Below are 60,948 nucleotides of genomic sequence, written 5' to 3'. Positions count from 1 at the left end.
TCCACCTGCAGAAAAGCTCCAAATTATAGCTGACGGTGACCTAACCAGGTGTGTTTGAAATCAAAGATTGAACTGCTGCACATCTATATAGAAATCCGACCATTTTAGTCAAACAAAAACTTTCAGGTATCTCAAAGTTTCTCCATAGCTTTCAATTTTTATTTTTTTTTTTTACTCAAGTCTGCCTATCTCGACCTCTTTAACCAGATGTAGATGTTTTTCCTGAAGAGCAAAACACATATCATACACCTAATTCCTTAGGTAACACATCTGTTCTGTAAGGTACTGAGCTTCCTGCCCATTTATGATTTTAATAACAAAATTTCATATGGCTTTTAAAATGCATATTCCTTCACAATGGAGAAGAGAAATCCTGTAGAATTTAGCAGAAATATCCATAAAAGCTCTCCATGGCCAGGAATGGACTTTTAATAAAGCCCATTCTCACTGGGAAAATGTGTGAGTGACATGAATAAATGATAGATATTCATACTTACATGAACAAAATGAATTTGTTATGCTAAACACCAAATCAGCCTGTTTGGATCTCAGCTATCCATTCTTACCTGGATTATAAAATTTTCTTTTACAAGAACTGTGGCTAGGAAAGTCCATTTATCTTGAAGATATAAATTAGATTTGGAAATTTGTGTGAATGCACTTTATCTTTCTTTCAGATTTAAGGAAACACACTTAGTGTTAGTGGAGACCATTTGTAAATAGGCTGACAAAAAGAAACAGAATTTTAGGTTGAATTCAATTAAAAATTTTAATGACTAAATGACATTGTTTGAAAAGAAAATGAGTGAATAACATATACTGAAAATGAGATTATAAGTGTAATTGTAGGAAACTGATGCTAACTCTGTGTTGCAGCATCTCAGAGAAGGTTAAACTTCGACACCCCTGTGGAAGAGTGTAAGACATCATCTTTGTCCTAATTCTTGTCCACTCCCTTGCAGGGGTGAAAGAAGTTGCAATAAACTGATTAAAGCAAGATGCTTTCCATTCTCCCAAGGAAAACGTGGTAGAGCTGTTGAGACATGTGCTGACTGAAGGTGAGGCTCTCAGCTCATCCATCGGCTGCTCTTTGGAATGGGGGGAAAAAAAATGTCAATATCCACACACAAAAATAGAATTTAAAAAAATAAAAACTCCTTTAAGCACTGTAGTTGTGGCACGAAATGTACACGTTATGTCCTCTTCCATAAAAAAGCATCATCAAAAAGAACTTGTGCCAGTTTTGTATTAAAAGGCCTATAGAAATCTCTTAAAATTGCCTTGGTGGTTGGCAGCATCGGGCCCAGGCTTCTGTCTTCAGGTCTTCGGGTGTTTGATGCAGGACTTTTGGTAATCAGAGCTTCTTGTTTCTCACTCAGAGGTCCTGTGGGAAAAGAGAATGTTATCTTCAAATATTAAAAAAAAAATGCCCATCCTAAAGAAAATTAATGACTAAATTAGAAGGTTTGCCATGGGGAGAAAAATGTGATTTTTGTTAGCAGCCACGTTGTTTCAGAATATTGAAGGCAGGCTCAGATTAGTAAAATAAATCACTGCTGGTAAATTTGGAAATAATACATTTTCCTCTCCCCTTAATTAATCAGCTCTATAAAAAGCAGCATAAATCACTCTTAGAGGAAAAGACCTCTTTTCAGAAAAAAAATTATTGAAGAAAACTTCCCATCCATTTTGGAGTTGCAGGTATTTTATGCTGCTATTCCATTTCACAGTGTGAGTTGACAAATACCTGACAGAAACTCTACAAGCTTCACTCAGCACTCAGGTAAGCCCTTGTTTTGTTTATTTTGGAGGCTGGCAGTGGGATCAAAGTGGACACAGGTGTAGTGATGCCCCCACTTTGGGAATAAATGTGCATCAGCAAGATAAAAACCTACAGTTTTCCAGCACAAACCATATTCAGGAAGCAGATGCCAAGCTTTTCATCTGTTCAGTCTGCTACATCCAAGCTTTCTCATCATCTAGACCAATCTTTGGACCAGACAGACAATTTTTCAGCCACATTTTCATTCTCTTGCTGCTGTCAAATCAACATTGGGCAACGTTTTGTCTGCCGGCATTTCTCCAAGGATTAGCAACAGATGTCTCAATCAACACAGCAAAAACACAATTTCCCCCTTCTCCTTGGCTACAAGCACAACCTTTCATCATGCTCAGATTTAGGTTCTGGGCTAAAATTGTGTGGGGTTCCTTTGCATCCCTGGAAGCCTGTGGCAAGCAGGCCCTGAGTGCCTTCAGAAGCAGGACTGGCTTCTGTATGAGAAGATAAATCCCTGCATTCTGAGCGGTCTGGAATTTTTTTCTTTATATAATCTAAGATCTTCTAACACCAGGCATTTGAGAATTTAATTTTGCTTGACTCCAGGCAACGAGATTAATGCATCCTTCAAGCCAGATTCCTTTGCTTCTCTTTTTGTCTCTTAAAAAGGTAAAAACAACCTAAAAGAAGAAGGATATAATGATTTTGCATGCTTAAACCAGGCAGCAAGCACCTACCCAGATCCAGGAACTGGAACACCATGTGCATGGTGTACCTCATGTTTGACGCATGGTCCTCCAGGCGAAGAACAAGTATCTGATCTTTGTTAAAAACTGTCAGCCAGTCCAGGAGATACACAACGTAGAGCCCAACTTGTAACCTCACCTGTAAGCACAAAAACCCCCAAGTTAATTCACCTTAAAACACTTCTAGCTGTAAGAAAAACAGCACTCACCTCTATCATCTGGGCAAAATATCCCCAAAATGTGCTTTTGAAGAATGGCAAAAAGAAAATATGTGAACATTTTGTATCTTCCTCTTGTTTTCAGAGCAGCCGAAGGAAATCTTTGCAAATGGCTTTTCTACAGGGGAGAGATGTCATTTTACCAAGGGCTGGGCTGTGCACTCGCTGCACCAGCCCCAGGTGTGTGTAAAAGCATTGCACAGACACAGTTATCTGTAGAGGGATGCTCAGACACCTCACATCCAAGCTCCTCCGTGCTTGGGATGATCCAACCTTCACGGAGACGCTGAGGGCTCTTGGCTCCCAGATGAACAGCCATTCAAGGGAAGATGCTCAGTCTTTTCATATTCCCAGTCCCTAGGGCTGCTTATTTCAGTTTGATTTCACCTTGGGGATGTGGTTTAGGGCTGGGCTTGGCAGCGCTGCATTAAAACTTGGACTCAACGACCTTAAGGGTCTTTTCCAACCTAAATGATTCCATGACTATCAGCTGCACCAGGTCATGCTGCCACGAGCAGGACAAATATTCAGACTTGATATCAGGTATGAGATTTAGGTGCATTTTGCTGCATCCTTTGATTGCAATAATTAGGCTGAGATCTCAGCTGCAGCAGCGTTGATGGTGCCTTGTCTGAGTACACAATGACAGAGCCAGACTCTGTCAGACCAGAGAGGGGGAAAGGCAGATTTTCAGTCTCTCCTGCCCTAATCGCTGTTTTTTTTCCCTCCTCAATTTTACATAACACGTTGAAACATAAAAAGTGTAGCCTGGTGTTCTTAAAAAGTCCAGCCTCCAACTATGCTTATAAATATTTTTCTAAATCCCTTCAGGCTCAGAAGAGAGGAACATGAATCCCAAGTCTTAAGCATCTTTCATAAAAGAGACTTAACATCTTCAGCTCACTTTGCCACAGAGCCAATGAAGTCAGACAACAGCCTCTTTCACTTCTGACACTGCCCCATGACCTACAGGGCTACCTAAATTCCTCTAAAAAAGCTATATTTTGAATTATTGCTGAATTATTACTATCCTGTGTGATTCCGATGTGTGTCTTTGGCTGATTACAACTTGAGTCTCCATATTTAGCAGGCTTCTTTATGGATGTGCTGCACCAGAATTTGGAACCTCTTATTTGATTAAGACATCAGGCTAAGATGGGATAATTCTGGCAGGGCAACACCCCAGCCCTCAGTCAATGCCTCCTTCCACTCAGCACTGGGGCAAACTTGTGGTTTAATGTTTATTTTCTTACTCCAGGCTCTTGTGAACAGTCTCTCCATCTCCCTTGTCCACTCCTTCAGGTGCTGGAAGGCCACAACTGGGAGCACCCTGGTCACTGTGCCTTTCTCTGGGTAATGTTCTTTCCACTGATTCCAAGTGCCAAACACCCCTTTCTTCACCATCAGCATCCAGCAGCAGCCACGATGCCCAGGGCACCTCTCTGGTTTGAGAAATACATTAACAAATAGCAAACCCATTTTTTTCCTGGCAGAGTCACAGAATTAGCAACCTAATGAGCTCACCAGGGACAGCAATCCTCACTTTTTCAACACACAGCAAACCACGAACACAACAGATTTAGCAACTTGGCTGAAGAAGAAGCTAAAAAGGGCCATTGAGGAGCACAGTTGGCATGTGGGTTTTATTCAAACACCTGCTTGTGGCTCTATGGAAAGAGGCCTCCTCTGCTCGTTTCCAAAAGCATCTTCTTCAGAGGGCTGCCGAAGACAACAAACGGAGATGGGTTCTGCACCGAGGATGAACGTAAGAGGAAAATCTTTCCTTCTGGTTCTCTCTCTGCCTTTCTCTGCCACACTGGAAGGAATACTTTTGTGCAAGCAGATGGCTGGAAAATTCAGTGATGCTGCCCAGCAGCAATTGGTGTCTGAGGGAGTCCTGGCAGCTGCAATCAGGGATCAGCAGCTCCAGTCTACCTGGTGAGTGAGAGCAGTATCCTGTTTGCTCTGCTGCTGCAGGGCTCCAGCCCGTGGAATACACTCTTGTACTGTTATTTTATCCACTGGATGAGGCAATAACTTTACCCCAGAGGCAAAGGAAGGAACTATTCCCTCTGAATCCTTTACAGCCTGAGCAAATAAAAGAGGATTGACTGGCAAACTGGCCAGATGTGATATTTCAAGTCAATCTCTTCCATATTATTCATATTATTCTCTGCCCTCAAGCAAAATCTGAAGTCAGTTATATGCTAAAATTGTGAATTTTGGAATCCTAAGCCTGTAATAGTTATCCACTCCCCTGCCAGCAGTTTCTGTGTTTTCTTGTACCATTTTCTGGCACACACAAATAAAAATAAAAATAAAAATAAAAATAAAAATAAAAATAAAAATAAAAATAAAAATAAAAATATAAATATTTAAAAAAGGGAAAAAAAGGGGAAAAAGGTTTTATCTAGCTATTGGTAGCCTTTTCTTACAAAAGAACACATAATTTATTCTGATTTTGAGGCAATTTGGTACTGCAAAGATCTTTGCCAGAGCTACTTTTTGGAGACATCTGCAAAAAGCATGCACATTAAATTGCAATCTTCACTAAATGCACTCTCCATGCACTTGTACAATAGGAAGGCTGTGTTATTCCTGTTGGCATTCATCAGGGAACAGGCTGAGGAGACAGGTGGGCCCCTACACCATCTTTTACATGTTTACACTTATATTTATGTCCTCCCCTTTACAAACGAAAAGGGACAACGTTTCGATTTCTCGCTGCTTCCTTGCACAGGATTTTGGTGTCTTCACAACCTTTCCCCCAGGTGAGAGCAGCAAGGAACCAAATGTGCCTGGAAATACCTACGGGCATGGCGTTGTTGAGGGTGTTGTTGTAGACACAGGCTCGCAGGGAGTAATCCAGCACACAGCCCTCAAACAGCTGCAGCGACTCGGCCACTTTTTCATGGAAATCCTCCGCGGATTTGTTGGCGCTGGCGAAGTACAGATAATCAGAGTACAACCTGCGGGGGAAAACGTGGCAGTGAGGGGCTGAGGGGGTGGAAGAGTGTGGATACAAAAATGCTGCTAGCGAGGATTTTCTTGTTATTTTTCTAAGCCCGTGAGAGACTTTTCTCTCTCACAGAAGAGGTAGCAGAGTGATGTAAACAACCAAACACCTGCAGCCTTGAAAAGTCTTGTTTATAGCACAGTAGAAAAATATTTTGACAGTGGATGTTTTAGGATTTTAGCCAATCACCCCAAGGGGTGGCTGATCCTTTGTCCAATTAGGCTATGAAGGAAAAAGTCCATAAGAGAGTTTGTAAAATAATTAAATAGATCAATCTTGCTGCACAATTCCTGCTTGCTGGATCTTCTCCTCCTCCCTACAGCTGAGGGGCATGGTGATATACCCTAGGGCATTTTAATAGAAGAGCATTTATTTACCTGGAAATTCCAATCTGGAATTCCATACTGGACTCCAGGGAAAGGGGATGTGTGTGTAACAGCGTCCCACCCACAGCCTGCCGCCCAGAGACACTTTTTCCATTCATTTTAATGAGTTTTAGCTCCCAGCAAAACCCTCTCCAGGGAATTTTGAACAGCATTCCCACTTTCAAGGTCAGCATCCCTGGAGACCTGACCCTAGAAATTGTGGGTGCCAATGTTTTCTCCTGAAGGCAAATTTTTAGGCTTTAAATTCATGTTCTCTGTGAGCAACAGAACCGGTCGCAGGTGATGTTGGTGCCCCTCTGCACTTGTTGTTCCATGGACAGGAACAGTCCTTGCCTCTAAAGCTTAAAGCTGATTGTAGAAACTGTAACTTTAGGTGGGGTAGAAAGTGTAATTTTTATACGATTACCAAGCTGGCTACCATCATGAGTAAGAAAGAGTCTGGATTTCACACTCCTTTTACAGGAAGCTTCACCTCCAATCTTACATTGATTTTCCATCAGAAACTTCCCATTTACAGCATTCCACCTGTTGATTTTCTATTTTTTTTTTTTCAAGATGAAGGAGAAGTTTCTCTAAGTTACAGAGGAGTATCCTCTCATTGCACACTTTTAGCACAAGTTTTTCAATTGCTTAAAATTACTTTTAAAATTCTATGTAAATTCAAATCTCTTTGGGGGTGATGTGGTGAAAAAACCCAAAACCTACAGGCAAGGAAAATATGAATTTTAGCATTAACCCCTGAAACCTTGACTGGGCTTTTGCAAGATGAACATGTTTTAAAGAGACAAAGGAAATACTCTGACATGGAATAAATATTGGATCTGCTGAACATGATATTTTAACTTCCATTTGTAATTAGGCTTAGAATGACCAGAATCACAACAATACCACAGGATTTTGTATCACTCGAGGAGTCACTTCCCCAAGTGTGTTTGCAGCACAGATTTGATGCCTCCACAGTACCCATTTCTTGACAAAATTCCAGAAATCCTACATATTTTTCAGCCTCTTCCAAAAACCCACAGGTGTCTAAGAAATGACCGAAAAACACCAATCTATTTAGGTCTTGCTTATTGCTCTGTACTTTTGTATTGCACTTACTTTATTTATCCTTTAACTTCCCTAGATTTCTGTGGGTACTTAAAAATACCTCATTTGGAAAGTTTAGGCCTAAATCCAGCAAAGCACTTAAGCACAGGAATAGCCCCTCTGCACTCATTATTTATGTCAGTGTTTTGCAAGAACAGGATTTTAATTCCCGTGTGAAACAAATGAAGACTCCAGTCATTTAATAAAAAAGAAGAAAGGGAACAGCTGAAGGACCAAGCCTGCTGAGTTCACCTAAATTAGACACACAATAGCATCTCCTGCTTGCAGGAAATGTGGATATCAGCACTCAGCTTGTCCCAGGGATGGTGGGACTGACTGGTGAAAGGTTTCTTCCTGGGGAAAATCAGCCAGCAGGCATCAGGTACAGCATGGGCCAGGTTGAAGTGTCATTAAAAAGGTTTAATATGACTGCTTAGTGTTTCTAACCATCCATCAAAATAAATGCATCATTTTTAAGGCTTGTTGGCATCTTATGAAAAACGACATTCTTGAAGACAAGTTCTCCCTCTGCAGGGCAGTTGAGATTTTCTTTCCATTTTTCTTTTTTTTCCCCCCCCCCCATGTGTTTTTAATTCTGGGGACATCTGCCTTTGCTGATTAGGATTTCAGCTGTTCTGACTGCTTGAAGTCCTTCTCTTCAACCTCTGTCCATTCTGATGAACTAATGGCACCGGTTGACAGCCATCACAAAAATTATGTCATTCAAATATTCCCTGCTGGGGATAGCCCAGACCCTGTGCAAGTTAGATCAGAGCCTGTCCCAGCTCCATGCCCTCCTGGCTACTCCAAGGAACCTGTCCCACTGCCTGGCATCACCAGTGGATGCCTGACCTGTCCCTTCTGCTTTTGGCCCTGCAGCTCAGATGAGCCATCAGGAATGTAAGGAACTGTAAACAAAAAGGAACCAATTTGTCACAAACACAGTAAGGGAGATGAAGCTGACTTTTTCTGTCACCCCTGATAAGGCTGGCAGAGAGTACATCCCCATTACAGAGGGTGGTTAAGGCAATCAGGGAGTTTGTCATTAATTTACATGAGGAAGCCACTTCAGGCGCTCTCTCACATAAAATTACCATCTGTTAACTCCTGGGGTCAGAAGATGCCACTGAAGTTGAGAGCTGCATTTCCTGACACAGGAGCTGGGAAGCATCTCCCAGCCCTGCTCACACCACAGCCACGTCCTGCTAGCAGGGGAGCTCCTAGGGGTGCACCATCCCAGCTCTGGAAGCTGCTGGGCAGTGGGTACAGGCTGCCTGCACAAGCACCACAGGTCTGCTCTTCTCCCAGAGCCACCAGAGCCTGGTGCCCACCATCATCTGCACCCCCACCATCATCTGCATCCCCTTCCTTCCCTGAGTTTTTCTGGGGCTCTGCCCTTGGGCACTGACCTTGCCAGAGGTATCCTGAATATCCCTATGGAGCTATAGTGAGAAGGAATTCACATCCCCTCAGTCTGATCCTTGTGGACTCTACCTCCACCCCATCCACCCTCCCCATTACCCTCATCATTTTTATCCTTCCTCAGAGGACATAGTGGAAAGAAATGTCCCAGAAATCTGGAGGAAGACTGGAGAGAAGTGCAATGCAAGTGGAAAGCTGCACATTCCTGTCTCTCCACAGCCATTCAAAACAGCCCATACCTTGGCAAAAGCCAAGCCCTTTCCCTACAAACAAAGTCAGGAGCACCAAGGATGAACTCCTGTAGCTGTTGGCTGTGCAAGCTACAAATGCCCAGTGAAACTTTACACGAGGGCCTCACCAAGCACTTTCCAGATTTAAAGACGTTTTTATCCTTTGCTGACTCTGGAGCTATTTAATCATTATTAATCATTATTATTTAATTAGTTGGAACTGCAAACCCCATGAAAACATACATTTTCTACCTAAATGAAATGAAGCATTTCCCAGGACCACTTCTGCTGAGGTCTGACCACTTCTGCAGTGCCCTCCTAATCTAGCGAGCCCTGCTGAAAACCAAGGCATATTAGCTCATGTGATTGCATTTGATTGCATTTGGAAACCTATAAATTCTTTTTTTTAGAGTAGCTCAGGTGTTCAGGCATGGCACTCATGGCATTCACCCTCACATGCTTCTCTTTAAAACATTATCACAGTTACCTGTGCCAAAATACACAGAATAAAACCCCTCTTACCACAACCAAGTAGCTCTCCAACACCACGTGAATATTTACTTGCATCCAACAGAGTGAGAACTAATAATATTATTTATAACAAGAAAATTTTCTGGCTCACCTTTCTACAGGGTCCCTCAGCATGATGATAAGTTTGGCATTTGGCTGGAAGGCATGGATAAAATCCTGGATTAGGAAGGGAGGTTCTCCTTCAGTACTGTTGTCATAGAAGAAAATCCAAGCGTTGTTGTCCCACATTGTCGAGGCACTGGCCTCCCCTGGAAATGAGAGGCATCTCTGCTGGTAACTCATTCAACTCTTCATGTTGGAATGGAAATTGGCTGAATTTTAAATTGCTATGGACAGATCAAAATTGACTCCAAGAATTTCAATACACCTTAGCTCTTGCAAACTGATCTGGCTAAAGTTCCCAGAGCTGCAGCAATCCCAGTGCTCTGTGCTGTTGGGAAGGCAGGGATGGTTAAGGCAGGTTTTGTGCAATTCCACCTGAAATATTACTGTCCATAAGCACACTACTTCCTGCTGGTGGTTAACACATGCAAATAGATTTGAGCTGGAATGGACTGCTCAGGGTTTTATCACATTCTGTAGTGAAAAATCAAGGAATCACAGAATGATCTGGGCTGGAAGGAACATTAATGATCATCCTGTTGCCACCCTTGCCATGGGCAGGGACACTTTCCACTAGGCCAGGTGGCTCCAAGCCCCATCCAACCTGGCCCTGAGGAGGCAGGAGTTTGTCCCTGCTGAAGCCTTGCAGTGCTCTTCGTAGCACCCACGGGTTGGCCTTAATGTTCCCAATCTCAGAGGAGCAGCTTGTTAGCAAATTGTACCATTTCCCACAGAAAAGTGTGGAAACTACCACCCCTGCTGATCAACAGTGTGGAAAACAGAATCAGGAGAAGCAGTGAGCACATAAGAAATATTTTTAAAGCAGCTGAGTTGTGTCATTGAGGATTGAAATATTTTTATGCGATTATTCATGTAGAAGAAGTCAAGTATTTACTAATAGATAAAAGGTTTACAGAATAAATAGCACACTTTGGTAAAATACCAGATTCTGGTGTCTTTCATGACTGAAGAAGCTCACTCTGAATGCAATGCTACAGGGAGAAATATAATCAGTAAAAATCTCTGCCAGAGTGAGTATATGATGGTTCAGCTGCTAAATAAATTATCTGTAAGATGTTTTGAATTTTGTAACCTCTGTCTTTTTAAGTAATACTGGCATTTATGTGGCACGGTACTGTTTAATAAAACATATATGGAAGCTTTTTGGGGACTTACACTCTCTGACAGTCTATGAAAGCTAATTCTTGCTAATGAGGTTTTTCAAATCAAAGGGAAGGAGATTAAAAAAATAATAATGTTGTAGGCTTATAGACTTGTACATTATGTCCCTATTTTTTCTTCTTTCCTCTTCTGGGAAAGTCCAATAAAGATTTAAAAGACGGACAAAGCACAACATGAGAAAGGTACTGGCTCCAAACTTCAGCTGAACATAATGTGATTCATTAACAAAGTCTGGGAGTTGTTAGAAAACACATTAATCTTCTGTCAGGTTCGTTTTGCCTCTTTTCAGGAGGAGATCAGGTCCATTGGCTATAGCTGGGTGTCCACAGCAGCTCCGCTCTTCCATTCTAAATTAATTAGCCAAAGCACTGCCTAATCACCAGCAGGCTTTGAGTTGTCAATTAAAACTCAATTAGCCCAGCTCCCACGCTGGGTGAGGCAGAAACACAAAGGATTAAACAGAGGCCAGGAGCTGAGGCAGCCCTGCCACAGAAACCTCTCCTGAGCTACCGGGATGTGAGGAAATGCCAAGGGGTACAAGCCCTTGCAGACAGGGCTTTACAGGAGAGGGCACTCCAGGGATGGGAGCAACCTTGGGAAGTCACTGCTCCATCTCTGTGGCAGGCACAGCTGGGCTGAGACAGCTCCCTCAGAAATGTTTGCCTAAATCATGCCAAGGTAATTAAAGTCTACGTCCTCATCGAGCCACCTACTCCTCTCTGGACTAGGCATGATCACCCTTCACAGTTCTCTGCTCTGTTCCCTGATCACATTTAATGTTCTGTTGGATTTATCCCAATTAACGTGGTCAAACCTGTGAACACCTCCCTACACTTCTGCAACGTGAGCTACAAAAAAAATCAGTGCATTTGCATGTAAGTGGGTGGATTCTCTGAACATCAGAGCCCACATTCCACAGAAATTGTGACAGCTGGATCAGCTGCCACCACCCAAAATCTGCAGGCAGGACCCAAACCAGGGAAAATCCCAGAATCAGAAAGGTTGGGAAAGACCTCCAAGACTGTCAAGTCCTACCCAAGATCACAGGCACAGAACCAAATCATGCTAGAGCATTAACAGGGCTCAAGGTGCTGCTCCAGTGCAGTCAGCCCAGCATAACCTGGGCTCAAGAGGGTAAATCTTCCCACAAGGTGACTGTCACAAATTTAATGAGGGGAAAAAAACATATATATATGTGAAAAAATAATAATCATTCTGGTCCCTGCTGTTTTTCATAATTTTAATTTCCTGAAGCAGCCAAACAAAAATATTCCTGACAGTTTGACAGTTTGGTTTTAATACCTGCAAAGAGAAAAAACCATACTAAACATGAGATAAATCAATCAGCGACAATTAATTATGTTTAATTACTCCAGTGCAACTGAATTGGGGGTTTTTTGGTATGGACTTAAAGAACATATGAATTATTAAATTGCCTAAAGAATGGACATATAACCTCCTTATTCAGTCATTAATGGATTAACATCATATTGTGTTTTCACAAGCCATTCCTCTGAATTTATCATATTAATGATCCCACATAAACAACTCCTGCTCAGAATGCCTCAGGCTAGATCAGCCCTGTCCTCTCTGGCTCATCTCTAAGCAGATGTTGGGGTTGGATTTTTTTTGGAAAATGCAGTTATTACCCACTAGGTTTAATATCCAAAGAAGCTTAACTTTTCAAAATAATATAACATGATGAACTACTGAAATATTTACACTTTTAATTTGATTTTTCTTTGCAGTGATCTGAAATAAGAAAAGGAAGATTATGAGCAAACCTGATATTCATACAGATTCGTTTTAGGCTAGATGGCTTTGTTTTGTTTTTTACCAAGGTCATAAAAGACTGCCTTAATGAGTATAATCATTCAAGACTTTTCCTGTAAACTTAATAAGAAAACCCAGCAGAACCTTAATGAAACAAGAAATGAGACCACCGGAAAAAGAAACACAAAGTGAACTCTACAAAAAGCTGCAACAGGAGGTAAGTAATCAAAGATGTACGTTGCCAATTAGATTAGTGAATTTAATTAGCATAAGCACTTCACCCATGAAAGGACAGGAGATATTATTGTAAGTAGCACGCAAATCTGCAGATGTCCTTGACAGCAACATTTCTTAAGAATCCCATCTTGCAGATGCTGCTCAGTGTTGCAGATGTTTAATAAAGTGAATGATGGATTTAAACAGGGGCTGGGGAAGTTCTGAACAAATGTGACTCAGCCAAGGCTCTGGTTTAACCAAGCTAAGGCATCATCACCATCTCATCCAGCCAACAATAGGTTAAAATTTTTAAACCAAACCCCCAGTAATTCTGAGGGCAGGAAGCAAAAATCTTGTCTCTATTTTCTGTAGAATTGTGGCTTCAAGCGTCCTTGAAAAGTCTCTTTTTGACAGGGAACTGTCACTTGCACAACTACTTTTTGCATGGAATGTGTCTGTTTTCCCTGGGAAGTTCTGAGGTGACAGAGTAATGCTTGTAAAACTCCCATCCCCTCAGTTTTCTGGTTTTAGCAGACAGCAAAAGCAGAATTTAGAAGTTTGTGATGTTCCTCATGGGCACTATAAACCTGTACACCATGGACTGGAGTGGATGAGCCCAGCGGATTGACCACTGTGTGTCATGGAAAGCAATCCAGGGATCCCTCCCTAGAGCCCAGTGCTAACCATGGACTTCCATAAAGTACAATAAAACAGCACTTCTAGACCATTTTTAGTGGTAATTAGGTAATTTAATTTTAATACCAATTCATTATATCAATATCTTCTGTTGGAGGTTGAGGAGAGCCACTGAGAGCTTTCCTTATCGTGTCTCACATCAGCTCCAGGATTTTTCCAGTACCTAGTGTGTGTCATTACACCACAGTTTTGTGTTATCCCAGACACACTGCTCCAGCATTTGGAACTGAAGCCACAATCCCAGCACTACAGGCAATCCCCTCATAATTGTACTTAAAGTGGATGTGGCACCTGGGGACACGGGTTAGGGGTGACCTTGGAAGTGCTGTGGGGCAATGGATAGACTTGATGATCTTAGAGGGTTTTTCCAACCTAAATGATTCTATGAAAACAAAAGGGAAACTGGGTTTGAAGGAGTTGCCAAGGTCATTCTCATTCTTGGAAGCAGAACCCCACATTAATTAAATGCTGATGTTCATCAGATATACAGCACTTGCTCAGGAATTTTCTAAAGATAATCACAGCTTCTTAACAAAGCAGGAAACCTCCCTCCAGGGAAAGAAAGCCAAGAGCTTCCAGGCACACCAGAGAAAAACAACGCCAGGGGCTCTGTGCTGAGAACAAGTCACAAAATCCCCCTCTGGCCCCTCAGCTCTGAGTGCTGCCCATGTGGAGCTACAGGGATGTTTTGGGGCTGCGTTTGCCCTACCAATGATGATGTTGTTCCTCCTGCCATGCTCCTTCCCCTCGTCACTCTGCAGCACACCCTGGATCTGATGTGCTGCCAAGTCGAACAGATCCAGGTAATCTTCCACAGGGTAGCGGTCGTGAAATCCATCCCTCAGCCGGATGATTCCTGAAAGAGCAGCAAAAAGAGAGAATCAGAAACAGCTATTATAATAACAACAGGGCAAGACTGACCATGGTGCAAACCAAGGTGATTTCGTAGATGTGGCTGGCCCCAAGCCAGCCAACATCAGCACGAGATCCGACAGACGAAGTGCAACCCTCAGATAAAAGTGCCAATAATGAAGTGGCTGAAATCTGAGATCTGAGTTACTGAATGATTACACCATAAATTCACAGTGATAGGAAATATTTTAAGCGCTCTGTTTTGTACTCCCTGCATGAATGAGCTTGGATTTATTTTCTTCTAAATTTAGCTGTTGGAAAGAACATAGAAGATAAGATTCTACTTCCATTTGCACCCATGTAAATTGAAGTAATATTGGACTCCCACTAGATTTACTGTTCTGAGATTGAGCACAGGCTCTGATGCCAAATATGCAAATCAATACACACTGGGAAATCATTCATGGTTTTTTTTTTTCCTTTCACAGGTATGCAAATAACGCTCCACAGTAGTATCTCATTTTTCTCCTCTCCTTCCCTCCACTCTGGGGTGAGTTCAGTATCACCTTCCCCCTGCATTTCTCAGCATCTTGAGCCACATCCTGTGATTTTTATACTCCTTTTCCCACTCCTGTTTCCAAATCTAGTCTCACTTCTCCATTTGTTGTGCATGCTCCCCACACAGGACTTCTCAGCTCTCCCTTTCTTGTTCCCACAAGGCCAATAATTATCAATTATGTGAGAGGAAAGCTCAGCAAGGGAGTTCTTTTGTCCATTGCCTCTGATTTTCCCCTTTAGGAAAGTGGGATTTCATGAGGGTAGAAGAAAGTTCAACAGCGTGTTTTGACTTGTTTTGAGGGGGAAAAAAAGTGCAAGCGTGGTGCTACAGACAGCCTTGGTTTGTTACCACCCCACTCCTGGGAACAGAAACAGTGGCAAGGAGCCAGGAGAGAGAGACAGTCAAGCTGAGACAAAGTCCTGTGGAGCATCAACCATCCCAGCAGAAGGGGAAAGGAGTGATTTGCGAAATGGGGCCTCCCCAGAGGGCTGTTTAACTTCAGCTGAAATTAGTCAGTCTCATAAAAATCCATTGAATCAGAGGATGTCATTGAACGAAGAGATTTTCTTGTCCAGCTTGTGTTAGAAACCTAACCAAGTTAATAGCCAGGAGCATAGGAGTCATAGCCACTCGCTGGCTGTCCCAGTTTCACTTGTGAGTGTATTTGTCATATTCTCTGTTTTTCTTTTTTTAATTTTAAATAGTAACCATTAGATAATGCACTTTTAAGGCAGAATTAAAGGACTGAGCCACCAGGAATAAACTTGGTCTTTCATTCTCAGTGGCAGACAGCTGAGATGATCGGAAGGTCATCCCTACAGATCCCCCTCCCATGAGACCACGAGCTCTGCAATCTTTCCTCATTCTCCAGCTTTACAAAACAACTTCAAAAAAACCTGAATTATGCAAAGAATGTTCTCTTCAAGGATCAGCACTTGGTCCCCAGCGGCTGACCACAAGACTGTGCAAGTGGAGGGGTTGTGAATGCCAGCACAGAGATAGGAATTCACCCTTGTTCTCAAGTTAGATGCACTCCAGCCTGATTTTTTGCATTCTTCTGCCTGTTCAGAAGGTCAGGTTCAGAGCTTTAGTGAGCCCAGTCTTGCTGAAGTGAGGTTGGGTGCATTACCTCCTCCAACATTCATTCCAAACATTTATGTTGAGGTTAATATAAGTGGAGAGAACTACTTGGTGAAAAACATTTTAGCTTAAGGTATCAGTTGGGTTCAGCCTTTGCTGCCAACTCTCCCATGGAACACAAAATCCTCCACAGATTTTGCTGCCAGTCCCTCGTTTTCATCACTCTACTTGAATATGAGAAATGGCTGCCCCATCCCTGGAAGTGTCCAAGGCCGGGTTGGAGAGGGCTTGGAGCAACCTGGGATAGTGGAAGGTGTCCCTGCCCATGGCAGGTAGAACAAGATCATTAAGGTCCCTTCCAACCCAAATCATTCCGTGTTTTGTCTTCAGTCAGCTACTGAGACGAACAAGTCCCTTTTCATGGGTCTTCAAGGGATACCACAATGCTTCTCTTCTTTGACTTGATTTCATTCCTCAGTTCACACTGGTGCCTCCAGTGTTTCTTAAACCAGACGAAATTATCTCAAAAGCACAGCTGTATTTTCATCACATTGCTTTAAACCTTAGCTTACAAAAAAGGATTTAGAAAATGTCTAAAATATTTATCTTAGCAATGTTCTTACGGCATTTGTGAAGGAAGAAAATTGAAAATTTAACAGCAAAATCATGAAATCCCATCTCTGTGGCCAAGAGCACCTCACCAAGCAGCAAGGAACAAAATCCTGTCTGCAGGAGCTCAAAGGTTCTTCTGGGATCCAGGGCATGGGAAAGCAAGATGGAAATGACAGGACCGCATGCAGTAGAAATGAAGAATTTGAGGTATGATCTCAAAATAAAGAACAGAAGCAGCATTGCAGGTGTCCCAATGCCTCAGAAAGTGTCCTTCCTTGCCTTTAGCCACAGCAATTCACTATTTTCCCATTCCAAGGAAGCTCAGAAAGGCACCAAAAGAAAGTAGTGATCAAAGTCCTCATCTACCCCCCAGTGCCAGGTCTGTCCCGTTCCAATGGCTGTGCCTGCCATAAAGCAACAGCAAATGAGAAACAGAAATTAAGATGTCACTAAAATAAGCAAAATCTTCCTCTTGGAAACAGTAAAATCACTGAAAAGTCTTTGATCTTTGACGCCAAAGTCATAAAAAAGGAGGGCACGCCAGCACTTAACAATGCCAGACCCAAGAGCTGGAAAATCCAGTGTCTGGGTGGAATACAGAAGGCACAACACTCATCCACACATAGAGAGGAGCAGTTAGGAAATTAAAATGGGTCTTCTGCAGCTCATCTAATCTCTAACCATAAGACTGGCCTTCCTCAGCATCCAGAGAAGAGAGATAAGGAGGAGAAAAACACTTCAGATGGATGAAATTCTGTGCTCAGCCCCACTGCCCTGAGGCCCTTTGGAGGTGCAATCATGACGTGTGGATGCCTTTTACTCCAGTTGGCCATAGCCCCAACTATTCAAGTCTGCCTTCACAGATGGAAATATTGATATCATCCAGGAAAAGTATCAAAATATGTGCAGGGCCCTCAGTGTGAGAGAGATTCCTCATGCAGAGCATCTCTACTGTTCAGTGATGGCCAGAGCTGTGACATTAGAGAAGCTCCTGCTACAGTGGTATTTATTGAACCATAAGGACTGAAATTTTAAATAGTGACCCATCATTTACTGATGTGAGAAAGGCTTTACAGAATTTTCCAATACAAAACTATCACTGCTACTCTTCAACTCTCCCATGACAACCTAATTCGTTTCTCTCCTTGCCTTTACAAATTCTTAAGGTGGGTTTTATCGGCCCTTTTTGTTTCTTCTTAGATTTTCCAAACCACTGCAAATGAACCAAACGAAATGTGCGTTTTCTCAAGAGGTTTAACCCAAAACATCATTGAACAAAAGCAGGTTGAGCGTCCACCACGAGGATTTCTCAAAACTATCTGTTTCAGTGGTTCCTAGGTAATCCAGTACGGAGCAAATCCATTAATTTCACCCCAGACATGTAGAAAATTTTAGGAGACACAACTTGCCTGGATAGCAGAGGACATTTTCACTCACCAAAGCGTTTCCTTGTCCACCAGTGGGGCTCCTTGATGGCCGAGAAGCGAACGTCGGGGTGCAGCCTGAGGCGGTCGTACAGGTCCGTGGTGCCACACTTGGGCTGCCCGATGATGTAGAAGTGTGGGAGGCAGCGCAGGCGGTAGTGTTTGTCCTTATAGTGGTACAAGTGGTTCCAAAATACCTTCCTGAGGTAATCAAATATGATCCGAAAGCGCTTGGAGTACAGTGCATAGGAGTTGGTTGCGTAAGGATCCGTGGTTGTGTTTCCGCGGTACTCTTCATACCAACAAGGGTTCTTGCTATTTGGAAGGAATTTGTTAGGAATTACTGAAAACATCTGCAACATAAAGAACAACAATTTCAGTCAAGGCATCAAGCAATCAACAGTTATACTTTTCTTACTTAGCACGGTGAGAGAACAGAAACTTTACCTGGACATCTTTACCTACAAAGTTTACCCCATTTTTTGCTTCTGATGACACCAGAACCAAATCCTGTACAACCCATTGGACTGGGAGAGGAGTATTTAGAAATCCTTTTATTTTAAGGCCAGAAAGGGCCTTAATAATCCCCCAACTGCCCTGCAACCCCAGGAAATTATTTTTAAAGTCAAACACCCAATACTCAAAGCAAATTACCTTCCAGTTGTTAACTCTGAAATACAAGGTTTGCAATGATTTTCAGGAAGGCACCCTGGCAAGCAGTTATTAGAAAGGCTCTTTTCTTATTTATCATTTCAGGTGACAGGTAAATCTAAGTCACAATAATTTCGCATGAGACAAGGTAAAAGTTCAGTAATGTTGTACAGCTATCAGAGGGCTGCCTGATTTTTTGCTTCAGGTGTCAAGACCATTTACAGAACCCATCCATCCTGCCCGTGACTCAGAGGGATGTGATCTACAATGGCAACTTCTCAGCTGCTGTGAATCAGGAGACTCTAGATGGTGTAAATCACTTTATGAACATCCCAGCGGTTGCACTTTTTTATATCTAGGCAAAAGATTGATCCAAAAGCCTTGAAACAAGGATGTAAGAAGCAGTTTAAGACACGCCTCAATTCATACTTACATGTGGCTCTTGCTTCCTCAGCTCTTCTAAATCAGGGCGCTGCCTCGTTATAAACTCTATCTTTGAAGTAATGGTGTCAATAATTAATTTAATGCTTGGATAATCCTTTACATATGAAATATTCATTTTTGAAGGCTGGTAATGGTCTTTCATGTCACTAAGGCTTTCATTGTCCATTAAGCTGGGATTGCTAGCAAAAGCTCCGTAATGGAAGGGAGATGGGATCAGCAACAGGCCATGCTTGGCTCCAGTCAGTATGTAGGACACCATCACCAGAGTCATTATGATCAACCCAAACATCAGACTGCAGAGCTTCCCCTTCCTCAGGCAGAACAATCCATTCCAGCTCTCACAGTGATCAGTCCTCACTTCCAGAACCGCGAGCCACTTCATCTGCTTGCTGTCGGTGTACAAAGGGATTTTATTTTCTCCTCTGCACACAGGACACTTCTGGTTATTGTGATCAGGTCCACGGCATCTGAAACACTGTCTGTGCAAGTCATTTGGTAATAAATGTATGCAGCAATTAATGCAATACCTCATATTACTACGGTTAAACTCCTAGATCAATGAGCCGAGCACAGCCATAAAAATGTTTCTGAAGAATATGAGTCATCTTCTCTAAGTCTGAAATTATTTCATTCCTGGAGTGATTCTACGACTACTCAGCAATGCAAAAGGACAGGTTCAAAACAGAATAAAAAGTGACATGTGTCACAGAGAGAAAAAGAAACCCCAACCACCACCAACACACAAAAATAGATGTACTCTGGATGTGGTTCCCAAGAATTTGGCTCAGTAAGAGGAATGTGGCGAAGTAAGGATCAGCTACAAAACTGGCTCAAGTTTTTCCCATTGAACAAAATGAGAAGGAAGAAATATTGTTACGTAGTGTGAAAATATGCAAAAAATAAAAATAACTCATTGTCCTCTGCTTTGTGCTGCAATAGGCAAATATGGGTAGAAATGTCCAGAATTCCTTAAAACGAGCAGGTTCCAAACCACACTACTGCTGCTGGAAGCTTCATCTTCCCACAGGTGGCTCCAAAGAGATGCATTGTCCACCCTAGGGAAACAAAAACCAGATGTTTCTATACACCCAGACATCATATCCACATCACCCACAGCCACAGCAAAGCACAACCTACCACGAGTCATTTCACAATTCTGTTTGAAAGATGCCTGCTGTTGCCAAGTCTGTTCATTACAGCATTCAGGATATTAAACCCAGGAAACATTTGGCTCCAGGTTCACAGCGAGCTGCCCTTGCTTTCCCATCACCCATCTGCTCACACCAATGACTGGTTGCTACCACAGGTAACACTACACAACCCCCCTCAGCTGCTCACTGACCCACCCAACAGATCTTAATCTGCTCTTGAAATATGGGAGCATTTCTGGACAGTATCCAGTGACACAGGTTTAAATAATTACACTCTGTCTGCTCGTGGGGATCTTAAATTAACTGTCCTAAAGTGGGGTAGGACCCTGTTTGAGACAGGGATAAAATAACAGTTTCCTTTCAAACACAGGAGATAAAAAGCCAAACAAAAAAAAAAAAAAAAAAAAACAAAAGCCACAAGTAAAACTTTCAGCAAGCTGAAGGGATTAAAAAACAGACACAAGGAAATGCTAATGACAGGATCTCAGGTTTCTGGACCAAATGACGGTTCCTCTTATTACTCACCAAATCAGAGAACTATAATCATTACTATAATGAATCCCACAATTTGACTATTTTGCCTTCAGCTCTATCAACACCTATTTTTAATGCTTAAGAAACACTGCTATAATTCTAGATAATAACTCCTTCTTCATTCCTACAAAAGAAAGCATCCTGATCAAATGGGGCAGTCACTTCAGATCCTGCATTTATCCTCATCCTTCTGGCTGCATTTTTGTATGAGACAAAGTGCTTTTGTAAAAATTATTTGAATTCTGATGTTTCTCCCACTGAACAGAGTCACATATTGGAGGATTTCTGCAATCAGAGCAAGTAGACTGTGTCTCAGGGACTCAAGAACAATTAGATAAATATTGAACAAAAGTATTTGCAAAATACTGTCCTTCCCCCCAAAAAAGTTCATTTCCTTAATGAGTTTATTCTCTAGGTTAGATGAGGCAGACAGAAATCTCAGCATAATCATTACTAACTATATTTAAACCAAAGGGAAAGAAATTAGTGCAAGACTTCTCAAAGAGACCAGTCTTAAAAACTTCTCTAAGGAACAGAGCTGCGATGATTTTGACAGAAGTTTGAACAACTAGAGAGATTAAATCAGATTCATATTTCATATTAAACCTAGAAAGTTTATTCTTTCTTATGCATAAAATATCCCCCCAGTAAATGTCCAGAAGAAAAAGAGGAACTATGGAAAGGAGCCAAGATTGGAAAGACTGTGATGGTTGTCCAAACACCACCAATGGTGGTGAGAGGGAGGACAAGGAAGGGAAGTCCTGACAAGAAGTGAGAAGTTTCCACTTCCCACTTAAATATTTCAGGCAGCAATAACCCCTGACCAAACATTTTGAAAGAGGAAACCAAGGGGGCTGGAGACAGAAGCAGTGTCAGGGCAGATTCAGGCAGCATCCACAGAGGTAATAGAGAAAGTAATGAAAACAGAGATATCTCAAAAAAATACGGAAAAAAAAAAAAGAGAGAATGGAGATGAGGGCCTTCATCACAAAAGATAAAAAAGGAAGGTGAAAAAAGCCCCTCTCAGAAAAGAAGTATGAAGAGGAAACTACAGGTTAAAGCAGTACCTAGAAAAGATCTGGTAACCAAAAGCCACCCTACAGCATCTCTTCAATTAAATTGATCATGTTCTACACTTTTGTTTTTATGTAATCCTTCTACCCCGAACTCCTTCTCTTTGACATCCCCCTCAGTATCCTCCCAGACCTCTGCTCCCAGCTCCTTGCTGTTTATTTTCAGACACCAGTTCCTATGCACTGGCTATTTAGAATACAGAAAAAATCCAATTTATCTTCCAGTCCTCTTCTAACAGGGATCTGCAACCTTCTCAGTGACAGTGACCGAACAGATTTATCTGAGATAGCCTTATGGAATCAATTCCAGGTTTGTGTATTTGACATCAATTCTCAAGCTTTTAAAAAGAGCAATCAGAAATACATTAATGAATACAGACCACAGGACCTTAGAAAAACCACATAACCATCTCTGTCCTATTCTATGTCCATTTTTGTGTTAAAAAAATGGACTGGAATTTACTGAACCCTGCCCAGGGTCAGACACTTCTCATGAAAATCTGCTACAAATACTACAAAGTCTAGGAAAAATCATGTTAACTACATCTTTGACAGGTGAAGAAAATGGTTTATCAGGAAGTTGATGCAAGGGTAAAAAAAATAGAAATATGTTTAGGCTACAGTAAAACTGAGATCTTAATCACACCAATCATGAGGGGAAATTTAAAGTTCCACCAGCGATCATAACTGCCAGCTCATGCACAAGCACTGCATCAGGCTGCTTAATTAGATAATCAGTTTGATGACCTATCACAGGACAATGACAGATCACTCAGCTAATAGAATAGAGACATTAATCTCATTTTTTTTTAATAACTGCTGGTTGCCAACACGCCATTTTACATGATTTTCCACTGTCATGTTCACAAAATAAAAAAATTCAATTGTAATAAACACATAAAAGTCGGGATGTAATTCCCTAGTGCCACTCCCTTCTCTTTCCCAAGAAGTTTTTAATAGAAGTTCATTCCCCAACCTTTCACCATGGCATGAATGATGCTCACCAGCAGGGCAGGATCTTCCCCCAGCCCTCATTTCCCTCATTCACCCCATGAAACCGAGACATCTGCACCATCTTTTTCTTGTTCCTTCCATCCAACATTCCCAGCAGCCACAACCACAGCCGCCAACACACGTCACCTCTTTGTATTCCACTCCTGAGAGCAGAAGGATGTGGATTGCAGGCAGAGGGAAGGTTATGAGGCTTGAGCTGGTAATAAACCATGTGTGTCCCCTTATATTTTAGCTGCAAAGCTGCTGGCTGCTCACTGGCAGAAAATTACTCTCTTTACACAACAAGCAGTGTCTTTGTATATTGAATAATGTAACATGTAATTTCCCCTTGTTGGAGGGAGCAGTGAATTATTTATGATCACGTCTATACTGCATTTGTCTGCTGTACATTAACGAGTGGCAGTCCTAACCACAGAGCAGAAATCAACAGCAACCTCTGCAAGCTCCTTGGCCAAAAGTAAACGGTCCTCATAAAAATAAGGATCTCTGGGAATAGCCTAAGGAGGAAAGATGGATATACAAGATGACACACAGCAGAAGGGGAGGGGGGGGAAGAAAAAGCTCTCTTAGATTTCAATATATTCCCCCTGAAGGCAGGAGGACTTTGCATCACTGCTCCAAACTGAAGGAGGCTCAAGCTAACAAAGGTATTTATATGCAACAGAAAACTTAATAGCAAACAGGTGAGAGCTTTTAATGCCAGTTTCTCCAAGCAATTCCTGCATGAGAGGAGGGGCTGTTGAGTTCTCAGGATGCAGGAGAGATCTCAATGACACCAGTCAGGTAACACTGGCAGGAACCACAAAAGCAAACAGCAAAAGTCTGAGCTGCTTGCTCGAGCCTCACACCAAAGCACTGTAATTACAGCATCCACCAGGCCCTAATCATCTCATAAACAGGGTAAAAAGAGACATTCCCCCAAAAAGAAAACATGCAACATTTTCCATCATTCACATGGTTTTGTTGGCTGTATAGAAAATATTTGAAATTACATATTTTTCCTATTAAATAAACATTTCATAAAATTCCTCCCTTTCCTCTTTAAGGGTTGTAAGAGAAGACCACAACCAAAACGGCTGCAGAATCCCAGAATCATGGAATTATTGAGGTTGGAAAAGCACTCCAAGATCATTGAGGCCAAGGAATAACTGAGCACTGCCAAGGCCACCACTGACCCACGTCCCCAAGTGCCACATCTACACAGCTTTTACATCCCTCCAGTGATGGTGACTTCACCATTGCCCTGGGCAGCTCAACAACACTTTTGATGAAGAAATTTTCCCTAGTATCCAACCTAAACCTCCACTGATGCAACTTGAGGCCATTTCCTCTTGTCCTAAATCTTGTCCCTGGGGAGAAGAGACCAACAGGCTATAAAAAACGATTACTTTCATATGCTCACTCATGTAGCTAAAATTTTCCTCCTCTATCAATAAGATAAAACAGATTGAACAGATTTTACACACATACATACCTATGTGTTTTCCAGGTCACCAGTTCCTTAGTATTTAATATGCTTTCCTTTCTTTCGAAACTCTTTAAAACAAGATGAATCAAACTTTTGCTGATGCTCTTCAGGCTAAATTTTGTAGCAGCCTTCTAATCACAGTCAGCTTCTCCTCCCACCACATGAAAGGGTGACACCCTGTTAACATCTTTATGAACACATTTCAGGTACACCAGGAACACATTTCTCTCCCTGGGGTATAAATGCTCCCCTGGTTTATGTCAGTGGAGCTACAGTGCTTTGTTTCCTGCCTTCACACAATATAATTGAAGATTTCAGGTAAATCAGTCCTGTTGGGCAGGTCACAGCCTAAAACATGGATGTCTAAGGCAAGTGAGAAAATAATCCACCAGCCCTCAGGTTAGATGGGATGAAGCCTAACTGAAAAGCTACAGATGCTATAAAATTAAGGATAAACACTTTTATCCAGAAAAAAAACCAAACAAAAGATTAGGCAAAAGATAATACTGCTGAATCACCTGGCCAGTAACATCACATTGCTTCTAATTTAATACATCTAATGCCATTCTTAGAGTAACAGCTATGTTGTTTTATCCATAGTCTCTTAATTGTTTCCACTTATCTGGATAAATATTCCCACTGCCTAAGTGCCTTCCCTGCCAAATCAGGAAGGTTTGTTTCAATCAACTTCTCAGCTTGCACTGCTGATGTTTTTTGAAATCTCAGAGCAAAGCTGATCCCATGCCCTCCATGAACACTCCAGAAATGAACTTCCCCACGGAAATGTTTCCCTCTGAAGAGCTCCTGTGAAGACGAGGCTGTCATTAGTCACAAAGAGATGTAGGTCTGGAAGTGAAAGGCTGCCCACAGTTGGACGATGATGAACTTTCCATGACTCACATCAAGAGGAATGGAGACATGAAAGGGCAAAGCGAGGCTGCTGGAGTGAAATCCTCACAACATTTTCATATGGAAGGAGAAAACCCAACAATATTTAGTGGCAGTGCAGCACAGCCATGTCATTCCTTTTCCATTCCTCCATCACCCAGTGCAACACTGTCCCTGTGCAGCATCAATTCTTCAGCCCAGGCAGGATAAATTTATGACCTTTGGACATAAAAAACCTGCAAAACTTCACAATTACAGATTTTTTTTTTAGCTATTGAGCTTACTGGAAATGGTTAGAATTGAAGACTACAGGCAGCACACAAACAACCCGAAGTATTTGTACAAGTGTAGTGAAGTATTTGTACAGCAGGAGGAAGTTCATCCTGTTAGTGGGCAGGTTGTACCATTTCAGTAAAAAAATCCCCAGAGAATTAATAAAACTTAACTAAATTTTAAAAGAAAGAAAGTGATATGAGGAAATGAGAGAGATAATCGTAGATTTTCTCTGTCCTGCTTATTGGACACATTTGGCTCCTCAAGTTAACATTTTTGGAAATAAATTTTGCCTGAACTCACGTCTATTTACCTCAGAGAAATCAGAAAGATGCCAGAAAGATGATATGTCAATAAAAAGAGGATCATGAGTCACTGACCTCTGCAAACTTCTGGCGAGAAAAAGAAAAGAGAAAAAAACCAAACCAAAACAATAAAAACAAGCAAAAACCAATTGCAGTGATTTAGAAAAGCCACAGGACTCATTACAAAGCTCAGCAACCTCCTGCAGACTGAAGTTATGTAAAGCTCCTTTATTTACTCAAACCCCCTAATTTTTAAAGAATCAATAAATTCAACTCCCAAGACTGTATAAACCCATGCAACCATTTTCAAGGCAATCAGGTGGAAAACAGGTACACCCTAAATGCAAGAATAGGTGGCCACAGCCCATGGTTGCACACTCAACCTGGTGAACAACTGCTGAACACTTGTTTAAGTCTAAAATGTTCTTTAAAGAGCCCATTTCATGGCCCTGTAAAGCCAAAGAAAACCTCCTGAATCACCACTGAATCAGCAAACTCGCCTAAAAAACAAGTGTTTTTTTTCTCAGAATCTAATCCAAACATTATCTGCTCCTTCCTCATCCATACACTTTCAAATAAAATGCGAGAATGGAAAAAATTACATGCTCCACATGCAAAAAAAAACAGCAAAGTCCCCTAAAAACAGTCGTAGTTTCAATCGCATCAGGATGACTCCTATTATTTGGGCTGCAATGCTCAGGAAATAGTTACTGAGTTTGAATCACCACTCAATTAGGGCATAAACACTGCCTGAATAAACAGGTTCTTGGAAGCAAGGGAAAAAGAGAGGGATTGGGAGGGAGAGCTGCCTGGCCTGGATCAGTGACAGCAGGGTCATGCCCTCCCCCAGAAACCTGTTATTACACCTGAAGGCTTGTGCGAGTTCCTGGAAATGACCAAGCTCCAGCTCCTTGCACTCCTAACATGCCACAGCCACATGTTCTGATGTGTTATTGTTTGGTCTGCGTGAGAATGTGAAAATAATAAAACTTGATATTACCCATTTTTAAATTAAAGCATTTTTCAGAAGGAAAAAAAGCGCCACTAATGATATTTAATGACTTCAGTGCTCTTTCTTTCTATTTTATCTGATTTAAATCAGTCTAAAACAGATTCATCGTTTATTATTTGGGCAGAATAAAAAATGCAGACAGGAGAACAAAATAGAACAAAAGTCAGCCATTACTCCAGAAATACAGGTCCAAAAACCCTGGAAATAAAAAAGCACCACCAGCAGCCACCCAACCTGTGGCAGCACATGCCTGGAGCTCCTGTGCCAGGGCAGAGCTCCCATCGATGTGTTTAAATCTTCTCTGTTGTACAAACATGGAGCAAAGTGCTGTTCTCATACACTTCTGAGGATGTTTGGAGCAGAATTTTGCCTGCAGTACACTCTGGCTTCTCAGCTCCTGATCAAAACTTGCTGCCTACGATGTGCAACAGCTCCAGCAATTCATCTTTTCCCTTCCCTTAGTTCCTATTCATCTCACATAGTGCCTTGCTACAGAATCACTGACAGGTTTATATTGAATATGAAAGAGTTGCACACTGTAGGAAAAAACTGTGTCTTTGCATAAATTACTCCAGTGCATTTCTTCTCACAAAAAGCCACTTTAATCCACTTTCAGAGATCATTCTGCATGGTCAAAGTTTAGCATCTGTATTTTCAATCCTCACAGTAACTGTGCGCAACCTCCCAAGAGACCCCACATGGTCCTGGGGGTCATTCCATGGAAACGAGGATAAACCAATGCACCCATCCTGTGGGGCTCACAGATTCCTTTCCCAAAAATCTGGAGCCAGATTAGAAAGTTCTGACATTCAGCACACAACCAGAAATTGCATCTATTTAACAAAAACCAGCCAGTCCCTCATTAAAATGATCGATTCACTAAGAGCCAGAATAAAGTACTGATGCTATCGGGAGTTAATTTTTACCCCTTCTTAAGAAAAATGCATCTACTTAAATGCCCAGACAGCCACCAATGCCAAAATAGGATAAAGACAGATGCAGAAGGTTAAATAATTCATGCAGTGATTTAATATCAGTGAGAATCGCTCGGTCTAAATTTGCCCTATGTACTTTCTTTTCTTATATGGAAAAAGGAGAAATAAGCAAAGAGCTCCCTGGGAAGGCACAGGGATCACCTGAAATACAACTTCAGGTGCAGAAAGTGAATGTGCTGAGGCTGGTCTTGCCACAAATGTTTTAACTGCATTTTTAATAAGACCAAACAGCTGCTGAGGTTTCATTCCCAAAACAGGGTATCACGATAATTTACAATAACAGCAATTCTTACCTGCCTGCTCTTTCAATGAATACATCCCACTCTCAGCCCACAAATCAGCCAAATTCCTGTTCTACAAGCGAGTGCAACAGGGAACCACGGAGCACGAAGGCTGAATCTGTTATGAAGCTCTTTCACTGCAGTTATTTTTATCGAACAAATTGAAGAGGTTTGGGGGTTGGCAAGAGGGAAAAAAATATCATCTCTAAATACAGCTCTCATACGCCCTGCAGTCAGGCTGTAATCAGAAATAAATAAGTGTTTATCTTCAGAAAACGCCCGAGGCAAAGAATTGGTCTGGTATTGACAGAGCTCACGTCTCAAACACAGCTGTTTTGTAGTTACCTGGTTCTTTCTGTCCTCTGTGAATCGTGTTTGATTTCAGGCTCCCAAGGCTGCTTCATTGACTCTGGAAAGATATTGCTGCAATTACTCAAACAGCTCTTCTGGAGCAACTTACTTGATAGAGATTCAAGGTTTTCCCTCGATGCAGAGCTCAGTTAGGTGAGGACAGCACAGTGATTTCATCACTCTACCTGAACAAGAGAAAAAGTTGTGGATTCCCCATCCCTGGAAGTGTTCAGGGCCAGGTTGGACGGGGCTTGGAGCAAGCTGGGATAGTGGAAGAATCTCACTGTGCTAAAGAGAATAAAGCTTTGCTTTCAGTGTGCCAGCTGACTCTTACTCGAGGGAGAGGTGGAGAGCTGGTGTAGCACAGTTGGATTTGCAGGAAAGGATCTTTCTGTGCTGAAGGGTTATTTTAAGCCCAGCTCTTTGTCTCTTGCATTGATTACTGGTCCAGAACCAGCACGTGGTGGAAAAATGTTCCGAGAGTATCTCCAACGTCCTGCCAAGCATTTTCAGCCTTGACATGCTGCAAAACAGTGGGCATAACTCACAGTTATGAGTTACTCTGATTACCATCCTGTTCCTTTTACACATTTGATTTTCCTTGATTTTAGCAGCTGCTACCTCAGGTTGATTTAAAGCGAGGAACATATTCTATCCACCATCTGATCTCTAATAATTTCTGCCACTTTGCAAGGGGTATGCAGCACAAATTGCTAAATCTTGTGGGTTGTGAGAGATCAGCTGCTAATTTAAGGCTGCTTTTGAGGGATGAATAACATTGTATGGAATAAATAGAATTTGCATCACATAATGCCTTTGGTGCCTGTTTATCTCATCCTGTGGTAAAATGGTTTTGTATGCAATGATGCAACCAAATGGTATCTACTAGAATTCATCTGATACACCTTCACACTTCATATATAAGCAGTTTTTCTCAAAGGGGATCAGTCTACTTTAGGCTTAACTTTGCTTTGAACACAATACAGTTATGGCAATTCTAGAGCAATGTAAATGCTCGCAGCTGCTCATTTGATTTTTAGTGGCTGAGAAGGGATTTTCCTCCACCCCCAAGCTGAATTTTCTCCATAAACTTTACTATCTTAACAGAGTCATCTGAATTCTTTTCTTTGTGACTCATATATGGTACCTTCTCTGCGAGACATGCCTTGAAATGGATGGAAAAACATATCTCATCTGTACATAAGTACCATGTAAGTGCTTTTTCATGAATAGGGCATTTCATCTTTCATCTAGTGCTGAGTGGGTGAAAGGAAACATACACAGCTGCATCCTGAAAAGACAAACTCAGCATTAGAGTCTGTCATTAAAGTTTCTTGTAAATTCAAACAAAAATTACTCAACTCAAACTATTCATTGATGCCAAATCACAACTGGGGCTTTGTTTCAGTACTTTTAAAAAAACCTAACTCTGTTCCAAGCTTGATAGTAACTTCTCTAAATGTTCAACAACTTTAATTCTTTAAGCAATGACACATCAGATGAACCTCAGCCCGTTAACCAAGAAACCACACGTTTATTACAAGGTGAAGCAGACTCAGAGTCCAAAGTGGAAAACCCAAGAAAGCTCTAAGCATTCTCAAGAAATTTCTAATTAGTTATCTCTAAAATATCACCAGATAAAATTCTTGCAGGTAACTGCTGGCTACACCTAATTAAGCAAAACCTTTTTGATGTAATGTCATTATACTGCTTCCAGCTTCTGAGAAAAGCATTTATTCTGCATAAGTCAAGCAACATTTACTTCCAAAGTCTCCTGCCACTATTCCTAAGTGTTTCATCAAAGGCTTGGGCTGCATCACTCACTCCTCTCTAGTCTGTGCTCTTTGACTACACAAAAGTGCAGTAAGATTTTATTAAACAGTTTACAAGATCCCACCATTCTGAAGACATTTCTGCAGCTCTACACCCCGGGCTTTGTGGCCTATTGAGGTATGTGTGGTTGGCAGAGCACACACTTGGTGTGGAACCTGATGCCACTTGATAATGGTTTAAACACTCATGATTGTCCTATCTTCATGTCACCACATCTAAAGAACAACACTTCTGTCACAAGCTTCAAGGGACTCAAAATCTTAACTTACTGATTTCCACTAGTGGAAGAGAGAGGATGTGCTGCACTCTGTCACCAGCCTCTCAAAAACGTCACAGCTGTGGATGCTGTTCTCGTAACACGGCAAAATCCAGCCCAGCAATCTTGCAACTGCACAAAGAGCCCAGTTTACAACAGTCATAACAAAAGGGAAAAATTCCATGCTGTGTATGGAACCCAGTAAGTAGACACTGTAATATCCAGGGCAATGACAAGAAAGTCAGTTCCTCAGCCACTGAACCATTGAGTCCCTTGACTTGGCTCTCTATTCCTGCAGGTTTCTCTCGTGTTTGGCTTCAGTACGTTTGTTTTCCACTCGGAAAGAACACAACCACAAATACCTTTTCAGGCCTTACACTGCACTTAGCTGGCCTGCAGATTGTAAACAAACAAGATAAAAATCTGAGAGTGTTCTTTACTGAATCTCCATGAAAAGAAACCAAGGGGAAAAAGAAATTTAAAAAGCAAACCAAAACCCCAACTCTGCATAATGATGAATGTACCAAGAGAAATTTGGCATGCACTCCCTCACACCCTGCCTCTTCTGCAACATTTTCTTCAATATAAAGACAACATTTAGCTTAGCAAACTAGATGGTCTTTATTTGTGGGCAGAGGAAACCCGAGGCAAGCGTTCCAAGAGACTTTTTTTTTTTCCAATGGATATGTTAATTACTTAACTTCTGTTATTGGGAAACTGTCCCAAACTAACCTTCCACTCTCCCTCTGCTTCAGCTGCAGACGGGTCAAAATTCACTTTTTAAGGTTTTGCAGTGAGAAATTGAGAAGACAAAGCCCACCCTTAATGGAGCTCTGAAATGGCACAAATGCCCTATTCAGATCCTTACTGATCCCTACCTGAACAGCTTTTGGGAGCTACACAAGGATGTCTGGGGGTCCAAGATCTGCTCTGTGGGACAGAGCATCTCCTGACACAGCCCAGAGAACAGAGTTCTAAGGAGAAAGGGAGCACAACTGCTCCCAAATGCTCTGCTCCAGCCAGAAAGCCCTCGCTCCCATGAAAAATCCCCGTGTCCCTGGAGGCAGCAGAGCACGAAAGTGAACAGTGGGAGGTAAAATGAAGTTTTATTTTTAAACAGCAGTGCTTTTTGATGTATTTGGTTCCAGACAAATAGAGGAGGACACAGAGTCACTGCAGGACGTTGCAGCTGAAATGGCACCAGCGCGAGTTCTGAGCTCAGGTTCCGCCGCTTTTACTGAGGCAAATCACACAAGGAATCTGAAGTGACACAAATCCCATCAACTGCAGTTGGCAGCCAGATTTTCAAGAACAGATGCATGACTGTTAATGATAACCCAAAAAGCTCAGTTTCTAATGCAGAAAGACTGAAACTGTGTTAACGTTATAAAGCTCTGCAGAGAACTGGAAGCATCTCCAGAACACACCCCACAAAATACTTCACAGGAACTTACAAACTCCAACTTTAGCAGAATTAACATATCTAACAAAAAAAATCACCAGCAAAATTGCCTCCCAAGTTTTGAAATGCATTTCCATCTGTTAAATTTCTCTGTTGCTGATGGTGTTTACCTTGAGTCAAAGAGATGAATCTTTGATTTCATGAGATTAATGTAATAACTTGGTTTAGGCTGTTAATGCATTCGAAGCTCTCAGACACACAAGAGACTAAGATGGCATCAAGAGCCTACAGATACATTTGGATGGTATGTTTTTAATGTGAAATAGATTAGAAATTCCTTAATCTATTTCTGCAGCAAGGACTACACTGAAATAAAACCTTCCTGGGGTGTCTTAGGCTGGAAGAGGTGGCTTCCAAGCCCATTTATTCCTTCTAAGCACTACTATATAACCTAAATAATAACACTAAGGAAAACCCCTAAAGCCTTGTCAGATAAGTGAGGACTTGAGCTTTCGAGGAATGCAATGTTCATTTCTCAAAAGTGACACCTGGCCCCAAGAAAGCAATGATAAATAAAATATGCATATTATATGCAAATAACTGAATAGAAAAAGGCTGTATTGGTCAGCAGAAGAGCTCAGTCCAGTTGGTGCATCAAGCTGCAAGAGGCAACGCTTCTCTTGGTGCCTCAGACCCAGAGAAATGTGAAAAACAAGTCTGTCCTCAGCTGTCCTATCAGTAATGCTAGTGAGTTATTTTTCAGTGGGCACTGAACGGAGTTGTGTGGGTTTGGGAATGAGCCATTGTAGAAGCTGCCCTGCCTCAGTGTCTTTAACACTTTCCACCCTCAAGAACAGTGTTTAAAAAGCACAGCAGTGCCACCACAAGCTGTATCAATCTTTGTCTCCTGCAAAAATCACTCCACGCCCATAGCTAAAGACAGCAACGTGCAACAAAATGCCAAGAAATGCCACGTATTCCATCAAAGCTTTGGGAATGTGACTCAGCAGCTGGGCTGGAGCAGTTTTGGCACTGCAGCCCCTCCACCCTGCCTTATGTCTTCTTCAGGAGAGGTCCAAAGAGCAGCACTGCCCACACCCCACCAGCTGTGGTGCCCACACCCCACCAGCTCTGCTTGCCTTGGCTTTGACAGCAACAGCTCCAACATCAATTCAGCAGCCTGATCAGAGAATTGTTAAAATTGGAAAAGACTCTTAAGATCACTGAGGCCAACCATCAACCTAAAGCTGCCACCTTCACCTCTAAACCATGATCACCACTTCAGCACTGTCACCCGGCTGGGCGAGCCCTCCTGAGTCTGGGCAAGGAGGCTGCCAGCCAAAATTGGTTGTTTTGGTTGAGTTTTTGCATCATGAGCTGCTGTGGTGCTTCTGCCATGAAAAACTCCACCCTTTGGCAAAATAATTGTCCCACGAGCTCATCTCTCTGCTCCTGCTGTCAAGGGGGAGTTGGCATCTCAAGTGTGGTGATCCCCTGGTGCATCTCCTCTGTGCTTCAGGAGAGCAGCTCCCGGTCTGCAGAGCTCCAAACCAGAGTCCACAAGGGAAGGCAGCCAGGGATGGGCTCTCTGGCCCTCCTGGACAAAAATGAAAGGTTGGACGGGGCTTGGAGCAACCTGGCATAGTGGAAGGTGTCCCTGCCCACGGCAGGGGCTGGAATGGGATGAGCTTTAATGTCCCTTCCAAACCAAACCATTCTGTGACTCTCCAATTTTCCCATGTGAATAACCAAGTCTTGCTCCTTTTACAGCAGTTATTTCACCAGGATATGAAAAATTAGACATTCTAGAACACCGTCCTAGGTGCAGGAGAGAAATATTCTAAGTCTCACCACTCACTGATCATTTGATTTAATTTGCAGTTTTTCCTGCATGTTTAAATCCTGGAAAATGCCTTCAGCATCCAAACCATTTATAATCAAAGTACTTACTGCAGAATAATCTATAAACTCAAAAAATGTCACAGTTCTTCTCATCAAGTGAAAAAATAAATTATATGCTGATAACACTCCTCAGTTTCTTTATTGCATGGCTCAGTGGTTTAAATTACACTTTGAGAAGAACAGCAAATCAGAATGAAACCTTACCACTACATGGGTTTCCTTCCTTTGCATATGAAAACTTGCACTTGATGTTATTCTTACTATTCCCCCTGCAGATTACTTGTGTAGGGCCAACAAAACTGATCTGAAACACACAAAAGGTTTTATCCAAACATGGACGTTTAAATACAACGTGAATTATCTTATCAGTGGTTTTGCAGAGAAGCTTCTGCCCAAGAGGAAAACTAATTAAATGGGAAAATGCAGTTGTAACCATTCATGCCATACACGGGAGCTTCAGGCCAGAATGCACTCAAATGTATCTTGGGGTTTGGTTATGGTCCATAAAGGGTGGGTAACTCCCAGCATGAGACCTCGGAGGGCTTCTCAAAGGTGCTTCTGCATTTCTGGGTGACAAAATGACAGAGTTCTGGCGTGTGCCACCTGCAATATCACATGGAATAAAATGGTAGAAGTCCAAGCAAAATCTAGATCTCCTAACTCACCGTCCAGAATCCCATTACATGGGAATTGAGGGATTTTGAATGAAATTCAGATTTGTGTTACACAAGACAGAAGGCCACCAGCAATCCAATTTCTAAATAACCCATCTAAGGCAGACAGCACTGACTCTGACTTTCCCCCAGTAACCATATTAACCAGAATGAATTTCAGTCTTTCATAAGCTCAACAGACAGAGAAAGTGAATTTTCCAAGCTTCCCAAGCTGCAGCCGTGCTCCCCATCCCAGAGTTGTGCCAGAATCTCCCTGCACAATAGTGGCAGGGAGCACTTTTTGGGGCCAAAGCTGGCAGATGGCACTTTTGGGAGCAATGGTGCAAGACCTGCAGTAGGAAATGAAACCCTCCCTGTCATAAACAACTCCCAGTTAAGAACTGGAGCCCTCATTAATATAATTGGTTTCATACGAGGTGCTAAAACACTGATTTGGTGCATTTAGAAGCCAACACTTTCTATCAGTTCAGGAATGTTTTGCTCACCTCTATTTTGGCTCAAGCACAGAAGAAAAAGGGAGAGGAAAGTGTGTCATGTAGTCTGCCTCCAGCTGGAGAATGCCATGCTGGAGCACATTTTTTACCTCAGATGAAAAATGAAGGCAGGTAGCCTTTCAGCACAGCTGCTCCTGAGGACTGAAATGGAAAATTATTTGGAGAGAGAGCAACTCTCACATCATTCACTCAGAGCTGTGGATTTACATCCTCCAACCTGCATGAGATCCACAGAGTGAGTATGACTCCATCCCAAGCTGAAATCTGAGGGAGAAGACACATTTAAAATGTAAAAACAAACTACAGTACTACCACAGGGGGAAAAAAATCACTAATCATTACCCTTCAGGGAATTACTCAATTTTCAGTCTTCCTGCTTCAAGCCCAGAAAATTAAATTTCCCCTTTTTAATGGTGCTGCCATTGAGTACAGGCCAAAAAAATGAAAGAGCAGGAAGGTTGTGTTACCACAAAGTGGGAAGAGGGTCTGCGCCTCTCAATTTGGCATCTCTGGTAATGGGAGGGAACACCCTCAGTGGAACAGCAGGACACACCCAGGACGAGGAGCCCTTTGTTCACTCTCACTGGTGAGGAATTGTCAGCTCATCCTGCTCCCTGACACTGGCCATGCCCATCCGAATTGGAAAATCCAGCTTTGCATTGGGTACCAAGTGTTGTTTTTCCCCTTTAGAGACACCTCTCCATCTACCTTTGCTCCACTTCTCCTCGAAGCCTTTAAACCCTGAGGATGAACTGCACCACTTTAGAAGCAGATCTCTGATTTCAGAATTATTCCTTTCTCTCTCCACAAGTACTTCCACCTCCTGCATGACTTTAAAACTCCTCTCACTGCTTTTAACTTGGCTGAAGATGAATATCTGTGTGATCCATTGGCTGAAGTGTCTTTGATGACAGAACAGCTCACAACAATAAAACCATCCTTTCTTAAAGTGTACTCTCCTCCTTCTGGAAATGGAGTCGGCCTATTAATTATTTTCTTAAAGACTGAATCTCAAAATGGCACTGCTGACATTTAAGGCTCGTAAAAAATGCAAGTCTGTCTGATCTGTGAGAAATGAGTTTATACGATCTATTTAAGATGAAAATATTTATCAAGGAAGACAGTTGCCAATTAGGAACACAAACAGAAACAAAGCCACTTACAGCAAGTTGCCCTTTTTTCTTTTTAATCTTTTCTATGCCAAGAGCATGCTCATACCCAGAACAGTGGTGCACAAAATAAGTGACATCTGGTGGCTTTATACTGTAATAGAATAAGGCACCTCATTTCAATGCTGTTAACTAAATCCGTGTTTAAATTTACTGCTTCTTAGCAAAGCTTTTAAAATGCTTTATTTATTTATTTTCACACAGATACTTCTGAGACCCCTGGGCATCACAGTCCCTCTTGCAGGGTGACAGCTGCTGTTATCCAATTAAAGTGAGATTGTCATACTCACATCAGGAAAAACACAGCTCCATGAAGGAATTTGGAAGGCATAGGAAAAGAGCACTAAGATGTAGCTGGGCAGCACCAGTGAGAATCACATGGAGCCAGGCTAAAGGAAAAGGCTGTGCAGAATTTGGTGAAGGAAATCCTTCACCTGCCCCAATTATTCACATGCTCAAAGTAATTAATATCAACTCAGGTCTCTCTGAATTGTCTTTCATCGGATTTTAATTAAACCCAAAAGAAACAGCTGCATTTTTCATTCTGAGCTTAGCAGCACCCTGGCAGCTAAAACTTTTACAAATTTGAAACAGCTTTTCCCCTTTTCGTGCTTTATTGATCCTCAGCAATGGCCACATCTAATCCAGCCAAGCATCCTGCACCTAAACCTGCACTCCAGACATAAAGCAATTACAACTCCCCTTCGAACTCCTCCAGCCAGAAATACACTTCTCTTTTAGAAAGCCATAAGCCTCTCCTGGATAATTAATAGAAGTACTGTCAGCCAGCCTCAATTAAAATTACAAAACTGCTGGCACTGCAATATCAAGGCTTGCAACACCAATTTCTGCAGTAATAAGTATTTATGGGGGGGAAAAAATCTGTAAGCACTATGTAACAGAAATGAGATGAAAGATAAACAGACTCTAAATATTTATCAGCAGAGGAAGTTCAAAAATATCCCAGCAAAATTGGAGCGGATGGCAGCTAAATCCAGACCATTGAGGGTTCCTCGAAGGATGTGCAAGGAGGAACTTCATTTTCAGCTTGACATGGCTAAATCAAATTAATTCCTTCCTCCTATTCAACTGCTGCATGGAAACCCCTGGTGCCAAGAGGACAAAGCTAAAAATGTCCCCAAACCCATGTCTGAATTCTGCACTTGCACACCACAGCAGGGCAATACTTTAAATAAAGAGTGGGACTTTGGGGCTTTTCCATCACTTTTAGGGGCTAAATGTCCTCAAGAGGAATGTCCACCTGCACGGTTGGCTTCCCTCAGCACTGCAAGGGGGCTCCACATCTGCAGGATCTCCATGAAAAGGGGCCTCTGGGATAGCACAGCTACTGATGGATTATTTCAAAGAGAAATATTATTTCCTGCTCACATTCCCTCCTCCCTACCAGACATTATCTTTACCTTAAGACCTCCTGGCTGAGCTAAATAACACATGTACAGAAAAGCACAGCTGAACGGCTTTGGCTCCAGCCACTCATCAAGAAGAAAACTTTTAAAGATCCCATTTCAATTTATTTTTTGAAATCCTGGCATGCTGAAGTCAGCAGGAAGACATTTCGTTGACTTTAATGAAGCCAGAGGTTCATCCAGAGAATTGCTGTTTGGAATGAGCATAGCATTTATATTATCTCATTTGAAACCCTCCAAGTTTTTTGTTAAATGCAACTTAATGATATTTGCTATTTCGGAATTATTTCCTATCTTTCAAAACACAGAAAGGAGGGTGTTAAAATTCTGCAGTGTAAAATGCTTAGTGATGATGGATGGGATACTCTTGTTTCAGTAACAGGCACGTTTTTAATGCATAAATATTAATTGTCATAAAGTGCCTGTTCATTCTGCAGTTTTGGAAAGCTTTAGATTGTAGGAATTTTAGTAGTCCAAAAAAAAATACTGTTGGTATTTACATGTTTATTTGTATTTTCAGGGCACATTTTTAGGGCTTTTTTTTTTTTTTCATTTATTATCTGATGTACCAGCACAGCAAGACAAAAAAAAAAATGGAAAACTGGAGAGATGACTACACCCACTTAATGAGTATCATTACAGGAAAACACTATCAAAACTCAGCAGAGGCTTTTTATGCATTCCCCTGTATTACACCAAAATGAGTTATTGCAACATTCTAACTCTGATAGCAAACCACCAGAATGCTCAATTTTTACAGCTGTAGCAGAAATGAGCAGCAGGTGAGCAGAACCCATCTGAGAGAGTTATTGACCCCAGTAAAAGCTGCTCTCTGACAAGCTCTGGAGGGTTACCCAGCTTTTCCAGCCTTGCCACACACCTTGGGGAGCAGAGGGCTCTGAATTCCTCCAAACAGCTGGAAAACTGTTCCCACTCCCACAAGATTCTGGTCCCACCCAAACCCAAAAGGTGAATTAGTCCTGATCTAGCTTAATGCAAGATAAATCCATGTGGGATTTCCATGGATACCAATCTAGATTGCATTTACTCTGCTGTGTATTTTTCATTTTGCTGCTCTCTCAGCAATGCTCAAAAATCTACTCTGAAGGGTTAAAAGCTTCACCATTTAAAATCACCTGATGTCAGACAAATTATTATTTCTTCTTTCCTCAATGAGAGGATGAGCTTAGATTCCACTCCTCCCTTCTGCTTGCTTCTCACATCTCATTTCTTGTTGGAACTGCTTTAAAGATGGTATAAATAGCTTTACAAAGTAATTCTATTACTAAATGTCAAGTGCAATAGTAGCTTCATTCTGATTTATCCTTATCTGATCCTCGGGCAAGTTAATCCTCAACCTGAGAAACTGTTTTCAGAGCTTTATAATTGATGAAACTTTTCATCTAAATTATTTACTTTACGAACAGCTCCGATGAGTTGCTCAGGGCATAAAGCTGTAGTACTCAATGCTGGAGTGCTCAGGAACATGGTTTTGTCTTTTTAAGTTAAGAGCCCATCACTGCATCTCGTGCTGCAGTTTCTATTGGCAGTCTTTAATGCACAGCAGGGTTTTTATCTGAATTTTTATCGCCTGCAATAGATGCAGTTACAACCCAGATGTCACAGTGCTATCCCAGCCTGGAGCTCTGGGGAGACACAAAGCAGGCAGAGAATCCCTGATGCTGAAGGTGTGAATCTCACAATGTGGACCAGTATTCCTTCCCTGGAATCAGCCGGGCACGGGCTCAAAACCTGATGGACACGTTCAAAACCTGCCCCTCTTCCATTGCAACAGCAGCACCCAAAATCCTTTCCAGAAGTGGCCCCAGGAAATATCCTCAGGCTTCAGCAATCAGAAGGATGAGCTGTACAGCAGCAGCCCTAAAAATGCACTAAGAAGGGGTGGAAGGCAAGAGCAGGAGCCCAACCAGCAGCCTAACAGAGTGAAATACATCTGCAAAATGATGAACTTGAAAATTTGAGATTCATTATCCATTTAATTTACTTAACATTACCAGTATCTATTTAACATTAGCTAATATCCACAGAGCTAAGCAAAAAGACAAATTACAACTAAAAAGTAACCAAAATCAAAGAGGCTGGGAAGGAGTATTAGATAAGGTATTTGATGGGCTTGCAAGGAAGTGTTGGTTTTAAGAGCTGCTAAAGAATTTTCAAGAGATGAAGCTCCCCTGTGAGGAGCTGGAACTGCAGGCAAACCCATCTCATTATGTTCTCCTAATAAACTATTAAACCATCCTTCTCCATCTCCTCCTATTTCCAGCTTTTCACAGACAAACCTCCTGGCTGCACCAGTCAAAGAATCCTTTTTCTTTGGATTAATAAATTCTGGCATTCAGACCATTATATCCCAGTTTAGGCACAGCAAGGCTAACACTGGGCTCTTACATTTCCGCCAAATTATGGGCCAAACCATCAAGAATTCTAATTTCTGCACCTCTTTTCCTGAGGTCTCTCCTATTTGTTGGTATCTCACTACTCATTTGGAGCCAGTTATAAAGCACTTTAATTAAATGCTTTTTCTCCACACTGTTCCAAGACCTGAAATTGGGCAAACCATCCAATACTGCAAGCTCACATCCATGTGCAGCCCACCCTCAGAGCACTCTTTCAACACTGCCAGGTTTCTTCCATCTCCTAAGCACACATGCTGCACATAAATCTTTATTTTTCTCGCTTTGTACCTTGCAGAGGTTTTCATTTTTCAAAGCAGTCTTATCTTGTTTCCTCTGTATGACTTTGAACTTTACATTTTATCTTCACCCCTGTCTGACCTCAGAGTTCTCCCCAGCTGAAACTCACCTGGAACTCAATGACTTATTTGAAAGGAATGACCTTCCCTCTATTCCATGCAATCCTGAGAAGTTACCAGTCTAACTTCATCTTGTCATATTTAAGCCCAACACCAATAAATGCAAAACCAAAATACAACATAACAGCACAAAAAGCCTTTTTCACTCTCATCAGTTTTTCTAATTTTACGGTGAGATAGCAGGGTGCATTCACCCACACTGAAAATCAAGGTTTTTCTACAGGAAAAAAAATATCTCCTCATGAAACTTATTTTTTCCTACTGGAAGGCGTGAAGCAAATGGAAAATGTCAGTTTGAGTATTTTGCTATTTAGCTACAGATCTGCACCTTTTACAGTGAGGAACGACCCACCTTAGATACAGATTTGGCATAAACCCCCATTTATTTATAAAATGCTGTGCTTATTTGGTGAGTAAATGATAGCATAGTAAGTTTTAGAATATTAAGTGTGTACTTTGTACTGCTTGGTGTATAAACAAATAAAAGCCCGTGTTGCTTCCCTGCCACTCCATCCCACCGTTTCTCCACAGGACTGGGCTCATTTCCAAGGAAACCCATGGCACAGGAGGCAGCCATGTGCCCTCCGCCATCCCCAACACTGCAGGGGCTGTGGCTGCTTTCAGCAAACCAACAGGGGAAGGTTCGCACCACCAGCAGCTCCAAAAATGTGTCTGGAGCTTACGTGGGCTACCTCACTTCTGGCAAAATCAGAAGGAAATCAGCAGCCAGCTGCTGAGGTTTGGGAAACGAGTGTTTCAGGCAGCTCAGGCTCTTGTGGGAGTTTGAGGAAGGCGGATCTGGGAATGAGAAGACGCAGGGCAATAGGTTGGGGTTGGAGGGTTCATGCAGGAGAGGTGCTCCAGGCCAGAGCAATCAGAGAGCTGGAGCATCAATCCTGTGAGGAAAGGCTGAGAGAGGGGGTGCTCAGCACAGAGAAGAGAAGATTCCAGGGAGATCTCAGAGCCCCTTCCAGGGCCTAAAGGGGCTCCAGGAGAGCTGGAGAGGGACTTGGGACAAGAGATGGAGGGACAGGACAAGAGGAATGGCTTCAGACTGACACAGGGCAGGGATAGACAGGATATTGGGAAGGAATTGTTCCCTGGGAGGGTGGGCAGGCCCTGGCACAGGGTGCCCAGAGCAGCTGGGGCTGCCTCTGGATCCCTGGCAGTGCCCAAGGCCAGGCTGGACATTGGGGCTTGGAGCAACGTGGGATAGTGAAAGGTGTCCCTGCCCATGGCAGGGGTGGAATAGGATGAGCTTCAAGTTCTCTTCCCGAACAAACCAGTCTGAGATTCTGTCTTGTGACCTCTGGTGTGCTGCCACCAGAGGGGACAGAGGCCATGAGTCAGAGTGTGCCATGTCTCTCATTCCTGCTCACATTCACCACCTCATCAGGTCTCTCATCACCACCACAGCTGCCTTGTCACTGCCATCAGCCACCAGTGCCCATCAGGAAAACATTTCTCCTTCTGTTTCTTCTTGCAAGGCATCACCTGCTTATCTTCCCTCAGAGGACGCTCCTTAAAGCTAAAGCTTACAAGCCACGTCCAACAGCTGCTGGAAACCAGGTGTAACATAAATTAATAAATATTCCATGGAAAAGCTACATTAACTGCTTGCCCCTGAAGTGCTGTTTAGTGGCATGTCAGGCACAGCTGTGTAATCAAAGGATTACAGTGCTCCCACTACAAGGCTCTCCACCTCCTCGGGGACTTCCCTGTCTCCCTCGCGTGTAAAAACCCAATCCAGGCACCAGGACAGAATTGTAATCATGTCTTTGAGACTAGGAAACACAACCCAACAGGCCGTGGGGAAGAACACAACACGTTTTCTGCCAGGTACCTGGGCAGCCACATGAGTTTTTGAAAGGATGGGTCTGCAAAGCGATAGATCATTAGTTCGTTTCAGTGAAATTGCAGTGTTAGTGGAGAGATGGGCACAATTTGAGATAACTTGCAGGAGTTTGCAGATCCCTTCCCCTGAACAGCTGTATTTAGACTCCAGATCTGACACCACACTTGGTCAGCAAGAAAAACAGGGCACTTCACTAAGAAACATAAATAAATAAGAAATACTAATTTGTGGGGGGAAGCGGTGAAGAAAATGCTCTCTTATTGGAAATCTACCATGTTTTTCCACAGCACTTTGGATTCTTCCAGCTAAGCAGCATAACTCCAGCCAAGAAGTATGGTGGGAGTTTAGAATTACCCCTCCCTGTGCGAGATATGGAGAGAAAAAAGGCTTAAAGAGGAAAACGAAAGTCCAAAGACAGCAATTAAGGAGCCTGGTTCAAACCAGGGCACAGCTTCTGCAAACCCTCTGAGGTGTTAGAAACAGTGTTCCACATCGGGCAAGTGCCCAGAGTAGCACTGAATGATTTAAGAGCACATTTCCTTGGAGTTCATGATGGTGGGATATACATTAACTGTAGGGGTAATTAGGAGGGAGAGGGAGTACATCGGTATCTGTTTGTGTCATGGCTTTTCTTCATCTAAGTGATGCATCTGCACTGGAAGAGAAGCACAGCTGGGTGTTCCAAGTTCCTAAATCCACGTGTCATTCAGGTGAGATCAGCCCTCTGCTGCCAGCTCACCTCTGGGGAAACTGTGTCAGCACCCAGTGGTGACAGAATGCTGAGTTACAACCGTGAGATTTTGCTCCACGGACATACAAGGAAGCACTCAGTGTAGGAAAAGTAGTTTATAATAGGAAGGATTCCCTTCAGCAGAGGAATTCCGTAAGAAATCCTTATTGGCCAGCAATAGCTCATCAACTTGGGCAGAGTTTGCTGCCATCCCCCAAACCATTTGATCTTAAATATAAACCAAGGCTTTGAGAGCTGCTTTGGTACCAGGCCACACCTTAAAAACATGTTCAGCAACACTGAAATCACCTGGGCTACCAACAAAAGCTTTGACCACTGAAACTCCCCGTTCTCACAGAGCTCCTGCCACAGGCTGCTTAAAATAATGTTAAAATATAACACAAGCAGTACCTTATTTGCATCTCTGTGATTATGCCTACATGATCATGTCCTTGTTAATGCTGCTAGTGGATTACGCACCTTCATCCTTCCCCTTCAACCACATGAAATAATTCAAATATGAGAGTCTGCTTCACCCTTCACATTTATATGATTTTCAGGTACCTGCTTTTAATTTAGCAATGAAGATAAAATCCATTACTGCCTTGCACTGCATTAGTGGAATTAAGTGTTTTGCAATGTAAATCTCCACTGTTGCATCGTGTTCCTGTTACAAACCACCAAATAAAACACTCTGAATTTGAGATTAGTCCTCCTATGGCAAAATCTGAGCCACAAAACTGTTTTGTTACTGATTTCAGAACTGCACGGTGGCTGCACTCACAGACACAGGATCTAAGTGCTATTAAAAAAAAAAAGGAAAGAAAGAAGGTAGTTTCACTACTAAATCTTCATACAAGTAGTTTCCTCCTTTCTGCATTCAAATTGATTTTCTTTCTTTAGGCATGTGAAGAGCCAGATGAATCCTTTGACTCAATGCCCAAGAGTGAAATGGCACCAGCAGCAGCAGCAGCAGAGAAGCTCTCAGGGCACGAGACGTGTGACAACATTTTAATCACTGACAAAAAGAGGCTTCAAGGCAGCTACTCTGTCAGTGTTTGCTGGCTTTAAGTGAGATTTACTGTTGATGAGTGAGTGCATATGTGTGTGAGTATATAAACACGTATATGTATATAAACAGCACAGATATAAATATATATGTATAGTTCATGTACATTTGGGGACTTTTGTTGATGGAAATTTCCCTCTTTGCCAGAGATTGAGCAGTCCCCAGTCAGTATTAAGTGCAGTGCTGTTCAATCAGGTGTTTGTGTATCCAAACGAGCGCATACAATTTTCAGTTAAACCTTAAAAATATTTACTTTTCATGAACAGTTCCAGCAAACTTTGAGATTTAATCTGTGATGTGCTCAGCTGGCCACTCTGCTCTTTTTTTTTTTTTTTTAGTCTCAAAATACAAAAGAACATGTTTGTTCTACAGGAGATGATGATGACGATGATGGGTTTTTGGTCTGTCTAACAATGCAAGAAGTGAAACCATTCTGATGTCATACACGAGGAAGTCAATGTGAAGGGGACTTTAGGCCATAGAATGATATAACAAGTAAAATTAAATTTAAAAAAAAATTCCAAATCGAAGAGTTTGGTGGGCGTTTAGATGCACCATCCGAGCAATACTCTCAGATATCCTATTAACCTACAAATCTGTCTGTGCCTAAGACAGTCAGATCACTGCAGAGTACGGCTGTAGTATTACAATGAAGCAGCAGAGGAAAATTAAAAAAAAAAAAAAAAAGAGAGAGAGAGAAGAAAAAGAGAAGCCCACATACGAGACCGCCAAAGTTCAGCTGGTGAATTGTTGCTTAACAGACTCTGACCGTAATAACCCGTCACTGAACCTTGCCTGCATTCTCAGCAGCTATGAAGCTATTTTTAACAGCCAACAGCTTGCATTTAAGAAATACCCCTCTTCACCCAAAAATATCCACAGTGAATGGCAACATCCATGCCCGGCTCCATCCCAGGTGGGATGCGCTGCCGGGATTGAATGGCTCTTTCAGGAAAGCCCCTTTACAAGTGTCTGCTCTCCCAAACCCCGAGCCCAGCGCCATCCGCGGCTGCGGGGACCTGCCCAGCGCGGGCAGTGACAGCATCTGCGCTACCTTTGTCCCCGCGGGGTCCCCCGGAGCACGGACCGGCTCCGGGGCGCGTTCCCCCCGCCGTGCCCCGCTCCTGCCGCGGCTGCGGGGGATGCTGCTCCCGGGGAGCGCCCGGGGTGCCCCAGCCCGCCGGGGAGCGGGGACAGTCCTGTGTCCCCCGGCTGCCCCCGGCTGGAGCCCCGCGTCCCCCGAGCCCAGCCGTGCCCAGCGCTGCCCCCGGGGCTGCCGCTGCCCAACTTCGCGCAAAGTCCCGCCGCCTCCAAACTTGGGGAGCCGCGGCCTGGGCACCCCCCGCCTTCCCGCAGCGCCCATCCCATTCCATCCCATCCCATCCCACCCAATCCGCTTCCAACCCATCTCATCCCATCCCTGCGCTCCTACCTCCGCCGGCTCGGCTCGGCTCTGCCCCGCGCCCGCCGCCTCCGCCGGCTCTGCCCTGCGGGAGGGGGGCGGAGGACCAGGAGGAGGAGAAGGAGGAGGAGGAGGAGGAGGAGGAGGAGGAAGGGGGAGGGAGGGAGCAGCCCCGCCGCTCGCCGGCCGCGCTGCGCAGCCCGGGAGGCGGAGTGCTGCCGCTCGGCTGTGCCCCGCGGCTCCCCGGGACGGGGGTCCCCCCGGGGCTGCTGGGGTCCCCCCGGGGCTGCGGGTGCCGGGATGGGGTGCGAGCCGAGCGGTCCCGCTGCGGGGGATGCGCCGCGGAACCCGCCGGGGGGGGTGCGGGGCATCCCCCGGGCATCCCCCGGGCATCCCCCGGGCATCCCCCGGGCATCCCGGGCCCCAAGAACCGCCAGCGGCAGCGCCGGGGGATGGATCGAGAGCATCGGGAAGGAGATGGGCCCCTCCTGAGCCCCCCCGACAGGAATTTGGGCTGTCCCGAGAGAGCGGTGTGCGGGTGGCACCGGCATCCCGAATCCGGGCGTGCAGGCAAAGGTCAGCCCGAGGAGACTCGGGCTCGGATCTGCCAAGGCTCCGAGGCTGGAGCGAGTCCGACCTTCCCTGCTGCACACCTGGCAGGCTGCAGGCAGCATCCACTGCCCTGCTCCGGACTTGGAATGGAATGGCAACCGCACAAACGTGGCTAAGAAGCCAAAATCTTCTGCTCAGTGAATGCAAGGTTCATTCTCAAACAAGGCATCCTACCAGAATATACATATATATGTATAGTGAATATACATCAAAACTGTTAAACTGACAGAGGGCAAGTTGAGATTAAATTTTAGGAAGAAATTGTTCCCTGGGAGGGTGGGCAGGCCCTGGCATAGGGTGCCCAGAGCAGCTGGGGCTGCCCCTGGATCCCTGGCAGTGCCCAAGGCCAGGTTAGACAGGGCTTGGAGCAGCCTGGGATAGTGGAAGGTGTCCCTGCCCATGGCAGGAGAGTTGCAACAAGATAGTCTTTAAGGTCCCTCCCAACCCAAAGTGTTCTATGATTCCGCGATGATAAATATATGTTTAAATGTATAGTCTGGTTATTAAGTCTGTGATATCCACCCATCCCTTCTGAGGTGCAGCACATGCCATTTCCCTCCAAGGTTTAATGCAGCACTTGCAAAGCCAATGGTATCAAAAGGAAAACTCTTCATATTTCCCTCCTTACACTGTTAAACTTAAATCCATGTGTTTAATACTCGGCAATATTATTTCTAAGAGTTTGAAGCGATGAAGCGTGAGCCGAACATGAAAGAACAGTGAATTCTCTATTTTAGTACTTCCTTTCATGATCAAGCCCATCTTTGGTTTTAACTTTCAGAAGCATCTAAAACTCACACAGCTCTGTGGGAATCTGCTTTGCAGAGAAACCATATGCACCTTAATAGTAAAATGCAAAGCAGAAGTTTACAAATTACACAGCTCTGATTGGGAGCCAAACAGATTAAAGATTTCAAGTGGGCGGTTGTGCACCTGTAAGACTGCATAAAAATTTAAAAAAGATTTTAAAAGCCACACATGCGCACATTTCCCACAGAACCATGTATGTATCTCTGTTCAGATCACATCTGATTCTCACCTGTCTTTTAAATTAAAAAAACACCCATAATAAAGACCCTGATGAGGTGAAACCAGTGATTTATAAAATACTCACACATATTCAGTGTTTCTGTTCTGAGTTAAATATGCTGCCCTCCAAGGCCCTTTTTGGCCTCGTGGGATGCTCTGAATAGCAATTATCCTTAGCCAGATTTCTGTGTAATTACACTCCCTTCCTTTCTCTGTATTTTTAAATAACAAAAAATCAAAGAAGCTGTCATGAAAACAAGATCTTCATTCCCTGGGGAAGTCTCTGTTTACATTATTCCTCACCAAGCAGCAGCTGGAGTAGAAATCTTGGTGGTGTTTTCCACATGTGGTAGCTCAAACTTCCAGGCACTCCATAAAGGTTGAGACTGCCCATCTCACAGACGTTTACAGACTGTCTTCAGTGTTACCTGGAGAGACAGGGAGGAAAATGCAAACTTTAATGGTGTAATAAATCCCTCTCCAGGAACCATGTTACCAGGAAAAATCACAGAATCCCAGAATGGTTTGAGCTGGAAGGGCCCTTAAAGCTCATCCAGTGCCACCCACCCCTGCCATGGGTAGGGAACACCTTCCACTGTCCCAGGCTGCTCCAAGCCCTGTCTAACCTGGCCTTGGGCACTGTCAGGAATCCAGGGGCAGCCACAGCTTCTTTGGGCACTCTGTGCCAGGGCCTCCCCACCCTCCCAGGGAAGAATTTTTTCTACTATCCCATCCAACCCTGCCCTCTGTCAGTTTGAAGACATTCCCCCTTGTCCTGTCACTACATGCCCTTGTAATGATTGCCAGAGGAAGAAAAATCAGAATAAACAGCCTAAAAATCTAAAAGCTAAGACTGGCCTTTAATTCTCATGATTCAGAGTTCAAAGAGGGAGGAAACGAAGAAGTTTCAATATAGAAATTAGAGTAGAGCTATCTCTGACTAGATTGGTTTTCATAAAAAGAAAGGTCCTGACCTCCACCTCTGTAAATCTGATTTCTGCTGGTTGCCATGCTTACTCTGCAACACACGAAGAATCATCCCACTTTTGAAACAAGTTTGTACATATTTCTTAGCTCTGAGCAGGCTTATGTGGTGAAAAAGATGGGAGAGTCCTTCAGCAGTGTTGAAAAGCAGGCACACAATTAGTAGTGCAGACGTGTGAATTTAAAAGGTGAATTTTTAACCATGTGAGTCCTTTCTCCTTGCTGCTGCCTGTGGTTTGGGGCAGAAATCTGGTGGACAGGTCCAGTGGCTGGGTTTGCTAGCAGCAGAGCTGTGCATTTACAGGCAGATTTAACTCTGGGATAAATAAATCAGATTGTGTCCTCAGAGCACCGCTGTAATGGAATGCTAATCCCGGGAAACGGGCTGCTTTTCCTCCACGTGCCTATTCCAGCATCAGCGTCTCTGGGTTATTCTCACAGAGAGGGCTTAGAAATGCAGATGTTTCTGTTTTGTGCTTCCTCTCTCCCAAACTCATAAAGCAGAGGAAGGAGTTCATTGCCCGCAAGGGCCGAGGAGGATTTTGCTTCCCACTCTGGCTGCTTTTGGGGAGCCCTTTTCCCATGACCTCCATCACCAGGCAGTGCTGCCCAAAGCCCTTCTCAAGGGATGTTGCTGCAGGGTGCCAGCACAAAGTAATATCCTTATGTCAAATCCTAATTCCACCAGAAACGGACGTGGGCAGTGACAGGAAAAGACCAAAACTTCCCCAAAACCTCTCTGTCCCCCTTGTGCCACGAGCTGCCAGGAGAAAAGGGACCTGCCACGTTCCCCAAAGGGAGCTGCCTGAGCCACCACGTTCAGGACCCCCCTATTTCAGGGAAAGCAGAGGGGTGGCTGGAGCTGGAAGCAAATAACATCCTGGGCGGGACCTGTAAATCCAGCCGGGAGTTTCCGTGCAATGAGCCTGGAAAACCACCAGGTGATACGGATGTTGTACTTAACAGCTTTAGGACTCAGCGCTGAGCCGCTCCGCCGAGCAGAGCCGAGCTCAGCCCAGTTCCAGGCAGATTTCCCATCCCGCTGGATGCACGGCTGCTGTCTGACACAGGCTGGGTCTGGGATGTGCAACCACAGCCCTCCGGCACCCCCAGAGATTATTTCAGCTCTTCTCCGAGGCTGGGAGTTGGTGCTGTGAGAAAATTGCAGGAAGATTTGCTATTCTTAGTTGTCTGTTCTCCCATTAAAATATTGGTGTAATCTCACCGGAATTAATGGAATGTGTATATTTTAAAGGAATGCATTATTACTCTCATTTTGCCCCCGGTATCCTGGCAACAGGCACATTCACATCACTAATTTCATATCTTGTACATCCTTCAGCTCTGAGTAAAGGGTAGATCAACCTTCAGATATTCTGAACGCTTTTTTGCTGTTTTCCCAACTTGGGTTGGGAATTATTCTTCTTGGCATGCACATTCCTGGAATGCCTCTGGGAATTCATGCTCAGCCTTTAATTGAAGACAATGCCTTTGTCCCTGGAACAGGCAAAAATTAATACTGAAACTTGATTAGGTAAATGTGGCAGAATTTGGTTTCCCACAAATGGTCTGTTAGATTTTAATGATGGCAGCCAAGAGCCAGCTGCCTTTTGCTTGATGCCATCCTTTCATCCTGAGCTGTGTCCTTCAGCACCCTAAAGAGTTCCTTTCATTGGTGATCTCTGTGCCCTCCAAGTACAGGTTGAAGGGTATCATTCCCCTCTTAGTCATCATTTAGCCAAGCGATGCATATTAATTTCCTTTAATCTTCACTCATAACTCAGTCTCTTCCGACCTTTAATCATTTTTATGACTATTCTTATGAATTTCTTCCAATTTGTCTGCATCTCTCTGGCAATGAGGCACCCAGGATTTACTGCCTTGTTTTAGATGTGCTCTCCCTGCAGCAACTCAGAAGATGTTACCTCCTGCTACTTTTACCCACCACTGATTTAACAATATGCGGGAGTTGTGAGGTAGCCGAGAATCAATTAAAATAGAATTTAAATGGTTCAGTGCTCAGAATTGCCGTAATTCTTTTGAGGCACCGCGCGCAACGAGAAGCCTTGGAGCCTGTGAAAACCTGCTGCTTCTGGGAGCACGTGACTGCAGCTCCTGGGGCAGGCAAAGCCTTGAAACCTGCTGCATGCACAGCTCTGTGAGTCTCTGAAGGGGTATGAAGGACGAGTGGTGATCCAGAAGACAAATGGAGATGGGTTTGGCACCAGGAACAGCTCACGTGTGCTGCTGGCCTGAGGGGTCCACCCTGCTCCTCCTGGAGCTCTCAGACAGGTAACAGCCCCCAAGGGCTCATCGCAGAGGCAAAACTGGGGGAGGCAGCAGCCAAGAGCTTGACATTAGGTTGCTTCAAGCTCTGTTTAAATGGTTTGCTTTAATAAAAAATTTAAAAAAAAAAGTCTTTAGGAATCTGTAATGCATTTTGAGCTTTGATTAATGAAGAGTTTGAGATAGCTGAGCGGCAAACTAAATGATGAAAGATGCTCTAAGACCTCTCAGATCTGCTAAAATGATCAGATGGCTTCTCTGTCCCCATCATGTGTGGTCTTGATTCAAGGCACGCACTGGAGTCAACGGGATCTCTGCTCCTGGTTCCTCTTTTCCCATCTGAACAACCCTGTGGTTTCACATTGCTCTGGTGGATAAGGAGGGAAGGCTGTTACCTCTGGAGGTGTTTAGTTCCTCTTGCAGAACAATTTTTCCTTCTCTGTCCCATACACAAACTGTGGCTCTCCAGATCTCTTTTGTGTTGCCACTGCTGGTCTCTGAGCCACGGGCAGGGAATTGAAGGTCACTGGGCCTTCACATGCATACTCCAGCGCCCTGAGTTTTCACTTTCATGTCATTTGTTACTCCTCCTCCAGCTCCTGAATTCAAAATGAAGCGTTTAAAATTTGATCAGGGATGTGTTCTAACGAGTGCTTGGATTATATGTGTGCCTTGTTTCCTTAAGTGATTTTTACCATTCTCTCTACCTCCAGAAAAAACAGATAAACTGCATTTTATAGGCTCTTTTCTCCACATACCCCAGTCTTTCCTCTTTCCCATCTGTTGCTCTTCATTCATGAAGCTCCTCACAAACCCTAGCCTTCAAGTGGAGCTCAAGAATTAATAAAACAGCTTGTGGTATGAAGCACATTTACATACAAGTTGTGTGTAAGCTCATATGGATCTTGCCTTAAAAATTATTTACATTCTGGACAAACATCTCATAATGTTGGACAAAACAAAACAAAACAAAACAAGACTGTTTCTTTTAGCCATAATGTATAAATATTTTAAGTACCAAGGCTGATTTGTTACTGCTGAGTTTGTGGGATCTATTTGTATGGTCTGTGCCATCCTGCTTTTCTCCTTCAGGAGCAGAGGATGGGCCCTGCCCCTGTACAAGCGCAAAAGGATGAATTTCCAAGCCTGCTTTTGCTATATTAGCATTCATTCTAGATACACAAATAAAGTAATTTGACTTGTTAGACGTTCTATGAAAAACACCAAGATAGACCAACTGTCTTTAGCGTCAAAGTTATGAAAACCATTATTAAAAAGATCAATCACATAACCTCCTTGCTGACATAATGATAAATGTTTCCTGTGAGTGTTATTCTATCTTCTAATTTCAGAAAAATTAATATACCTTCTTTCTGCCTTTTTTTTTTCTTTTTGCTAGCTCAGGCCTTGTTACAAAGCCATTTTAATTTGCAGTCATTCTTCCAGTGCACCTGCAATGATAGAGCTGATAGACACTTTCTTAGATGATAACTTTTAATGACTACCACAATTGCAAACCGAATTTTGGCTTTAGGAAGAATGCCAGAGATGGCAGAAAACTGAGAGACTGAACAAGCAGAAGAAATAGCATGGGAGGGATGCATTTCATACATAGATTATGTTGAGCAATTTGGTCTAGTGGAAGGTGTTGGGGGTTGGAGTGAGATGAGCTTTAAGGTCCCTTCCAACCCCAAACATTCTGTGGTTCTGTGATTATCTATTCTTACTGCATTTTATTTTCCTGATAAGTTTCTACTCATACAGTTAAAACACTGCCGTGCTTGAATCCATCAAAAAGCCCTCGGTTTCTCCTTTTTCCCAGTGCCTAAAAGCTGAAACAGTGGGTTTCTGCACACTGCTGATATCTTGCTGAATCAGGCAGTTTGGGGCAAAGCCAATTCCTGTGACTCCTGTGGTCTTGCATGAGGAATTGCTTCTGTTGGAGAAGCGTTGACCATTTAATATACGGTGCTCATGACTCACCATATATTCCCAGAGCACTTGGAGGTATTTCCATGCTGTCTCTGTATTTTTACAACTTAAACATATTCCCCTGGAGATTTATGCAGCTTTACATTCTTTTCTCTCATACACACTTCCAGGAGTTTTATGGGGGAGCAGAGAGGGAGCCTAACCAGCGCAGGCAGCTCGCTTAATTTAGCACAGTCCTGTCCTTTCCAGTTCACCCACCTGCAAAATGGGAATAATAATAAGCACTTAAGGGAGAATATTCACATGTCTAGCTTGAGACCTTTAATGTTCATCTCTCCAGAGGCTCCGCAGAGAGAAACAGCTTCTAATTCAGGTGCTTTGAATGGGCTTCTAATGGAGCTTGCTCCTCTTCTGGCAGTCAGGGAGACCAAGTTCTCAGCTCCAGCACCCCTCCATCAGGCATGGAGTGACATGCCAAAAGCCAGACACTGTGAACATCCTTTTTCATGCCTCATCCTGCAACCATTTTCACGCTCAGCTTCCTGCTGTGGAGCAATATCTGATTAACTCAGTGGTTTTCCACATCTGCAAAGTGGAGTGGGCTGTGGGATGAAGACCATGCAGAGCCCCAGTGATCACTGAGGGTGAACAAATGAGCATCTCAACAGCACTTTGTGCGTGTTAAACCCAGTGAAAGCACTATTAATTATCAATATGGCCAGTCATTAGTATTCATTAGGGCTTAGAATAAACTACTGAGACTCAAAGCTTCCTGTTGCAATCTCTGGGTTGCAACTGTGTGACATCGAGCAAGTCACCTCTCTTGCCCTCATTTTTCCTGTCATTAGGACCTCTGCATCATCCCAGAGTGTGATGTGAACCTTAATAAGGCTTGAAAAGGGCTTTGAGAACTTGTGGTGAAAAGGGAAATATTAATGTCGAGCATTGCTGTAACAGCAGATGAGACGGAGCGAGAGCCTCATCCCGATCCGAAGGGCTCAGGGTGGTGCCGTGGAGCACTTGAATGGCTTGTGAATCCTGCCCAGGAATACTGAGCACAGAGAGGCACACCGAGCCAGTTCTGCTCACAGGCAGAGCCAAGAAGCACCACCAGGGAGTTGAGATTTGGAAAACCCATCCCTCTCTCGCTTTTCTTCTGGTTGCACAGGCAAGCTGCCCATTGGTATGCACAAATAGATATTTGGGCTTCTAAACACCCACTCCTGGACACAGAAATGCAGTTTGGGACCGTGTTTAGCATGGAAAGACTGGCACAGAAATCAATCTTTATTTCAGAAAATCTTCTTTTCAGTGTTTAGCCTTGGTGTTGATTATATGAATTAGATCCCTATTACAAATGAGCCTCATGTCCCAGAAACTAATGTTCTGTGCTCAAAGCAAGACTTTCTGCATTTCATCATCATTCTGTTCCTTAACGATTCAGTTTTCCTGGCAATGATGAGAAATGTTTATTTCCCTGGAGTATTTTTTGGATGGTAAAATTACGGTGTTATTTGTGGGCAGTGGATGCTGCATTAACCCACCAAGGCTGCATTGCTGTCTTTAATCACTGTTTGGAGACCTGGCCACCTTCCTTCACACCTCTGGTTTCCATGGCACCCTTTGGCCACTTGTAATCTGTTCAATCCACTTTTATGCTGGAGACAGTGGCTGCCAGCTTCTGCCTGCTCGGAGGCACACGAGCAAGACAAAGTGACAAAGTGACAGTGAGATAAACACTACTGAGAGGCCTTAGTCTGCATTTTGAGGACTGCTGTAAATCAGAGTGATGGAGAGAGACAGATTAGTGATGCCAGCATAGAGAGGTGAATGTGCATGCTGGGATCTACATATTCCTGTGAAATGCATCTACATTTCATTTATGCCCAGTGATAGGAACGCTGTCGTAATGTTGTGGAAAAGAAGGATATGTTGACAGCATGGTCAGGCTCTTGCACAGTTCCTCAGGCTCTGCAGGAGTCATTGATGGAGTTAGTGCTGGTTCCTACAGTGCTACAGCCACATTTTCTTATTTCCATCTCCAGTTAGAAGCAGAGCAATACGTTATTCTACGTGATCATATACAAGGAATTCTTCATTTCGTGTGTCTTGTAACTTCTGTCACCAGGTGTTGGCTGACACTCTCCATCCTGTTCCAAAATCCAGCTGCCTTGCCCAAGCTGAAAATCCAAACCCAAACACCTGAGATGAGTTACATACCCACACATACATTTGGTGTTTGAGGTAATGGCACTGTCAGCTAAAGCAAAATCTTGGTGAATTTGACCCCCACCAAAGAATTTCATTTAAGAAAGTTACATCAATGCAAAGTCAGGCCTGAAATCTGCCATCTGCCAAACCAGGGAACCCTAAAGTTAAATTCACCATTGGAGCCAATGCTTGGCTGCTCTGCAGTTACCATCTGTAGTTTTTTACATTGCTGTTTATTCTGTTAAATTTATGCCTTAGTGTGTAAAAATGTCTCCAGACTGTGAAAGCAAATGAGCAATGTGACAGGGCTCAGCCCAGTAAAGACAATAACTTTGACATTATCAGATTTTTCAGACTTGAAAATCTCAAGGCTTAACCTCACGTAAACCCTTGGTTTTATAGTTTGGGATCTGCTTAGTACTGGAAGTCTTGCAATACTCATTCTCTCTGCCTGCACTCCCAGCACACTGGAATTTCCTCTCATTGCACTAACACAGAGCTCTTTGCTCAGAACTGATTATTCTCTCTGCTGCAGAACATACAACCACTGCTATCAGTGGCTCCTATTCGAGTTTTTAGGCCAACACAGGTGAAAAAAAGCCATGCAAAAAGCTTTGGTTCTCAGCTCCATGTGCTCCCAATCTCAAACTCAGCCTACATATGAACAGAGGAGGATGTTTGGGAAATGCACAGGCCTGCAAAAACCACCATGTTTGATGATTTACTCCCAGGTGACTTTTTCTTTAATGCAAAGGGATGCAATGTAAAAAGGAGCAAACTTCCCTGTGGTTGATTCATTCAGCTTTTTGGATGAGAAGATGCAGAACTGCCTAGAACGGCAATGTAGCCCCATTGCTTTTTATTTTCCTCTTCTGGTTCAAAAAAGAAATGTCAGTCTGACCCATCTGCTGGAATCTGAGCAGAGCCCCAAAAGACCCACACACAGGCTGGAAGACAAGTGCCCATATGGTGTCTGCATGCATTCATTGCAGAGCTGGTAGGCAGCAGAAATACCTCAGGGAAGAATTGGGGATGAGAAGATATTTTTAATAAACCAGACTGCAGTGATCTATAATGGGAAATAATCACCGAGCCTTTTCCACAAATACCTAAATTTCTGTCTCCCCTACTTTCCCTTCCAGCGCTGGCAGAGAAAAAACAGAAAAGAAAGGTTTCTTGTACTGTAAAACACTTCAAAAATTTCCCAGATACAGGTGTTCTACTCTATCAAGGTTACTGTTAATGTTATTAATATTCATTTTCATTTACACCACCTCAAAGCCATTAATGTGATAAGAATGTTATTATCTTTATAGCAATAAGTATTTATTAAAAGCATGTACAGTGAAAATTGGTAATAAGATGAAGCAATGCAAAGCAGAATGCAATGAATCCCTTAGGAAGAATAATAAAGATTTCTGGCTCTTTTTATTCCTCCCAACAACTTCACAGTAGAAAAAAAATAAAAGCAAGATAGCAATGCAGGCTCGAAGTCACTTATCAGAATTTGCAAGGGCTTTGAGTGTTTATCCTCACTAAGAGCTGGAGAGATCCATTTCTGGGAAATTATTGTTGTCTGCCCTTTTAGCAAGAAACTGTCTTGATGTTTTTGTTTAATTAAACTGCCGCTGTCAATTACTGCCTGCAAATAACACAAAGTATTGCCCAATGAACTTGGGAGGGCACTCAGCAGCCACCGGGCTGTTGTGAGCTCCCTCTGCACTCCCTGAACGTCTACTGGAGGTGGGAGGTGATAAAATTCCCCATTTCTGTCCTTTTCCTGCTTCCTTCAAGGAAATAAAAATAACCCATCATTGTTGTGGCCCCACCGACTGAAACATCAGCGCTTCCATCACAAGCTGAAGTATTTGCTTCAGTCCCCAAGGGTTCATGTTCGCTGAGCCTTTCCTGTTGTCCTGGCAAGGGCTTCCTCCCAGGGGGTGCAGCGGGATGCTCCACTCCAACTTCCACTCATCCCCTGGACCTCTGCCCTGGCCAAATCGGGCACTCCTCTTCCTCTCCCTCCTGGCACATCCCTCCATTTCCAATTTCACAACCTAGCTTTATTTCTGCTCCTTTTCTCTTTTCTTTTTTTGCCAGGAGAAATTGTGGTTGGCTTTATGCTCCGCGCTGACCCCGGCTGCCGGGCCGGTAGCTCCATGAAGGTAGAGCATTCCCAAACCACAGGAACACAGAGGGCCAGCCCTTCCTCCGTACTCTGTGTTCCCTGCAGCTCTGCTGGACACTTCCTCAGGCAACAAGGAATCTCACCACTGGCTGCAGCTGAGGCTGGCAAGTGCTGCTGCCTGAAGAAATGACAATCTATTTTTCTCCTTTTCAACTGCTCACCAGCTGAGCAAAGGCTCCCGGTGCTTTCTGCTTTGGGGAGCTGAAAAGGTGACCTCTGATGAACTTTCTGTGCCAGCAACCCCTTACATTCACTGTGCTGTACCCAAGGACCACAGCCAACTTATTGACTGCTCCAAAAGTCCTTTCCCTTATTCAAAATCTCCCTCTTTTCATCCCAGTGCTGAGCCGAAAAAGTGACAGGACAAGTGTTGCTGACATGTATGGTCTTAATTGATTTGGATGCAATTCTGACCAAAGTATCAGAATTCCAGGAAGATACAACCAGAAAGGTCCACCACCAAGTCTGGGGGGTTTTTTTGGAGTGCAACTTTCCACAAGAAACTGTTTTCAGTGGAGTCGAAGGCACTGTGCTTTTTCCACGAAAAAGATTGCTCCCCCTCAGATTTGAATGTTGAGGATAACTGACTGTGGGGAGGATTTTCCATTGTGTACCTTCAATATAATCTCTACCTGGACTCCAGACTTTACTTTCAAGTTGTACAGAGATAAGAAACACCCCATGAGTAGAGTGTAATGTTAATTAGGTTCAGTTTCCCTCCTGTCTGGTTGGCCCAGCACAGTTCACTGATTTTATTTGTGGATAGATTGGAGATAAGTTCACATACTTATAACCCCCCTGCCATGGGCAGGGACACCTTTCACTATCCCAGGCTGCTCCAAGCCCCATCCAGCCTGGCCTTGAATGTTTCCAGGGATCCAGGGACAGCCACAGCTTCTCTGGGCACCCTGTGCCAGGGCCTCAGCACCCTCACAGAGAATTCCTTTCTATGAATGTGGTAAAACAGAGGTGAAAAATCACGGCTAAAGTGACGCATTTCTTGTATGTCCCAAATGCCTTCACTTTTTCCTTTCTATTTGAATTCTCTCTTCCCTCAATGTTACAGCTTTAGCTTTGATCCATCCCAGCAGAATCAACAATCTTTTGTAAAATGTTCTTTTCAGTCCAAGTCCTTTCTGTGATAACAAAAAAACAGTACAAAAAGAAGATTTGGATTATATTTATGTGTGACTAGACTATTGATCTCACAGCCCGGGAAATGAAAAATGAGATGAAATGTGATTTTTAAATCCGACCAGGAGGAGGGGATCAGGGTAAAGCCAAGCACAAGTCAGGGAGAAGTGTGATTCTACAAAGAATCCACCTCAGAAAATCAACTTTCAGTGTTTGTATAACACAAATTCAGCTACTTGTACTCATTGGGGACCTGGTTTCCTCAGGGGAATGTTTTCAGCCTTTTAATTTACCTTACTCCCATTACCTACACGTTATGGAGAGACAGCGAATGCAATCTGGTGTGCAAGAAAAGATTCCTGTCTTGAACACCTCCATTCCTACCTCTCCTTCACTAAAACCCAGCTTTGATCCCACTTGTTTGACTGAGGACTTTCCTCCGGAGATGGTGGAGGACTCAGTACGGGTCCTTCTCTGAACTTCAGTTTTTCTGTGGTGAAGAAAACATGCTTATTCCTGTCACAAGGTCCTTGTGTCCCACCTCCAGCTGCTCAGGCTGCTCCTCATTTCCACCAGGACTTGGCTCTACACAGCAATCATGAGGCAGACTGGGCTGAAGGGACCTGTCTGACAGCGCGCTGGGAGTTTTTTTCTTCCTTTTTCTACTGTAAAGCATTCTTCCTTCCCCAGCCTACCCTAGAGAATCTAATTAGTGGCCTAATTACCACCCCCATACTATGCCCTGGCTGACCTTTGCTGGCTGTGTTCTCAGCCTGCCTTCCCTTGTCAATACAATTTTGGGCCGTAGGTCTGCGGGGTCTGCGCTGCTTCCTCTGCGCACCACGACGTCACCACGCTCCACTCAATGCTTATTTTTATTCCCCACTCCAACAAAATTGAACTGTGAAAGCACTGTAAATTTTCAGCCTCGAGAGGCTCTTCATTAAGCAACAAATAACTCTCTGCACCTAGTTGATATTACCCTCCTGTTGGCTGTTTGTCACGCAGCACTACCCCCCCGCTCAGCCGGCTGTGGCCGTTCTACTCAGCTGACAGAGCTGCTGCTGGCCAAAAAAATGCACATTACAGCCTGTTTGCTGAGCCTCTGACTTCAATATAGAAGCAACAGCATCATTTTTATCCTTATTTGGCTCAAAGGTTCATGCTATCTCGCTGTTCTTATCAGCTAACAGCGGGCAGTGTCTCACGGGCCTGGATCCCGGTGTTGTCCTACAGGAATGGCTTTTTATGGCTCCAACCCCACTGCTGCTGCTAATGGTGCTTCCACACAAAGAGGTGCTGTCCAAAACAAGGAGCTGCATTTAATGCCTCCATGCTCTGTCCCTGACACTGCCCCCCAGTCTTGGGAACAGTCTGGGCTCCCACCCCTCTGCAAATCCTGCCTTGCCCCAGGGTTAAGCGGTGTCTCAGCTCCCTGATAGGTGCGTTGGTAATTTTCAAGCCACAGCGCATCTAAAAGCCAAGCACCACCCTGGGAAGGAGGTCATAAAACAAATATTCCTTTCCCGCTGAAATGCATTATTAAAGCCTCCACCCCATAAATCCCAAGTAGATAACACTCTCCGTGGCACCTTGTAAAATAAGCAATTTTCTGCTACTGAGGAAACAAATTCTTCTTCTCATTCCTATCTAAACTCCACCAACATGGTGACAGACACAACACTGCATCTGAGCTGGGTTTTGACAGCCTCATACATTTCTAACTCTGTCAGCAAGAATAAATGTTGGAGGCTTTTCACTTTAAAGAGCTCTGGAGCAAAATGGACTTTCTGGGACCTGTTTCACCCTTTGTGTCTACCAGCCATAAAGTTTCCCACCGTTTCCAGCACTGCTTCATTGCAAGGCTGAGGTAGAATTGAAGTGCTGAGATCAAATCAAATTCCTTCAGAGAGGAAGTAAGGCTGGGAGTAGAAAGATAGACATCGTAGATTCCCAAAAATTTGGTTTTTCACCCCAGAACATATCAGGATGAAGCTCACCATGTATCACACCCTCTGGGTGCTGCTGGGGCATAAACAGGGAATATCTGGGACTGTATCCAGCAGTCCTTGCTAAGACAGACGTGGAGCAACACTTGGACCAGGCTGGTTCTGCAGCAGCGACAAATGAATTTGGACTCCATTTTCTAGTTTCCCGATGGATCTGTCAGTGTCTCATTTCAATAAGATGTTATCTCCATTTTTTCTTTGGATTTGTTTGGGTTTTTTTTCAACGATAACACCACAATACTGCTACTCAATGCTGCATCAGCAAATGTTAATGTTTTATTCCAGTTTAGAACAAGAAGAGATTAAGGAATTCCAGCAGTCACCTACAAAATGCAACTGCTGTTTTCCAAATAGCTCTAATCAGCTACCAAGGACACTGTCCTGTTTTCATCCATTGTGGACCATGCAGGTTTGCAGGTTTACAGGTTTCTTTTTTGTATGGAAGGTCTATGGGATCATTCATTTCAGAAACTTATGTAATGTCTTATGTTCATTTCTAGAGCAACTTAGTAGTTAGTTAGTTAGTTAGTTAGTTCTAGAGTTAACTTAGTAGTTCATTGCTATTTTTCTGCTCTCTGGTGCACAGAGTGTATCTCCTGTGTTCAATATCAACAGACCTTACCAAGGTCCATATGTGGCCACAGATTTTAAATACAGACTTTTCCTTTTTCTTTTATTCTTTTAAAGTCAAAGCTAAATTCAAGAAATTTTTATCTACATCATCATATATTTAGGGATCAGCCTGAAGCCAAACTAAATTCTTTTCATATTATGAGTGAAAAAATGGCTTGTTCTCCTGCTCAGCACAGATCACTCAGCATAAATCCCTTGTGTTAAAGCCCCTGCTCCTCATTGCCAATACAGTATTCTCGATAAGAAGGAAAATTTCCTTTTCCTCCTCATCCTCACAGTTCACTCAAGATGCAGCCTGTGCTTTGAAAAACATTTCTATTCCAATATTTAACAAGTGGATAGGTGTTGAAGCAGGGTCCTGTAGGGGTGGAAAGGGCTGGACTGGAGCAAAATTATACTGGGATATGGGGCAAATTCACAGGCACCTCCAAGTCCATCCTACCCTTGAGAGAGCTGCTGAAACATTTGAGGAAGATCCTCCTGGAGGTGATGTGCCCACTGAGGTGGGTGATAAGCAGTTTATCACAGGTCCA

The 60,948-nt window shown here is 43.3% G+C and overlaps 1 protein-coding gene across 6 annotated transcripts; it reads right to left on the bottom strand.

Moving 5' to 3' along the window:
* Positions 1 to 750: 750 nt before the first annotated feature.
* Positions 751 to 45,506, bottom strand: CHST15 (carbohydrate sulfotransferase 15). 6 transcript variants are annotated; one of them, XM_032116432.1, is made up of 10 exons: positions 33,949 to 34,045; positions 28,346 to 28,409; positions 28,013 to 28,238; positions 18,996 to 20,061; positions 17,925 to 18,264; positions 14,094 to 14,240; positions 9,507 to 9,663; positions 5,554 to 5,710; positions 2,515 to 2,662; positions 751 to 1,384 (listed from the first exon to the last, which is right to left on the bottom strand). In XM_032116432.1, exons 4-10 carry the CDS (start codon positions 19,536 to 19,538, stop codon positions 1,194 to 1,196), a joined length of 1,683 nt encoding a protein of 560 aa, XP_031972323.1. In that variant the 5' UTR covers positions 19,539 to 20,061; positions 28,013 to 28,238; positions 28,346 to 28,409; positions 33,949 to 34,045; the 3' UTR covers positions 751 to 1,193. The 6 variants fall into 6 exon arrangements, with proteins under 6 accessions (XP_031972323.1, XP_031972320.1, XP_031972321.1 ...); XM_032116429.1 differs by lacking the exons at positions 28,013 to 28,238; positions 33,949 to 34,045 and adding an exon at positions 45,428 to 45,451; XM_032116430.1 differs by lacking the exon at positions 28,013 to 28,238.
* Positions 45,507 to 60,948: the final 15,442 nt, after the last annotated feature.

Source organism: Corvus moneduloides, chromosome 8, assembly GCF_009650955.1.
Source record: "Corvus moneduloides isolate bCorMon1 chromosome 8, bCorMon1.pri, whole genome shotgun sequence".
Lineage (NCBI taxonomy): Eukaryota > Metazoa > Chordata > Aves > Passeriformes > Corvidae > Corvus > Corvus moneduloides.
Note: the sequence above shows the minus strand (reverse complement) of the source record. Positions and strands in the feature narration are given on the sequence as shown.

Coding starts and splice junctions, on each gene's coding strand:
- CHST15 (XM_032116433.1), bottom strand. CDS start 19,538: ATGAGGTATTGCATTAATTGCTGCATACATTTATTACCAAATGACTTG. Junction 2,663..5,553: donor CCCTCAACAACGCCATGCCC/GTAGGTATTTCC, acceptor TTGTGCTTACAG/GTGAGGTTACAAGTTGGGCT. Junction 1,385..2,514: donor GTTCCAGTTCCTGGATCTGG/GTAGGTGCTTGC, acceptor CTTTTCCCACAG/GACCTCTGAGTGAGAAACAA.